The sequence below is a fragment of the Halichoeres trimaculatus genome, unplaced genomic scaffold, assembly GCF_033239565.1.
Source record: "Halichoeres trimaculatus isolate MK-OKI-2021-1 unplaced genomic scaffold, fHalTri1.1 fHalTri1_scaffold_16, whole genome shotgun sequence".
Lineage (NCBI taxonomy): Eukaryota > Metazoa > Chordata > Actinopteri > Labriformes > Labridae > Halichoeres > Halichoeres trimaculatus.
The window spans coordinates 5,801,771-5,871,380 of NW_027437194.1; the positions used below are offsets into that span (position 1 = coordinate 5,801,771).

A 69,610-nucleotide genomic window follows, 5' to 3' on the forward strand; every position below is an offset into this window, starting at 1 on the left:
TTCTTCAAGGTTCCCACCAAAAAGGATGGGACCTCAGCTGATTTAAGTCATGTGACTTTGGAGCAAACCATTGCTGATTTATAGGTTTTTTTTTGCAATGGGTAACACGAGTGACGCAGATTTCTCAGACACACATAAAGTTAATTATTTCATCCATATAAAGTATTAAAACAGTTTTTTAAAACACCTGTGTCATGTTTTATTGATTGTTTTAAACAAATAATACCTAAAATAAACACAAACATGTATTCTAGTGTTAATTTTGAAGAGAAAACTTGACATTTGAGAAATCAGACAGCACAAAAACTGCTAATTCCAACACATGATTTGCATTTTTTGCTAAATAAATGATGGAACCTGTTAACTCTCTGTATTAAATGAAAGTGAAACTTCACCAAAATGACCCACTGTAAAATTGGTCACTGCTTTAAATTGATATCTAGCAAAATTGATAAGTTTACCCCCTGGACTTGAAATATAAACCCTAGTTATAGAGCCACTCATGTGTTACCGTCTGTTTCGAGGAGCCGTCTCCTCTGTCCTGTAGGAGACTTTGAGCAGCAGGTTCAGGACTGGTCTGTCTGTCTCCAGCAGCTGTGCTCCACTCAGCCAGCTGTTTCTGCTCCCCTGAGGAACACAACGTGAAGTTAACTCAGGTGTGATTTATCAACCTTGCACAGTTAACTGGTTAAAACTCTTCTTACTGCTCTGATCGTCGTCTTTGTTTTTCTTCACGTCTGTTTTGTTGTAGCCTGTCAGCTTCAGAACATCCTCCAGGAAGAGCTCCTTCACTTCGTACTGCCGCCCTTTGACTGCAAATAAAACACTTCCTGATTACTCATGTATGTATTAACACACTTTCTTTTTCTAGGTGAAGGTGTGTCTGCTGTCATCGTCTCCTAGGTGTATGAACTGACTCTGATCAGTCAAACAAAGACTCACGCCTGATGATGGGACAGTTCCCAAAGTAGCTGAGGAACAGGTCTACGTCCAGAGCAGCGCTGGACAGGATGAGTTTGAGGTTGGGGATCTTCTGGAGCACGTCTCTCATCTTAATGAGCAGGAAGTCCGTTAGACCATCTCTCTCGTGCACCTCATCCTAAAAAACACAGCAGGAGTTTAAAGAAGTGTCTCTGATGAAGCAGAGATTTTCCCGTTTATGTGTCTCTGAGTGTCTCACCACGATGACGTGTGTGACCATGGTCAGGCTGGCGTCTCCGGCCATGAGTGTCCTGAGGAAGACTCCGCTGGTGCAGAAGGTCAGACAGGTCTTTGGGGAGACTCTGAGGGTACGGAGACAACAGTTTTGACACAGGAAAGCCACTTTTAATGGTTCTTTTTATGTCTATCTAGATTTATTTTTTTATATGTTTCAGAGTTTTTATTGTTTTCACAAGTGTTTTTGTCAACACATCCAACTTTTACTCTTGATTTTTCCAGAGAGGTGGTTAAAGCTGAATTAGGCAACACATGTTAGTGTTGTGTTTTTAGCATTTGTTGAAATCATCTTTATCCAGACGGTCTGTGAATAACCAATTGAAATCATTCTTTCATTTTAAACTCCTGTCAGATTCTTTTTTTAAATGTTCCTGTATCAGACAGGGAGCTTTCTGTTTTCTCTACTTTTAAAACTAAACTTAAGACTGACCTTTTTAATCCAACTTCTAATGCAAAGAGGTGGAATGGATGGGTAAAAGTTTGTAATGATTTGATTCTAATTCTACTTTCTTATATTTTTTTTCTTGTTCAAATTCAACTGGTTTTAACAGATTTTACCGGTATGTGCTGAGGTTAAATTCAATATCTTTTTAAGAGTTTTTTAAAAGACTTTCAAAAAGTTTTAAGACTTTATTGCGACTTTAAGCTGTTGTTAGCAACCAATCTTTAACAGTTGTGGTTTGCAGTTTAACAGAAATGAGGTGAGCTGAGAAGGAATAAATCTTGAAAGAATAAATGAAACTAAAGGCAGGTTAATTGACACTCCAAAAACAAGTAACAGCAGTTACCCAATGTCTCTTTACTGAAAAAAACAAGAAATGATTTCATCATCATTATCTTGACGGCCCAATCAGGGGGACAGTCGCAAGGAGGGAAATAAATATTCATGGATATTTTTGGAGTTAAACCTTGAATACCAGCCCCAGCCTCGTGAGTTTATTATCTTTTTTTTGAGCTCAAGCTCCATGTAAAACAAAAAAAGCTCTTTTTACTGGATCATTTATTCATTCATCCATACATGACAGAAATAAAACCAGACAATGACTCACAGAAAAATCAAATATGAACGAACCTCAGCACCTAAAGAGGAACTTTGATCACATGAAACATCCAGTCACTCTGTCTGAGATATAACGCTGACTTCTTTGTGTGTGTTTGTGTTGAGTGTGTTTGCTTCAGGGGGGTGTCACAGGTAAGTACCTGCTCTCCAGTCTGATGTGGTATCCCACAGTTTGGCCCACGCTCTCTCCTCTCTCTGCAGCGACTCTCTCAGCCACGGCGATGGCAGCGAGTCGTCTGGGCTGAGTGCAGAAGATCCTGCAGGGCTCCCCATTCCTGCTGCACTCATCCAGCACAAACTGAGGGATCTGTTTAAGACACAGGCGAGAGATGCACCACCCTCTATCATAACGCCCATCATCATTGAGATGTTCAGATTTTACGGTTGAGGACATTTTTAAAGCAAATATTGAAACCAGTCATACACTGCTGGCTTGTTCCTTTGTAAATATTACATAATATATAATAAATAATACTTGTGTATGACGCAGACTCACCTGCGTGGTCTTCCCTGAGCCGGTCTCTCCGAGCACCAGCAGCACTCTGTTCTCTCTGATGAGCTGCATGATCTCATCCTGTCTCTCATGGACGGGCAGAGCGAGTCTGAAAGCGTCCAGCTCTGTTGGACTCCTCCTCCGGGGGACCATAGGGATCCCGTTATTCAAACGTCCGCTCGCTCTGTTCCTGTCACAGCTGCCGTCTGAGGACAGAGAGCATCACCTGTGAAACACAGGCGTGAACACAGGGATATGAACTGTGGCTCTGATACCGACCAGAGTCTGAAGAAGGAGACACTTTGCTCTTGCTGCCGGGCTGTAGGTCCAAACGTTCCTTACTGCTGACGGGAAACCTCTGCAGCAGGCTGCGAATGAAGAATGTGGAATTGTGGGAGAGAGGGAGGGGCATTGTGGGCCGAGGTTTGTCCGAACTGGTCTTCTTTCTGATGGTGAGGAAACGCGATGATCCCTTGCTGAAACACACAGACACATTTCTATTATTAACTGATCTTTGGGCATAAAACATGAATGATCCAAATCTTAACTTTAGTTTTGTGTAAAACTGACACCTGGGTTTTGTTTCTCTGTCTTTAAATGAAGAACTCACCCTTTGCTCTTGGAGATATAACCCAGAGACTGAGCCATTCGATGGATGAACGCTCGCTCTGTGCTGGTAAACGAGGAGGGGAATTCCATCTCTGCTCCACCAGAAGAGAAAACATGGATGAGATCAGCTCAGACCAACACCATGAATACTTTAACACTAAAAATCAGATGGTACCTCTGTCATCGCTGTAGCAAAACCGCTCCAGAGCAAGGTTCACAGCGATCTTCACCTCCTCGTCTATGTGGATCTCCTTCATGCCGCCAGATCGTTTGTTCAGAGTTTTCTGACTCCGGGATTGTTTCTGTGAGCCGGAGCTCGACATGATGCACTGAAACATATGGACAGCTTCAGTCAACACAAAGCTCATACATACATACATTTTACATATGCACTGGTGATTATATTTTATTTTTATTATATAACCTTAAGTCTGAATTGAATCTATTGCCTACTTTACATTTCTCTCCAGATTACTGAGAATGGGAAGACACAAAAAATGAGAAGTGATGGGATCAATATGACCAGAAAGAGGTGGAACGGATGCCATCATCTGTTATGACTTACAACCAATAATGCAGCTTGCCAGCTGGGGGAGCTCTAAAAATGTGGCTTTACAGTTGTAAAATATTTATAGTATTCATGTTAATATAGTTTACGATCAAAACACATACAGTTACAGTTGCTTTTACTGTTTGTAAACAGTTATGGCTACGTAAGCATTTTGGCCACAAGATGTTTAAACATGAACTTTTTTTGGGGTCATAACCTCTGTCTGAAACCACACATTTTACTAATAACACAGAGTAAAAACTGGATTAAAAATATTGTCTGTTTATATCACTTTTCTGCTGTCAATCCTGGTTATCTTAAATTGAATAAAAAAAGCACATTTAAAAACTAGCAACCGCAGACATTACTGGTGTGTCAGTGGAAAGTAGTGATGTTACAAGATGCGTATATCGAGTAATGTAGGGGGCGTTTCGCAAAGTGCGTATCGAGGCTTGCTTCATTAGGAGGAGTAGCCAAAAATTATGACCTCCGAAGCCTCGTTGTCCGACCACGTGACTGCTTCGGAAAGTGGTTCAGAGCTTACCGCGAGGTTTGACAGCAGCATAAGCCCATCAGGCTCCATTCAAAATGTAGGCTTTTGATAGAGTTGATCAGTCACTGATAGTGTTGATACTAGAGTTGGGAAAGCGTTTTTAGTTTGAAAACAGTTTGAAACAGTTGAAGAACCGTTAGTTCAAAATAAAAATGAGTAAAATCTCCCCTGTACTGTATATTATATTATATTGCCCATATAAGCATATTCAGTGCTCCCTAGTTCCACACTTTCACTGTGCTCTGCCTGTTCAAGCTCATGCAATTTTCCTAAAGCAACAGAAAAACATTATTATACAACCTGCTATATCATTGATACTACCATTTATGGGAAATTTACACACAGAATATTCAAAAATGCTGTTTTATATGAATATGTGATCATTTATGGAGAGAAATTATTTGGTTGAACATTTTTTTATTCTTATTTTTGTAATTAACAGTTGTTCCCAAGAGCGAAAACAGGCACAGATGTTCAATGAATCACACATTATGTGGTTAAGCCTGTGATTATGTGCCTGACTAGCAGGTGGTTTTGTGAGCAAATGAAGCTTAGCAAGATGAATCCTTTCTCGAACCACTTGGCTCAAGTGGTTCGATGCCTCATGAGGCTTCATCTCACCATCACTAGTGGAAAGTGTGAGGGTGTTGACTGGGAACTACCAGCCAACAATCACTAGCAAGAAGTCACCAGTTAACAAAGCTACTTAGCCTTTGTTTCAGACAAAGAGACTGGGCTAACCTAGCTTATTCACAGATTTAGTGAGGCCAAAACTTTTACGTCTAATGAATTCAATTATTAATAGTTAAGAAATGGCTGTTTGCCAATAGAGATATGGATAAATATTTTCATTTTTTGCCTTTTCTTAATCAACCAAAGAAGTTTAGGAATCTGGGTGGTAGGGCTGAACAATTTATCGTTTTCAGATCGAAATCGCAATTTTAGACAATCCAATTTTGAGATCGCCGAAGCAGCAATTTTTTTGCAGCACTCCTGACTGACTCAGGATCTGTTGTGTCAAGTATTATACACATTCTGTTTTACAAATTTGCAGACAATCTATGTGTTAAAAGTGCTGGTAAGCAGGTCAACAACACAAAGCCTCTGTTTAGGAGTAGAAGTTGATGAAAACAGATTATTTATCATCACTATTGATGATTAAAAAATCGTGAATTGCAATATTTGCCAGAAAAATTAGATATTTTCCTAAAATCGCTCAGCCCTACATGTGAATATCCCAAAGCTTGATTTGAAGAAAATCGTGAATTGAATTGAACTCACAATATCTGCCAGAAAAATCGCAATTCAATCTTTGCCTAAAATTGTTCAGCCCTACTGGGTGGCCAACCAGAGTTGGAGGAGGCGGGCCTTGGCCACCCTGAGCACACTGCTGCATCAGCCCCTGAAGTGAACCAGCATTAAAACACAGGGAGCAGATGGGTTTTTGATTTCAGTGTTAAAAAACGTCACGTAGACTCTTTATAAGACAGAAAAATATTCGCAATTTATCGACGGAGCTCCAGGCTCCAGATTTTTGCTCAAACGGCGGGAAAAATAGTTAAATTGAAGATTGGGATTTCCTCAATGCGTCAAAACCTGATTTCTATAAACACAGTTGTCGTTAAAACACCTTCAAATAGTCTGAGTCATATTTTATCAGCGCCGGTGAGATGTGTCTTATGAAGGTCTCATTTCGCCGGTAACGAAACACAAAGTAGACTTAGCTAACTTAGCTAATATCTGCTAATGTCCGCTCACTGATCACAGACTCGATCACAGAAATGTTAAAACAATAAAACTTTAGCTGTCATTATTTTAACTTATCGTTAAACTTAAAAACAGATATACTCTGCCTTGTTTGGTGGAGAGCCACAGGGGAGCTTTCAAACGAGCTGTACCCGGTCAGGTTAAAGGGATGCACTGTGAGACAGGGATCCGCGCATGCGTGCTGTGGTTTTGGCAGTGGGTCTGTCAACATCCGTTCCGATACCTTCAAAGTAAGGGTGCGCGTATTTTAATAATTCTAAGTTTCTTTTCGCTGTTATCGAAACTGAAAATACCTGTGATTTGTTTTTCTGCTTATTGATTGGAAAATTATATTATTTAAGATTTGTTTAGAATATTTGTATTTTTTAATATTTTAAAAAAATGATGCAATCGGATGAAAGTAAACAGCATTTATAAACCAAAATTAGACTCTGTAATGACACAATAACTGAAGTAGTAGTGTCACGAAAAGCTGAGTGAAAAAAACTTTATTCATGTTCACATTTAAAGTCAAACAACAGTAAGCAAACAGTGAGCCATCTGTACAATCAATACCAAAAATGAATAGCATAAACAAACAACCAGTGACCTCCATCATCAGAATAATCTAGTGCGTATGAAAATAAGATATAACTAAGACTGTGAGGGTTTTTAGCTCCAACACTCAAAATAGAGTTTATTATACTGTGAAAATGGCCTGTTTCTTTCACTTCAGAGAGTAGTTGTGATGTCTGGAAATATTTATGTTCACAGTAATTAAACTCAGCGCTGCTCAAACTTCTTATCAGAGAACACTCAACATTAACAATCTCTGCAGGACTGAACCATGATGAGACTGGTGGAAATCTGACACAAACACATGAAGGAAGTGTATGTTGGGAATACTGGGATATCAGAATTTAAGTCATAAATAAACCTAAACAGTCATCCTTTACCCTGTCTGCATGATGAAGTAAAATGTTAAAATCCAATGCTTTCCTGTGAGTTAAGAAAAAAACAAATGCAAGAGTCCTGTGCGGAAGTATTTTTTTGCTTTGATTTTGGCGCCCCCTGTGGACAAAGTGATACCTTGTTCAGTACATCTGACAGTCATGTTTTTTATAAAACAAAAACAAAACAAAACATCCCTTGCCGTCTTCTAACAGTAATACGCACCACTCACTGAGCAACATGTCGGTTTCTGCAGCGTGCTGTACATCTCACAGTCTGACACAAACTCCTCGAAGGCATCAAAAATAACTTTATAGAAATGTATCATCTTGTCCTTGATGGCCTGGCTGCTTTTGTAGATCTTGAAGAAGCCTCACTATTAATTTCAGGCTGTTTCATAACCAGCTTAACCTCCTCATGACATCTTATAAGAACTGGTTGTCAACATTATAGGCAAATGAACGACATGACACAATATTTAAACAGATTAACTTTGAGTGAGTGTGTCCTTATTTTGGTTTAACTCTGTTTTGGGCCCTCATATGAATGATGGCTGTATATTTAGTTATGTGACTTCCACACAACAGTTTCACAACCTGTTTTGATTGTATTTCACAGTCTAGGATAAAAAATGAAGGTGATGAGTAAAGACACTAATAAACAGTTAAACCCATTTGTTTAGGGCTCTATTGTAAGGTTAATAGAGATTATTAACACCTGAATTACAACTTTTAAAATGTGTAATTAACCTGTTATCTCACCTGTTAACTAACACTGGTTTACTGGCCAAGTTTGGATACCACAGCTGCATTTCTCCACTGAGCTTCCACCTCTCGTGTATAAAATCATTATGATTAAAAGACTGAAGGTTCAACTGTTCGCCAGCAGACTAAATCATGAATTTAACAAATATATAAAGGATTAAAGTTAGTTTTTGCTCAAGACACAAACACAAACCGCTGTCGGAAGGCTTTGTGCGTGTATATGCATTTAAAATCAGGCATCTCCTGAATGCGAAGGTGTGCACAAGAGGCAGACAGGTAAATGTTTTCAGTAACAACCCTTCTGCTCTGTAATGCAAAGCGTCTCTGAGCTGCAGATTGGTGCTGTTGCAGTTCAACAGCTGCTGAGTCAGTAGTCGAAACACTTCATGATGGCGTCTCTGTCGAACTTAAAGTTCAGGAAAGTCTTTGAGGATAGGAGCTGCTGACTGCCTGAGCTGGAGGGAGACATGTCTGCAGAGGGAAAGACAGATTACAGGGTGTTCAATTCATTTATCAAACATTTCCAGTGATAAGCTTCAGAGGAACAACAACACTGACCTATCTCAGTCCTGGATGACCTTATATACTCTACCTGACCTTATAATTCTCTAAAAAACTGAAGTATTTCAGCCCTTACTGTGCAAAAACATGCACTGCAAACACACCTCTATCAAAACTGTCCTGCAGTCGTCTGGGCTGAAGTCTTCTATCCTCCTTCTGCTGAGGACAAGACAAGACAAAAACAAAGGACAAGACAAAAACAAAAACTTCAATATATCAGCAGTGGAATCATAAAGCTAACCTAGTGTGTGTGTTTATGTGTGTATTTCTCACCAAGATGTGTTTGACCTGCTGGCTGCTGGCTCCGTTATCACCTTTCTTCACAAACTGAGAGTCCTGACTCCTCTTCCCGTTTCCTTTCACAGTCTGAATCAACACGACACAACACGTCATTTGCAAACTGTGACATGAAATAAAACGTGTTGATGATGACATTTAACATATACAACCACCACCTTCATTTATACGATGATAGAAAGCTTTGTAGAGCTTCAGAAAATGTCAACATGAGTATGCAGATAGGAAGCTGTGTGAAGACTGAAACCTCTTCAAAATAAAAGCATAAGACATACCCTGTAACAACTATTAGGTTTCTGAAATCCAACTCTTTTACTTTTATAGCTCCTCCCCCTCTCTTAAATGTTAAGGCGTATATATAATCTAAATGATAACCCAGCCTAAGTCAGAAGATCCAGATTGATCACACCCCTGATGTGTAGTCTGACCTGGTTATGCTCGTACTGGCTCAGCTGACCCACAACTTTCTGCTGCTTGTGCTTTGCCCATCCATCAACAGGGAATGCATCACTTCCTGTGACACGACGGGACTTCGACCTGAGAGATGGAGGAAAAACAGAGCGTGACAATCAGTTAGTGACCACGAGAGACAGAGTTTGAATATTAACTGTATCAATGATGTCTCTTTGTCGTTACCGAGTGTTGTCTGATGTTTTATTAGGAGTGTTGCTTGTGAAGTCCTCATCGCTGTCCGTCGACTCTCCTTTCAGCCTGCTGATCCACTCTCTGAGTGGTCTGTACACAGAGTAGGAGAAGGGTCAGCGTTACTGCACTACAATCAATAGTTATGATCATCAGTATTTAATAACATGGTGTTTTCCTGTACAGGTGACACGTTCAAAGACGGCAGATGTTTTCCATTCATATTCTAATAATACCAATAACTAATATTTATACAACACCTTTCTAAAAGTCTTGTGGAAAAGTGATAATATTATCCTCTCAGGGGAAAAAAAGGCTGGATTCATTTATAATATAAATACTGAACCTAAAACCTTGTGACACTCACCTGATGAATGGGATGGCCATGAAGAACTTGTTTGGAGCCAGTCCCAGTTTGGACTTTGGGGTCATGTCGTTTCTGTGACATGGCAGCTTTTCAACGGGGAACCATTCGATGTTCTACAGGAACAGGAGAGGCTCATGTCATATTCAGGTTTCTCTCCGTGAGCTACAGAGAGACAGAAACAATCCACATACCCTGATCTCCTTCCTGGTTTTGGGGTTGAACTTGGTGTCTTTGGAGACTCCTGGGATGATGTAAAGTCGAACCAGCTGGTCTGTGATCTTCTGCTCGATGTAAACGTCTTTACAGATTCGGTTCTTAATGTCGAAACCTGTCTCCTCCAACACCTGAAAAAACACACATGGAGTTTAAGCATGAAGTGTTGTAATTACCAATGCTAAAGCTGATCATGTGACCCACCTCTCTAACTGCACAGTCATGAGGAGCCTCATCTTCGTTCACTTTCCCCTTAGGAAAACCCCATCCTGACTTAGCAAGGTAACCCTGGACCAGCAGAGCCTGAGGACAGAGAGGACAAGTTTATTTCCAGCATTGAAGCTTTTATTTATTACAGAGTATATGACTTCATAATATTTGGATGACATTAAGACTGAAATAAAACAGAGTAACAGCAGCCTTATTATGATCATTTCTATCATTAACATCTAGTAATTTTTTAAGAGTCAGATCAGTTATGAAGCAAAACAATGAAAAAGGGGTCACTCGGAAACTACTTTAATGACTTTCATCAAGCCCACACTGCTGCAGAGAGACAGCATGCAAAAAAATCTAAATAAATTCTCACATTTTCCAGAGTTTCATCCAGAATTATCGCTCCATATGTGGGCACTCCCATCTTATACTCTTTCCACTGCTCCAAAACTTTCTGCACGTCCTCCCCATGAGGCAGCAGGAAGGGACAGTGCTGGAAGAGTTCACAGCTGTCAAGGAAGATAGAACTGAACTAACACGACATCACACACACTTATTAAGAATAATTTCACATAGGCAACGTTAAAGTTCACCCCCTTTACACATCCTTGGGTGTAAAAACATAACAAAGTAAACAAAGAGGATATCAGCCTTGGCGAAGTCGCGGATGCCGCAGTGTGGAGCTCCTGGTGTGTTCTGCATGCAGAAGTCCAGGTAGAACCAGTGAGCCAGCTCGATCTGAAAACACACTCTGATGGCGTTATCCCTCTCCTCGCTGGGGATGTGCAGGATGAAACGACTGCAGAAACACACACACAAACAGAATTGAAGTGTAGGATCAAAGCTGAGGCCTAAGAAATGGACATAAGCTGTACACACTGTGCTTCTTTTAATGTAAGCTTATGTCTGGGGCACCAAGAATTCATCAAAACAAGTAAAACTGGACCTCAGAAAGCTATACATTTCAAAATCTAATGGGATGATTCTTGCAATTTATTTCTTCATTTAGAGACATTTTACTTTCTTCCTTTAATCAGAAACTGTGTTGTTTGTTCAATGTTTGAGAAGTTACCCTGAAATGATCACCCTAATATCTGATATATTTAAAAACTGCAGTAATCACAACAAAATGTAAAACCTTCCTGGTCTAACTTTACAGCATTTGAAAGAATAAAAGTAGAGTTATTAAAGACAATGTAACATAAACTGTATGAACTGCTAAAGTCAGTAATAACAGTAAGTTAATATCTGAGTTGTTAAATGTTTGATAGTATCGGATAGTAACCCTAGGCTAACATCACCTGCATACTCCAAGATGCTGGTTTAGAGTTTACTGACAGAAATACGTATACACACTTATATAACAGTTTTATTCTTGACACAGGATTCAAATTTAGGTGTAATAACAGACGCTACAGACAGCGATGCTACATGTCGGTTTACCTGCAGAGGTCGTCCAGCACTCCGGAGGGGATCTCCACTCTTTTTGTCTCCATGTTGGTGGAAAACATCGTGACTCTGTCTGAGAGCAAACAGCTTAAACAGACATAAGAGTCGAAAACTACAGCTACATGTTCCCTTCGGAAGATCACAACTTCAAATTCATGTTAGCTGCATCATAAGAGCTTTAATCCACTGATGATTTGTTGTTCTCCTCCACCGGGAAGTGGACGGTATGTGTTGTTGGTGCTGCCTTCACTGGACATGGGACAGAAAGATCCCGCTAGATTTACAGCATTCACCCCAACTCTAAATACTACGCGTTTGGTATACGAGGATAAAACTACAATACAGGCTTCATAAAACAACATTCATTCAAAAATTACTATTCGTATTTGAAGAGCATATTTTAGCCGATACGTTATGTCGTAATGACTTCTACAAAGTGGACGGAAACTGTTTTAGCGACGTTAGAAATCAACATTACGATAACTCAGCTTGAACGTGAATGTAGCACTATTTTTTTTGACGGAAGTAAGTTTACCAATCAGGTGTCTAGATTGAAGGCGCGAGTTAAAGAGACGAAGCGCTATTGGTTGATTTTTCTGCCAGTAATCTGACCACCAGAGGCGTTTCAGGCAAATTTTGGGCCTCTTTTGAGTCAATTGCCAAAATAAACCGAAAAAGTTTTAGCACTTCATCATTCTGTGTCTTGGGAGATATGAACTTTGATTCAAAAATAGATTTATTTTTTATAACTATTCACCTGCTCTCTGTTTGCACTGTCCTATATGTTCTTCTGTTAAATATTTTCACAATAGAAATAATAGTTTTAAATATGTATCTATGTATCTGATGTTTGGGTTTATGTGACTATTTCCTCACGTATGATAAAATTGTTTCCATAAAGACAGGCTTTGTGAGGTTGATGAGTACTTTGTAATATAAACAACAAGCATTGTGAAAACTGCATATGTTTCTCTTTACTGTTTTGTTATTGTTACATTTTTACAAGTCAGCTTTTTGCAAAAACTAAATCGATTATCATCATTAGATCGGATATGAGTTGTCTGCAAATAGGACTGCCCACAGAGAAGATAAGTGATTTAGTGTGGAGGGATTTTAGTGAGTCTGCAAAATGGATATTTATGTAAACTGCTCATTATTTATGTCACAGGTTTTAGGGTCATACAAAGTTCCAGTTTCCCCAAAGCTTGTAAATATACCTGATCCCTTCATTTGGATGAAGTGTAGCTTGAGACAGAGCTCACGCCGTGGGGGGAGTGGAAGTGGGACCAGTTTGAGAGACAGTCTGACTCTACACCAGAATTAAGACAGTGTAAAAAAAACAAAACATTTATTTACAAAAAAAAGTTTACAGAAATGAAGTTATGTATAAACAACGACCAATAACATGTCAGAATCAATACATGACAGAGCCATGGTACAATTTTCAGTCCTTCAGCAGGTATAAACAATTAAACTCCCAGGGAACCCCACTACTCTGTTCCCCCACCCCAAACTTTACAACAAAGCCACAATAGGCCAGAGAGCACAATAAAACAGATTCTTTAAAACACAGTGAATCATACTGATGATGAACATGATAAAGTAGTCAGAGCAAACAGCAAAGTCCTTTCTGTTGTCTGCTAAGCATCATTTATCGCCTGTCCGTATTTACAGGTCGTCCACACCTCTAATACGGCGGGCCAGCTGAATGTCTCTGGGGAAAAGGGTGACCCGCTTGGCATGGATGGCACAGAGGTTGGCATCTGAGAACAACAGGACAAGAAATGCCTCTGCAGCCTGCAGGGTACAAAAGAAAAAATACATGTGAGGTGTTTTAGAACAGGGTAATATTCTATAGACCATATATATGTCTGCAGTCATTAATGCTTCAATCAACCAGGAGGTTTATGTAGCCTAACCACTTTATGTAATACTGATTGCTTCTTATACTTAAGTTTTATTATTTTAACTTCATAGCAAAAATCAAAAACTTCACTGTCCACTAGAGGGTGTCCCCTGCAGTAAGTCAGTCCCCATAGAACCCCATGTTAAGATAAGATAAAATAAGATACAACTTTATTGATCCCCAGGGGGGAAATTATTTTGTTGCAGCATACAACAAGTGGGAAGAATACAGCAAGAGGCGAGTAAGAGCAGTAATAAAACAGACTGTGAGTAATAAAATAAAACAGACTATTAGTAATAGATCAGACTATGAACAGATATACACATATTAACATATATTTAAGGTGTTATTTATGGTGAAATAGACCAGAGCAGACTGTTCAAATTAACATATTGACAGTAATAATATGGACAGATAGAAATATATACCTAAAACAAACAAGAAAAAATAAATAAATAAAAATTAAATAAGAATATGAATGTCAGTAACAGAATAAATATGGGTATTTTAGTCCAAGTGTTTTGGGTGGGTTAAAATGTCTAACTTTGCAGCAGAAATTAACATGTTTACAGCTTGAAACAAAAAAAATGGTTTTGGATCTCTATTGTTCATTTTTCATGGGATGGTTGCGAAAACAGAAAAGTGTCAAGAAACATGGTAAATAAACATCAACATGGAGTGAGGCTGTCGTACACTCTGCTCTGAGCAAGTTACTTTCCACTCATTGGATGATATTTCAGGTATGTTTGGTTACAGGTAGTGCTGATGATCACAACATCTCATTGGCCTCTTGGCCAACTCCAGATGTTTACAGGGTAGGTTGACCAGAAATTTTCTGAGAATCTTCAGGGACTTATGAGTGAAAAGGTCTTTAGCCGCCACATGTCACCCATAGTCTGTATGACACATGGATGTATTCTCTGTGACATCAATAATCTGTTTCTGAAGTGGGGTTTTAAAGCCTGTCATAGTTGGATTACCATACTGGAAATGCTGAGCTCAACCTAACTTTGATTAAACAGGGTGCATGCTTGTAAATCACATCAGCTGTGCTTCTGATTGGACAACTCCAAAATCTCAATAGCTCTATCTATTCAGACTGATGTAATTTTTGTCTCGTTGAACTTGATGAACTGCAGTCTTTAGCACTTTTATATTAGCTTAATTTCTTCCAGCAGGAAGTCACATGATTATTGTCAGCATCAGACTAAACTGAGAGTCAGAGTACAGGAACATAGTAACACATAGCTTTAAACATAACATTGTAATGTAGCTCACCTCCTGCAAGGCAAGCATAGCGTACACCTGCCACTTCAGATTTTCCCTGGAGTAACTCTGACACACCTCACGCACCTGGACACAGAGCAGGAAACACATCAGTAAAACTCTGAATCTGTGACCCACTTCATGGGAGATCTAAAGATCCTCCTCCCTGCTGTCTGACTCACAAGGCGGCTAAATGGTGCCTTCCGAAGTAACAGGTCTGTGCTCTTCTGGTACTTCCTGATCTCCATCAGAGCTCTGGTTCCTGGTCGAAAGCGCCTCTTCCTGGGAGAGACAGGAGCCAACTCTGCGGGAGACAGGGACAATGTCAGAGAATGTTTGATTTACAGTAAACAAAGCTTCTAAGACATCACCCTGATGCACTGTGTGTTGAACCAAAAGTCATATCACACAATATCACAGTCTGGAGCAATGTGTTCTTGGATGTACAACAAAACTGTAACAAATGCTTAAATAGACATCAGCTGTCCGTAAATAATCCCTCTTACCTGATTCTCTTCTCCTTTGGGTGCGGGATTTTGAACCTGAGGTAGGTGTTGGTGCCGGGGGACGGCGTGTGGGTTTTTTGCCCTTCCGGCGGCTGGCTGATGAATCATCATGACGCATCTCCTCCAAACACAAGAAACTCAGCAACCAATGTCTGACCCAAACCCACAGAAAGACAAACATAAACAAAGAGTTAACCATATCATTCTGTCTACTCTGTGGCATTGAACAGATGATGGGATGACTGTTTAGGTTTCAGGATGTCAGTCAGCCATAATAAGACATTGAAATTGCTCTGAGCTTAATATCTGCTTAACTTCTCACCAGTGTTTACCTGTGGGACACCTGATTGACTGCAGTATAAATACAAGTCTCTAAAGACAACAGGTCAAGGTCCAGAGGAATCAAACATACACTGAGATTTAACTTACTCACTCCTACAGTATGATGTTTTTAAGTTTGTTATGGACTGGAAACAAGAAGAATGCAGCACTTGAAACACTATTTAAGAATAAAACAGAATAAATGTGAGAATTTAATGTGAGAATTTTAGTTACTCGGTCTGTAGATCATAGTAAGAGTGAGAGCAAGACTACATTTCATCAAAAGTTAAGCTCAAGTATCCGAGGATGAAATGTGACTATTTTAAGTTTCAATACTTAAACTACGGACAGACAGACACCAAGTTATCAATATTCTTGTAAATAATAATAATATACTACCAAGAACTGTAGGTAATATTAATGTTTTCGTACTTATTATCCTCAGCAGGGATAAAGTTGCAGTGCATGTTAGCTTTAACACTTGGAGTAGCACCCGTCCCTTTCCCAGAACAGGAACTCTCCGATGTAACGTAACGTTTGCAGCATCACAAAGTAAGTTTCTTTTATCAAATTCTGTAGCTCCGTAAAACATTTCATGAGTACATACCTGTGCTGAAAATACACAATCCTGCTCTTAAGATTTTAGAAAGTACCAACTGTTTTCACTGTAAACTGAAACAGACTGAAATTCAAACAAGGCCTCTGCACTGAATCGACCAATCAGCGGGGAGAATGTGGGCGGGGCCAGCGCATTGGGAGCGTTCTGTGAGAAAGTTAGGAAAAGTTAAGCGGGCGGGATATTAGCCACAGAATACGCATCAGCGGTGCGGTGACTGAGTTTGAACCAGCCGTGTTATCCCGGTGGATGATCCGCACACACAGATATTACAATCGAACTGAAACAATCTCTGGAAAACAGGAAAGACTTCTCACACAAGTTTAATTAGAAAAAAATAATTTCAGAACTGAGAACTATGTAGATAAAATTTCCTATACCACCCAAAAAGGAAGACACCTAAATTAAATTATGAACTGCATTTATGCTTCTAAGAAGTTGCTTTGTTTACGTATTATTTAAAGACAAGTATGCTAATATCTATAATAATCTTTGCGAAATTATTAAAAAAAAAAAAAAAACAGGACCCAGGAATTAAAATTGATTAAAAATGTACATTAACCGTTGGAAACAATGAAAGGAATCAAAAACGCAAAAATACACTTAATTAAAATAATTCTTCACCGAAATACATTAAAAATTATCTTTCCTTTCTTAATTTTTTTCATGTATTTTATTTTTGTATTTAATTTGACTTTTTTCAAGTTTTGTTCCTATATCTTCACCACTAATAGATTAATCTCAAATTCTCCATCTGGTAATCCCTTTGCACATTTATAACTGAAGTGACAAGATGTACCTATGTTTTTTTTTTTGTTTGTTTGTTTGTTTTTACATACATGATACATTTTAAAAGATATAGCTATAGTATACAATTTATGATGGATACAGAGAATACACCAGACAATCTGATGTTATAATGAATGAAATGGTGATAGGACTTCCCACAATCAGTGTCTAAAGCACAGTTGATGGGCTGGTAGTTGAATAGATGCCAGTTCAAGTCCTGTACACTATAGGTACATTTGAGTGTATTTTTGGCCCATGCAAATGCAGCATGTTTGACACCAGTATGTTCAAACTAAATTTCTCCAAAAGGGTTAATAAAGCATGACTTCATCCCTTCTTTAGTAGTACCAGTTGTTCTCCACTCTATGATCCACATAGAGATTGCATAGGAATTTATTCTATTATTTTCCATATGCTAGCTCCATTAAATTTATAACCTGTGATGCATTATGAAACAATATGGATTAACATGAATTTTCAACTTGTGAAAATCAAAAAAATATATTCAAATTGATCTTTGTATCCCTAACACAGTGCAGTAAATAAAAGCTAAAAGTTAACAATGTTTTAACAACATCTTTATTGTCCTGTATATCAAACAGACATTCATTAGAAAAAAACTGATCACTCCACAAACCAAAGCTTTATTAAAATACAGGGAATGCTTTGACATATATCAAACAACAGGAGTAATTTACTGAGTTTGACTCAAATGTATCTAATATTCTGCTGTGTTTTATTTCATTGCTTTATTCGGCGTCCATGACTTGAACAGTTTCATCGACCACGTCCAGATCCAGTGGGGTCACAGTTTTGGTGAGAACACCCGTGGTGCCGGGTTTATACCTGTACTGTCCCTCTCTACACACACACACACACACACACACACACACACACACACACACACACACACACACACACACACACACACACACACACAAACACACACACACATACACAGGAGGAAAGTGGTTAATCACAACAGAATAAAGAGCAAAAGTCAGATTCCAGTGTTCTGGTGATTGTTTTGAAGTCTTATATCCACTGAAAATTAAAAACACATCCACTCCTCCTTAGTACAGGTCACATCTCACCTTTTTCCCTTGGTGGCAGGCTTGTCGTAGCCTCTCAGGTACTCCACTCCCCCTGCAGTGATCACACACAGGTCCACGTTACTACCTGAGCCCAGGTCACAAAAAATACCTGCAGCAATGGCATCCCGAACCAGCTGCTTTGCCTCCTCCAGCTGAAGGGATGAGTAGGAGATGAGGAGTTGGGAGAAAGAAGAGGAAGAGGTGTTATTTTTCATCCTGAACACACTGACAGGACCTGTTTCCTGACTCAGCTGCCATGAAGAGAGAGCAGAGGGTCAGTCTCACCTCCATGTTTGGTTTGAATCTGTCCTCAAACACAGAAACAGCCGCTGCAGCTCCAGAGCCTGAAAACATAACCACACAGTAGGATGTTCAACATTGACACAGGCGTTAGGATCCTCTCTGATAACTGCTTCAGTAAAATTATTATTGTGTTTTCATAATTAGATTATGATTACACCACAAAACCAACCTAGACTCACTTCCCATGAGTTTTAAGACAAGAAAAATGAAAACTTAAAGGTCCCATATTATGCAAAAATCACTTTATTAGGTCTTTTAGTGAAATTTGTGGGTCTTTGGCTTTCCTCCCAGCCCACAAAATGTGATATTTAATGACAAAACCTGTACTTAGTAGAGCTTGTGAATGTAAAATCCTGACCTAAAACCAGCTGTTTGGATTTTGGGGATTTGCTGACGTCAGCAATTCCCTTTTTTGACCAATCAGGAGCAAGTCTGACCTAATTGGTCCACCAGAGCACAGACATTCCAACAGAGGGCTAGCGAATAGACTGGTCCTGAATCCAGGCGCATTACCAATCATCCACCAACAAACCTGGGACCCTGGAAATGTGAGTATTTTAAATGCTGTGTGCTGTGGAGCAGATGTAAGAGCTTTTCCTCAGTGTCCCCCCTGTCTCTGTGTTAGCTTCAGGATGCTAACTTTAGCTGCGGTTGGCCTGCTGTTTTAGCCTGTAATGTTACGGTAAATGAGCGTCGCTGTTTTCTAAACATTGTGCACTCAGAGCTCGTGGCGCTGCTCTCAGTGATGCGGAAGAGCAGGGCGGTATCAGCGGTGGCTCATTTACATATGAAGGCCACGCCCACTAAATCAGAGCGTTCTGAGCAGAGGGGCTATGAGAGCCTGGAAACAATGCTGCTGTGCTTGATTTATTGGCTTTTTGGACCAAAACATGTTACTACCATTTCATGAAGACATCAATGATCCATATTAAACTGCAGAAAAGGAGCAGAATATGGGACCTTTAAATGTTTGAACTTTGACTTAGGCCTCTGCAGAGACACATTTTAAACACATAAAAAAACACACATTAAACACAAGGGTGTGTGTAAAGACAAAGTGATACCCATGGTGAGGAAGGGCAGCTTGTCGTAGGAGCCATGGGGATAAACGCTGTACAGATGAGCTCCGGTCACATCCACACCTCCAATTATCAGAGACGACCCAATGTGACCCTGATACCTGCCGACACAGACACAAAAAAAACATAAATCAAACTTATATCAACTACATTTTTGATGAACTGAAACATGTTTGTGCACTGTTAGATCTGTGATGTCATCAGGGATGTTTAACCTCACCTGAACAGCATCTGCTTGAGCTGTCTGGTGACCATGGCGACAAGCGGTGGTCTCCCTGTGTTGAGCGTGTGCAGTTCGACATTGGAGGACATGATCTGTGTGGTGATCTCTGCATCTGCAGCCACGCCTGCTCCACAGCAACTACACACACACACACACACACACACACACACACACACACACACACACACACACACACACACACACACAGAAACTACAGGTGAAAATATGATCCGGCTGCTGCAGTGAGGTGGTGAATGTGATATCATGCAGTAACATGCTGCGTCCACTTGTTTGTTTCATCCCTTATTAAAACATCAAACCTCTGTTCTCGTCCTGTTAAAAAACTCTGACAGGTGGAACAAAGATGTTAAAGTTTAAACTAAAATAAAACTTCTAAGTCAGTCACAGTGAAACAGAGACATCAACCTGTCTACAAAACAACCCTGTCAGGACTCACTAAATGTTTGGAGCGATGTAGTGGATCTTCATGCAGTTTTTGTCAGCTACCACCATGTCGTCTGTAGCTCGGGTGTCTGCTCCCAGAATCACTCCATCCTAATAGGTAAGAAAGGTAAGAAAACACTTGGTTATTTATGATGCTCATACATACATACCCTCAAATATGACTGAACCACAGTGTTTTCTCTTCACCTTATAAACAAGCCCTGCAATGGTGGTCCCTGTCTTTCTGGCTTTGGGGGATTTAAAGCCAAGCTCTGACAAGTTGGACTCCAACACCTCATTTCTGCAAAGTTAAAGAGACAGAGAGAGGATAACATTAGTGTTACTTCACTGCTTCACTTCTAACTTAAATTCTCCCATAGTGCCTTGCAGAAGTTTTTACCCAAACACATACTTTTCAACTACTTACAGAGTAAAATCCTGTGAGTTAACAGTTATATATTGATGTATAACTTCAGAGTAAAGCTGTACATGATGGCAGTATTAAAAGCAGAATCATCGTTGGCTCCTGGTTCCAGCTCGTTTACCTTCGACTGTTCTCGAAGCTGAATCCTCCCCCCTGCAACTCACAGGGATTCAAACTGTGAAGCATCTTCACCCTAAGGAGGAAGAGGAGCTTGAGGATGAAGGTTAATCGGTTAAACTGATTCTGGAGGACTAATGTGAGCCCAAAGAAACCGTCAGTCGCACTGCGTGTCAGCGATTTTTGTCAGTTTTTACTTTTGCTTTCACTTTGGGATAAGCTCAGCCTCCAAGCTGCACACTGTAAAAAATATCAACATGACTCACTTTGAATACTTAGAAAACCAAATTTGGTGAAGTATTATAATAATTATTATTAATTATTAATCCTGGTTCACCTATTGGAAAGAATTTAACTTTTTTCCTCTTTATCTGCTTGAAAAAAAAAAAAAAAAAAAAAAAAGGTGAGACTATAATTTGGGAAAAAAGGTCAATCTACTGACCTCTGACCTCTTTAACAGTTTGGGCTAAATGAAACTGACACCTGAGTGTGATGCATATTACGAAAGACAGGTGCTGACGAGTTAAAGTACACACCTGTATGATACTATTAAAAATATATTATAAATTCTAGATATTTTTTGTAGTGAGTAAAAAATGTCAGGTGTCCAATAAGCGCTCAGGTGTCGCGTGACAAACGAAAGTTTGATTCTCTACTTTTATTTTTCCTGTTTTTTTTTCCCTTTTTATTATTATTATTATTATTTTAAAGGAATATGGACTAATCCTTCAGCTTATAAAGTAAGAAAGCAAAGTAGTTGAAAATATCCAAAGTAAACGACCTTAATATGAATTACTCGAGATTGTCTGACTGGTTTCCATCAAATTTTAACGACGTGCAGGATGAGATCATATTCTTGGATGTGTCAATAAAAATGTATTAAAATGGGCTAAATATCATAGATAAAGTACCTTTTATTTATTCATTATTATCATTATTATTATTATTTATGATCATAAGTATTATTATTATTATTATTATTATTATTATTATTTATTTTATTTTTTTTAAGTGAAGCATCAACAAGGCTACAATTCATCAGCGAAGTGCCCTCTGTTGTTGAATTATATAGTTACATACAGGTTTGTAATTTCTGTGTGCACAAAAAAAAACCATCCATTCAGCAGGGACAGAGCCAGGATTTCAGTTTTGGGCCGCCCAGACAAATTTTGGCTGGGCCTTAAGTTACAAAAGTTTGTAGATTGTTAATCTTTTTTAAATGACTGACAATATACCTCTGTTGCCACGTGTGGTTGGTTGCTGTTTTCACCTTTAATTTACATTTTTCACATTAATAAAAATAAAGATAAATAAAAACTTATAGTGCATTAAAATTACTGAAAAGACATTCCAACACATTTTCTTACTCATTCTCAGTTTTGCTTTTTTAGTTGCTGTTTGTATTGGGATCAGTGATTGGGGATTGGGAAAGCAAGTCTCCAATTGGACATCTTTAAACAGCCAACCACACCAGTAACACAACAAACTGTTTGTTGCTCTCTGTGGTGTCAACAGGTGACAATATGAAAACAGATTAGTACTTAACAGGCTTTAGTTTGTGGAAAATCTTTGAATTTTGGTCTCAACTGTTACACTGATAAAACTCAAACATTTCTGAAAAGCATATTCAGCCCCAAACAAACAAGAGTAAGGAATATTCAAGACTCCAAGATATCTCCGCTTGTAATTGCAAACATCATCACGTGGGCTGTGTAGATATGTGGGCTCACATAGTACACATATTCCTTTGTAAGCCCCCTGCTGGCCAGGTGGATTGTATGTCATATGTTTTTCTTGTGATGGAGGGACAAAAACAAATCTGCCTCTCTCCTTCCTCCACCTTTCTGTCCTGTTCCACAGTTGCAGAATAAAGACCTGTGACATTTCCAAAGTTCCACATGTGGAGGAGTTGACATTCAGAGTGCTGACACCTTAAGGTTAACTCTATATGAAAGGTGATGGTGAATGCAGGCTGTTAGAGCATCAGTCATGCAATGTGGAGTATCAGCTATCAGTGAGGAGGAGTGTTTCAGATGCACAGGTAAACTGTACGTCTCTGCAACTCTGAAAAGCTTTTTTGCTCCACAAAATTCACAAATCATAAGGTGTAAAAGCAAGGACGTTAACCACAGTTAAATAAAATAAATAAAAATCTACATTCTTTCCCAAAATAATGTCTGAAGATAAATGTTTAGTAACTTTTTTTTCCAGCAGGCTAAAAAGATGGCTCATTTTACAAAGAAAGAGCATCTAATGCTAACAAAACAAACGTGAAGTAACACAATTTTACAATGCTCTCTTTAAAATGGTTTGAAAATATAAAAATTATAGGAAAAGTTTAGGGTGGGCCTGGGACCTTTGGGCCCACCCATAAAGCTGCCCCTGCTATGCAGAAGGATATGCATCTATCTCACCATCAGGTCACTGCTTTGTTTTATACAGATCCTCTCTAACAGCAGGGGGCGCTAAGCGTCTGACCAATTATTGGTCTGAAGGCATCAGTCAGGTGACACTGCAAACAGGGGACAGAGGTGTGTTTCCAGGTCATTCAGCCCCATAACATCCAATCAGAGGCTTTCATTTTATGTATTTTTTTGTTGTTTCTTGTTTATCACAAACAAATATTTAGGCTACATGAAAACACACAGCAGTTATCACACTCTGAGGCTCAAGTCTTTAATGAAAGGTGAAACAACATGTGGAAATAAAGCACAGATCCACATTTGGTTCCAAACAGAGCACTCTTTATTACACAAGAAACCTGTGGAGGAGTCCTACAGCATGTCTCTGTCCCTCACCATGCTGCTGTACACCGATCTGTACACCTGCAGAACATCCTGAGCTGAGGGTCGCAGCTTTGGGTCCACCTTCTTACACTGCTCATGGATCTGAAACAGGTGAAAGTGGACCAGATCTCCTCCAGGAACCTGTCCCATCAGAGACCAGGTGACGTCGGGGATCTTCCAGATGTCGGTCTTCTCGTCATACGCTGGCATGAGGTCATCTGAAAATGTATCGTCTCTGAAGGGCCACAGCTGCTCAGGAGCCACAAAGTCCCCCGTCAGCTCCCGGTGCCCACATTTCACCAGCAGGCCTCTGGACTGGTCCACCTCCGGCAGAGCGTCCAGGTCGTTCACAACCAGGTGCAGGTCTGAGGTCAGCAGGAACTGGGACAGAGTCTTCTCCAGACTGTTGGAGTCACACATGACCCTCATCCCTGCGGGGCTGCTGTGCAGGAAGTGAAGGATGGAGACGTAGTCTGTGGCCAGCCTCAGTCTCACCTGCCAAGTGTTGTGTTTGAGGTACTTCTCCTGAGAGAGGACAGCCTCCAGGTTCAGCAGGGAGCCTAGAGGGTGGAACTCTGTGGCCTGGGTGTGGTCTTCCAGGCAGAACCCAACCAGCTGCACCACCTGGGGTCCCTGTAGGGCCTGGAGCATGGATAGTCCATGGAGGAAATCCTCCAGGTAATCTGGAGAGGACAGCCTGGACAGAGCCACTTTCTGACTCCTCCAATCTGACAGGTAGACCTGAGGAAGGACAGGTAGAGTCTGTAAGGGTTACTACGTCACACCAACACTTCATTACAGATACTTTATGGGAAGGATTTAACACGTGGGCACAGACTGTTTCTGTAAGAGGATCCTGCATGAGGTATGACGACAGGTGGATACATTAAACCTGTTCTTAGGATCCTGTTCTGAAGGGTGATCTGAGCTCATAAACACACAGACTCTAGGCTGGGTAAGACTAACAAACACAGACACAAAATAAACACAATATGAATTCTGTGAATCAAATCGGGATCAAAAACATATAAGATACTGATTTTCCTGAGAGAAAACCCTCTCCTCCCACAGAGTCTGCTCTTCTATATTTGCCAATGGACTCCATAATGACTGAGTGATGGTGATAATGATGTAATGCTTCACTTCACCTCAGCAGTGTCCATAGAAACTAGAGGCTTGCCTCCTGTGACACAAATAGCTTGAGAAGAGTTCAGTGATGTAATTTATAAAAAGATAATCTTCGCAATTCTTTAAAACGAGCTTTTTCATGTTGGGGAAACTGCTCCAAATCTAGAGTTTAAGGTTCAAAAAGGGACCCAGGATCCACATTACACTATACATTCAGCTCATTGTATGTTTGATGCCCACCATATTTAAAAGTGTTATTTTGAATCAAATCTAGCTTGTCTATTCACTCCTTGGTTCGTTTTGTTGTATTCATAAAATAACTGTAGCACTCCCTGTGTTAGCTGGTAAAGCAGGGGTCTGGATGATTCAGTCCAATTTAAGTTTTTAGCCCATTGAGCTATGGTACTCTGCCTGGTTTAGAGGTCTTTACAAAGCAATACCAAACATTTCCCATCCAGGGTGTGTAAAAAGAACCAAAGTCAACTTAACCAAGCTATAAACATGAGGTACTCCATTTCTTACTTTGATATCATTATTGGTTTTATTAATAAAAGAAATGACAGGTTAAGTTTCCAAACAACACACTTGACCTCAATTTTTTTTAAAATTAGGGCCTGAAGATGATGTTAATGTGACTTGAAACAACAAACCACAAAGTTTCGTATAATAAAGCTTAAAGTTCAATAAAATAAATAAAAGGATTGCAATATTTAATCTGTAGTTGCACATACATTTATTTTTCATTCAAGCCTTATGGACATTATAATATGGTTACTAGAGCTTTTGAAAGTCTGCTGTTGGATAAGAACCATAGACTGTATAAAACATAGACGCAGTCTCCCCGTCAGTTACTAAAATGGAAAATGAAGCATATCAGCAATATTGGTAGGGGCAGGGGCTTCGCGTACGGCCATAGGGCCCCTGTCAGTCACGTGACCCTGAGCTGTGCCTCTGATTGGGCAAGCTCAAAATCTTAATATCCTCTGAACGGCTGAGTTAGAAAATAATTCACCCCCCGTACAGTGGGTGCCGATAGTACAATTAGCGACTCAGACAGGAGACGTTTTTTGAACCAGGCTGAAAATACATAAATTTCTGCTTTAAAAACAGCTTTTTTTGGCTTGGTGTGTATGTGACTTCCTGTACTTCTGGAGCTTGCCTCAAGTGGACTCCGGAGAAATAGCAGATTTTAGCACTTCCGAATTGTCCAATATTCTTAGACCGTAGGTTGCCGCTTGATAAGAACACTGGTTGCATCATGCATGTCAAACCCTAAATGGAGCTGTCCCACATTTTTGCAGCTAGACATGCAGTAAATCAAAAAAAGTTATTATAATCTGTCAAAAAATGTTGAAAAATGTACCTGTGGAATCAATATTATTTTAACTTGTACAGGGTGTGGATGCTATCATCTGAAAAAACTGGGTCCAGCATTGCCCAGAAAATCTAAATACACCGTAACCCCTGTTTACTCTAATTATGCAGAACTTGTAATCTTAATATCTGCACATTTAGGGAAATGAACTACTCAGACATATAAACAATCTTGTGTTCATTTTTGCTCTAAGGATAAGCTTTGTTAAATGGGTGTGTAGTGGGCTTCTTGTACTTTTAGAGGCAGCCTCAAGAAAGAAATACAGTTTTTAGCACTTCCACATAGACTTAATTTCTCACAGCTGGAGGATGCTGCTTGGTTAAACCACCACACACTGTAAAAAGTATACCCCCATCCATAAAGAGTAAAACATCATAGACTATTAGTACCTGTTTTACCGCTCCCTGTCCAACCAGCTTCAGTGGACGGACCTCAGCTTTAATCTGTGAACACTGCAGCCAGGGTGTGCAGTTCTTCATGGTAGTCATCTTAAAGTGTCCAGGTGGACAGCGGTCATGTGAGGAGAACTGATGATAATGTGTAGGATAGAGAGAGTCCAGGTACAGGTAGAGCAGCAGGTTAGCTAACAACAGAGCAGCCAGACACACAGCGACCACAGGAAAGCTGTGAGACACCGAACTGCTGCTGCTGGGAGCCATCACGATCTGAGAGGGAGCACAGATAGAGAGGGTGTGTGAGATACAGAAAATAAAAAAAAAACACCATGTACTGCTTTGTCTGAGCTTAACACAGTGACCACTGTTCAACATAACAGCTCCTGTAAAATGATGTTACAGGACAGGAAACAGAAACAAGCAGTGTATCTGTATCACACCGCAAACAAAAGACAATATGCTACACCCCAATCTCCTGTGTTGAGTTTTTAGCTTTATTCAGGGGTAAAGGTGAGACACTACTATGCCCGTGGAGGTGGCGCCAAAATTGTTACGAGCTGAAAGTCTCAAAAAGGGTTTTCAGGCCCTTTTTGGGCAAGATGAGCTTTCAAAGAGACAACCAATCTGTATTTTAATTTTATTTAGGTGCATTATCGCCACCTACTGGGATGAGTTAGCAATACAACAACAATACAACAACACTAATGGTTGAGGTCCGTTAGATAACAGTAACTGTTTATTACTACAAAATTGATAAGTCTTTATGAACCACTTATCCACTTTTACAAACCATACCCATACTGCAGCGTTAAACTATCTGCTGCAACTTCTTTACTTCCTCTGCTTCTTTCGAAAACTAAAAACGAGCATACTTCAAAACAGAACAGTTATATAACTTAGACTAAATTCGTTTATAACGTGTAGTGATTCTATGATTGTTCCATTCTATGATTGTTCCATATCTGACCTACTGTGTTGAAGTTTGGGTAAATGCCTGCAAAACATATACAAAGTCTATTTTTATTTTGCAAAAAAGAGTTATTCGATTAATTTCCAGAAAAAATATAGAGATCCAACCAACTCATTATTTCTTCAGTTAAAAGTGTTGAAACTTCATGATTAAGTAGATTATTGTATCTTGCAAAGATTGTTACCTATTAATCTTCAGAAAAGACTTGAAAAAAGAGAGAGTAATTATAATTTAAGAGGAATGGAGATTTTTAAAAAAACAAAATTTAGGACAAAAAGATGGGTTGTTGTGTTTCTGTTAAAGGGGTTAATTTATGGAATAATCTAACCAAAGACATTAAACAATCCATATCAAAATTTACATTTAAAAAAACATTGAAGGGCAGTATGTTGAGAAAGTATCATCACCATTTTTGTTGGTTGTTGCTTCTTGTTGTTGTCATTAAAAATCAAAAAGAATTTTGAGACCAGCAGCGTTGATAACAGCTGTTTTACTATTATTATATTTGTTGTGAATAATGTTGATCATTGTGTTGTTGTTTAGTTGTTTTTGAAATATTATCTAAGTGTCTAAAAGGGGCAGATAATATAAGATTTTTCTTCTTTCTGTTCCTTTTCATTCAATTATATGGTTATATGTTTGTATGAAAATGTTTTATTTCAGATGTATGAAATAAATGGATAAATAAAAAATAAATAGTGGGCGGTTTGAAAAACAGCCTGTGTTTACATGACAAATTGTGGACTCAAAGGGGGCCGGTGCCACCCCTCTAGATCCGCCTCTGTCGGCTGATGGTACTTCTAATGTCACAGTAGGTACATGTTGCCTGTGAACCCCCTTTCTGAGTGTGATAATAGTCAGATACGTATCATAAAGGATTCTAATGTAACTGAATTCATTTCTCAAACAATGCCGTATGTAAATATTTCAAATGCAACCTGAAAGGTCGTGGATACTAAAGTTTGCAGTGCTGTTTAACATTTAACTTTGTTGATGCAGTCAGCTTCAAAGACAGCAGAGTCTCCTACACCTGTATTGTATCTTTGCAATTATCACGCGATCACATCCGTGTGCTCAGAAGATCTAATACAGGTGTGCAAAAGGTGTAAATACTGTCAGAAAGAATATGAGCTGACTTATAGATGATGTACCCGCAGCTGTGGCTCTCGGGCTCCAGATACAAGAGAGATAAACACACCGTTAACTCAGCGCAGACTAGCTAGCTCCTGCTTTAATATTAAACATATATACTTAATCAAACATACCTACTGTAAAGGTCACATGACGTCAATATTCAGCACACAAGATAACACCTGTTCACAGCTCAAGTACGACCAACACTGACCACTGCTAATCCTGCTAACGCTAACTAGCACCGACCAACCGCGAAACTACTTCCGGTTTGATTTCCGGAATAAAAGCACAACAACTCCGGATTTGACTATTATCAAAAAACATAAATATAAGGTATTATTATTTTATTAACTTTAAAAGTAGGACAAACAGAAGTCTCCAAAACTATATTAAGTCCTCAGAAAGAGGAAAAAATATCCTAGATTACAAGTACAAATGTATTTAAAAACACAAAAAGACCATTACCTGCTAAGATAAGGATTAGCTAGTGTGTAATTCTCGGTGAAGGAAAAAAAAATATTGTTTTTATTGTCGTTACAACTTTTATTTCTATCTTTACAGACACACTGTAAAAAGTGAATCTTCAATCAGTTGAAGTGATGTAATTTTTTTAATCAATCCAACTCAATATTTTTAAGTTTAGGTTTCCAATGTATTTTTGTGGCTCATATTAACTTGAAATTCTGCGTTGCTACAACTAATAAAAAGAAGTAGTTGGACCAACTTAAATTAATTGTTTCAATTGTTCATACCTAAATAAATTAAGTTCTTTGAAATGAAATTAACAAGTTCATTTAACACAACTTAATAAGGCAAATAAATTGAATATTTTAATTCTTCAAATCAATATTTTTGCTTTAATCCAACTTAAAATTTTAAGTTGTTTTAACTCAATAATCCAAGCAAAACCCAAAAGGAAAAACCATGGATGATGAGGGAACACTGGATATGAGACCCTGATACACATTAAGATACCACGCGGGGCCAGTGTGCCTGTGCTCCATGGCACGGACCAGCTGCCTGTCTGTGGTCCACTGCGCTAGCTGATTGGCTGGCTGGCTGGCTGGCTGGCTGGCTGTGCTCCACGACAGTGAGGGCTCCAATTAAAATACTCTCTCAGTAATGGTAATTTGAATATAACTGAAGACAAAACCCAGTTTGTCATTTCTGATTATAGTTTTAGCCCATCAACAAATCTCATTTGTTAACATATAAAATATTAAACACGCTTGAAGGTACACAGTCCATGCCACAGGGCACAGACAGCAAGACCATGCCATGTGGAGCACAGAAAACCTGTGACCTTGGGAGGTTATCGGTTAAATGTACAGCGGGGTCTAATATCCACTGCAATCCCTCCTCACTCATGGTTTGAAATGAGTCAATTCAATAGTTCGAGGAACATGGATTTAGTTGTGATCTCTTAGGAAATTTGAGTAAAATCTACTTTGTGTATTTGAGTTACAACAACAAATATTATTCATTTGAAATAACTTAAAGATAACATTAAGATTAAATAAATTATCTAGATCTAGATAAAGATATTGCCCGCAACTGCTTAAATTAATAAAATTGGGTTAACTCAACAAAACTTTTTTTTTTTTCAGTGTAGCTCAAGCCGCAGACACTCCCTCTTGTCATTTCGTTGTTTGGTGTGAATTTCTCTAGACTTCCTCGTCAGTTTGCTGGAGACTGTTGAATATGATTAAATGGAAAAGGACCATAAAACATAAATGTGTTTGCTTCCAGATTCCGACCTTAATTTCACCGTTTTAGTCCAGATATTAACGTTAAATCCAAGTAAACGCTCACTGCCAAAGCTAACTGCCTATCACCACACTTTTCCACCCCTTGGTCCCCCCAGCAAACACACGCAGCAGTGTGAGATGTGTACGTGTGTGTGTGCATGTGTGTGTGAGTGGAGGTGGAGCTTTAATTGCAAAAGAAGCGGAAGTGTGCTTGTTGTTCTGTCAACGACACAGGTTTCATACTAAGCTCACTATAGGGGGCTGAAGGCGTCGACAAACAGCGAGCTGTACTGTACAGGTAGGCTAATGATTTTACCTTTTCCGGACGTTTGTTCAATGAGGCTGTCGAGTTAATACTGGAGCTAGTGTCTGCAGTGTTATTAGACTGTAAGAAACACATTAGTGACACAGCTAACGTTAGCTCACTTACGACAACATTATTAACTGTTATTAGCCTCTCGGGGTGCTAACTCAGTTAGCATGTGTCTGTGTGTGCAGTTCACGAGCTTATTAGCTGATCTGTGGTGCGTGTTTGTTGCTCCGTTAGCTTAGATGCGCTATGGGATGGCTAATTTATCTGGATGCTGCTGGTTCAGTCATCAAGTAATTGAGATGAGAAATATCTGCCGAAAAACATCCAAAATCCATCACTGATACAGTAAAAATCGGGCTGAGATTGTCAGTTACACGTTTCATTTTAAACCAAGGAGGGTTTCTCTCATCTCTCATTTCTCTTATCAACGGCTTGTGCTTTTATTGGCATTAACCTGCAGTTCATTTCATAATCCAGTGTCCGAAACTGTATTTATGGGAAGCTATGGGATGAATTACTCGTGTGAAACAGAGTCATCACGAACCAAAATGTGAAAAACCATCTATAATAAGAGATATAAGCAGGTCGATTAGTGACTAATACTTCCTTTACTGTCATTTCCAGAATTACCCAAATTACACAACAGCACATCTGGGAATGAAGTTTCATTGCCTTGGCCTCCTTAAGTGAAAGACAGACTGAATGAATAACAATAAAAAGATCAGTTTCTGAAAACAGCTTGAGGAGTTTATTGAAGTAAAAACAGGTTACTGAAATCAACATTTGACTCTAAATGGTTGAAAATAGGGTTAGTTTTACAAACAGGTGGGAGTAACAACGCTCAGGTGGGAACAGTGTGTACGTCTTAGTGGTGGAGTAATAAACCATCATCATGTAAATTAACCTGGCTCCCATGGTCGGTGCTGAAGGAGGACGTGCTGTGGTCCAGGAGGGGGGGATGAGCCTGTTTCCATAGTTTCCTGCCTCAGTCTCAACGGGCTGTGACGTCAGCACAGCACCCCTGCCCCTCCTCCTCCTCCTCCTCATCTTCATCTCTCTCCCTCTCTGTAGCTCAGAGAGTGTGGACAGAGATGAGTCATCAGGTTGGGCTGCTCACTGATTATTCCTGTGCTGTTTATAACCATCATTATACGGCTATGGACTGACAGTATCAGAGAGTCATAGTCAGACAGTCTGTGGAGGCATCTCAGAGCACTGTGAGTACTTTTATGATGTGTGATCCTACCGTGGGTTTTACTTTAATGTGATGGATTCCTTCATTTCTTAACTGCTTGAAGAGAAAAACAGTAAGTTGATCTTTTTGTCTAGAAGTTACTGTAGGTGTTTATCACATCAATAGTCAAGCATTTGCAAAGGTTAATCACAGAAATCTAACTTCCCCTCTAGTTCTGAAGCTTTTTCATGAAAAGTCATGGCAACATTTTGCGTTGATACCACACTTTAACTTATTTTTTTGTAATTGTAACAGTATTTTACCATCATATATGCAGTAACTCACTAGAAAAGGTATTTTTTAGTATATCACTGTGGATAGCAAAGAATTGTGGGGGAAAAAATCAAATGATCCTGCAAATTATGACACAGTAATCATACTGTATATTAGAGCTCGACCGATATGGGATTTCTGGGGCCGATGCAGACACCGATACCGGGGGCAAAAAAAAGCAGATATCCAATATATTGGTCGATATCTGATTATTTGGCTGATATATATAATATATCCATTGATATACACAGGATAAATACTGTATATGAACACAAATTATTATAATACCCATATGATTCAAAACAGAGACAGAACACTATTAAATTAAAACAAGGAACTTTAACTATAAAATTGTCAAAATAAGAACTGTAGTGTTAACCAATGATAAATAAGAACAAGCTGTCAACACAATAATAAACAAAGAAGTCAAACTTTTAACACAGTAAGTAGAAAAAAAACTCAAACTGTAAACACACAATGAGCAACTTACACAACGTTTAAACACCGTATTATAGTCTTACATTAGATAATGGTGGACAAAGGGGGCAGGCAGTGTGCAGCCCAACACACAGACACACAGGAGCAGGAGTGACAGAATCTCCGCGGAGCAAAATTTTTTATAATCGGCTACATTTTGGCTGATGTTGATTAATCGGTGACAGACATAATCGGCCTGATTAATCAGTTTAATTGGTCGGGCCGATTAATAGGTCGGGCCGATTAATTGGTCGGGCCGATTGATCGGTCGGGCCGATTAATCGATTGGGCTCCACTGTAAATACTTCAGCAGCAAATCACTGGCACCTTCCTGTGAATAATTTACTGTACCTATTTACTGTTGAATATCTGCTTCTGAACTGGTTTAATACCTCATGGTTCAGAAACAGGAAGTTCAAATTGATCATATGTTTGGATGCAGAGTTTACTAAACCTGAGAAACTCCCTGTTTGTTCTGGTTTTGGAACATTTTCTGTTGTCTCATTCATTACTTCCGACACTAAAAAGCGCCTGTTTCGAACCTGTCAGTTCTGCTCTGATTTTGCAGGTCATGAAGAGCAGTTGCTCTTGGTTATACTGTTAAAAAAGACATCCTTAAAACCTCTCTAATCCCAGGTCTCTGGGATTAGCAGGAGGAACAGGATTAAACAGCTGATTGAATGAATAAAAAAGCAAAATAGACCCTTATTTCTTTTAGTTCTTGATGGAAACATACAACTTGAATGTATGCTTCAGAAAGATGTATGACAAAGGTGTAGGAGTCAGGATCAGCTGCATTCCAAGATAACTGAGAGACGGAGAGTTCAATGCCTTCAGAAGTAATTAAGGGGCAGAAATGCATATGTCAGGTACTGCAACGTTCCAGAGCACAGGTGTAATCTGAGAGATATCAAAAGATTAATAACTAGAGAAGAAGATACAAAAGACTGTACAACCCCATGATCGAGAAACACTGGCATCTGAGATTTTTCAATCTGTCTACAGATTTGTTTGTGAGTGAATTAACTTTGTTTCGTATTGTAAACAATATTTCCACAAACATCAGATTAAAATGTCATCCTGCATGTCTGTGTTTACAGAAGATAACAGCAGGTTGAGATTACAGCGAGTGGCAGAATGAATAATCATGTAACTGAGGCAGAGCTCTGACACCACTGATTGGTGGAATAACTCTGAGTGTCTCTGCATGCTCTTTGTCTCCTTCTGTCACTTTGCTATTCACTGACTTAATGACACTCTTGATGCACAAAGTCAAGCAGCTTGGCTTTTACTGGATGGCTGATCAGGCGATCACCACATCAGTATGTAGTAAGGTGGTATGAGGACTCGGACTTTGTGTAGTGTGATCCATTTCTTAGAAGATCGAATCCACCGAGCAGAAAAGGGTGGAGCTGTGGATTTCAAACAGAGCAAAGTTAACCGTGTTGGCTTTAGAAGAAATGCTGTGGGTTGCGGGGCTGATGAGGAAACCCTGAATAATGCAGTAGTGGGTCATGATTGATCTTAGTGCTGCTAACTGCTTTTAGGGGTGTTGTCCCTTCAGACTGCAACATACCTGCCCTTGATTCACCAGGTGTCTCCTTAGCCAGCTCCTCCTCCCACACAGATCTATTGTTGCTTGAGTATATCGTATACCACTGTCAGAGTTCAAACTGAAACGGTAACGTCAAAGAGCTACACAGCTGCATGTTGCCCATAAACTGTATAATAAATTTAATCTCAAAGTATACTCAAAACATCTTATTTGTAAGCTTCATGATGTGGGTTTTGGTAGCCTAAATATCAATGTTTTCTCTCTATTCTTGGCTCATTTAGTTTAGAATAATTTGAAGTTTGATTTTTACAGCGTAGTAGACTGATAAGATAACAATTATAGTCATGTTTTGCGCAATATTAGAAGTTTTGGGAGTAACATTGGTTACACCAAGTGACATTTATCACTTTCACCAAATGACCACGTCTTTCAGCCAATAATTTTTTGGCAACATTAGTTTTAGTCACAGTAGTTTAAATGACAAACTTGATGCACTTTATGTTTTCAAGTTAGCTGTATGTATGAAACACTGCATCTGACTTTCTTTATTTCAACCACAATAAAAACGTTGTTTTCAATCAAATAGTTGAACGGGTAGAATATCACAATATATCACAATTTTGTGATATTTTGATATTATTGTATTGTGACCCAAGTATCGTGATGGGTATTGTATCGTGAAGCTCTTGCCAATACTCACCCCTAGTATCCGGGTGAAAAAGGCTGATACAAGCACTCACCCATCCCTAATCACTATAGTGATGAACTGCGGCCAAACTATGAGCGACCACCCTTCACCGTTGAAATGAAACTTCCTGTAAACATGCTTATCTAGCTGGAACATGTTGGAGAAGGTTTTTATAAGTGACACTTCACCTCTTACTGTTTGATTCCTGGGAAAATGAACTATTGGACCTTACCAAGTTTCCTTTGGGTCAGGCTGACCGAGAGGGGTCTGATTCCTGAAACCGTAAACTTCTGAAGCCTTTTTCAATGTCGTTCTGGGACAATCTAAATGAACACTTGTTTCCTGTTAACTAATAATCTGTCTTTAACAGAAGAGGGATCTAAAAATACCCATCCTGTCTTGACATATTGATGGTGTTTTCTGAGGTGAAACAGTTTTATTTGCCCTGAAAACCAGAGTTGTCACAAAGCCTCTGAGGTCTTGGAGAGGTGATGTGAAATGATAACAGAGGTTTCATAACAGTTAAGATAAATTTAACTTCTGTCTGAGGTTTGTCATCAGAGTGATGCAGGATCACAGAAGAAGTGGTCTTATACTCTGGCTGATATTGTTGTGTTTGTTCATGCAGTTAATATGTGTAGGAGTGGAATAATGGCGTGTTGCATACTCTACATGCGTGTGATCTGGACCAGAGCTTATGCATCTGTCTCATTAGTTTCAGATAATCACATCAAGCTTTGGTTCCTTGTAAGAGAACGGCTTCACATATCACCATGAGGCAGTCAGTGAGCCAATCAGAGCCAGCCGACCTGTTCGCACATAACACAGCAACAGGAAACAGAGTTATCACCATGGTAACAGGAGTGTGAGGTGCATAGACAATGAAAGGAGGCACGTTTGTGTTTGACATCTCCATCACCAGAAGCACTCACGATGGCTTGTTTTGGACCAGGGTGGGGATGTTTTAGTGTCTCTCCTTTGACATGTAACAGAGTTAGACACATGTTATCACAGTTTAGATTTCCACCAATGAAGTATCAGCTGCATGTATCAGGAGAAGCTGCTCTGACAGCCTGCTGTATTCCCGCAGGGTTTGTTGTCATAGTAATACGTTACCTTGTTTTGTTCCAGGTGTTTGTTTCAGACAGATTTACCTCCTGAGAGGACCTCAGTGTAAACCTCCGAGTGTAAACATGCAGGAGGAGTAACATCCAGAAGAAATCCTTCCTCCTCCTCTTCCTCCTCCTGCTCCTCAGCCATCCAAGCAGGGGAAGAGGTGTGACAGTCGACCCCCTCCTTCCCTCCACGGCGCGGTCCCTCAGGAGCGAGCTGCTGACAGGGTCTGTGTTTGACGTTTACAGCCCAGAGAGCAGCAGGAACACGAGCCGAGGTCTCCACAGGCACGATGGGAGTGTGTGTGCTGTTCGTGCTGCTCTTCATCTGTCACAGTCACAGCCTGCAGATACAGGAGCCTCTGCACAGATTCAAGAGGTGAGATCAGGAACACAGGCTTTTATTTGAAGAGGAATAGTTCACATAAACATCAGAGCTCGCTTTCTTTCGTTTAACATCACAGTTGTGGCGTAAATGTTTTTACACACCTTTAAGCAGCTGTACAACATGAAAACAGGCAGAGCAGTCAGATGATTATAAATCTGAGGTTATCAGTGTATTATACTGCATCATATTCACAGTTATCTATTTGACTCTAAGACAGTCTAAACCACAGTGTCCTTTGTTTCTCCCCCAGGTATCAGGAAGATGTCCCCTCAGACCCCGCCTCCTGTGTGTCCAGGACCAATCAGGACTTCACAAACTCTCATAACTTCTCAGTAGACATCAGGATGCCTGGAGTGCTCCCCATGGGGGTGAGTCTGAAGATGCTGAGGCATTTGTTTACCCGAAGAAGAAGGGACAAGCCCACATTTCCAACTCAACTGATAACAATCATCCATCCACCTATCCATCCATTCATCAATCTATCCATCCATCCACCCATCCATCCATCCATCCATCCATCCATCCATCCATCCATCCATCCATCCATCCATCCATCCATTCATCTAAACATCCATCCATACATCCATCCATCAAGTCTATCCATCCATCCATCCATCCATCCATCCATCCATCCATCCATCCATCCATCAAGTCTATCCATGAAGTCCATCCATCCATCCACCCATCCATCCATTCATGCATCTAAACATTCATCCACCCATCCATCCATTCATCCATATATCCATTCATCCACCCATTCATCCATTTATCCACCCATCCATTCATTCATCTTCCATCCATCTATCCATCCATCCATTCATCCATCCATTCATCCATCCATCCATCCATCCATCCATCCATCCATCCATCCATCCATCCATCCATCCATCTATCCATCCATCAAGTCTATCCATGAAGTCCATCCATCCATACATCCATCCATGATCCATCCATCCACCCATCCATCATCCACCCATCTATTTATCCATCCATCCATTCATCCATTCATCCTTTAGCTACAATAAAAACATTCCTCCATCCATCCATCTATCCATCATCCATCCATCTATCCATCATCCATCCATCCATCATCCATTCATCCATCCATCCATCCATCCATCCATCCATCCATCCATCCATCCATCCATCCATCCATCTTTCCATCATCCATCCATCCATCATCCATCCATCCATCTATCCATCCATCCATCCATCCATCTGTCCATCCATCCATCTGTCCATCTATCCATCTGTCCATCTATCCATCTATCCATCATCCATTCATCCATCTATCCATCTGTCCATCTATACATCCATCCATCAATCCATCTTTCCATCTATCCATCCGTCCATCCATCCATCTACCCATCCACCCATCCACCCATCCATCCATCCATCCATCCATCCATCTATCTATTTATCTATTTTCCACAAGTCCTTTATCAGATCCCTCTGCATGGAACGTGTTGTTGTTTTGAGATTGTACCTTGAGAAGCTTTTTAACTGACAGTCAACATAAAGAATATAAGGAAGAATGTTTTTAGAGTCATCAGGGTGACATGTCAGTAATTACATCTATGTAAAGTGAATGTACCATGCTGTTCTTCAGCATCTAGTAAAAAACACCTTTCAATTGCTCTGTTTGTTTCAGTCGGACACTTACTTCTGCATGTCGTATCCTGTGCCAGCCAATCGAGACTCATACATAGGTGAGTTCGACACCTGAACATTATTCCACACAGCATTCAGGGTGTATCCCTGCTGTCAGAGTAGAGATCACAGGTAATTTCACACAGTCACAGTAGTAACAGAAACACCTGCAGCTGTAGCAGCTGTTTCAGGGGGAAGTTTACGAGTGTGGTTGTGAGCACATCACTGTCTCAGTGTTAAGCTCCTTTTAGGCACACATGAACACACAGTTTGTCTTTGAAATCAGAGGTATGTGATTCTTACAGCTGACTCTCTGAGTGACTGAAACTGCTTCATGAATCATTAAACAGTCTGACCTCACTGTTTCTCCTCAGTGGATTTCATCCCTCATGCCAGTATGGACACAGTCCACCACATGCTGCTGTTTGGCTGCAAGACTCCTGTCTCCACCAGCGGTTACTGGTAATACACCTTAGTTTCAGAGACACCTTATCGCTCCTCAATCACTTCCTTCTTTTGCCTGTATGGACCAGCTTTACCTGTCACTATGACAACTTAACAGCTCTTTCCTGATTGGCTGCCTCCTGTTATACCATGCCTGTGTGTATGTTTGCTTTCTGTGTAGTGGGAACAGCTGTGTGTACTCAGTGCTATTGATTTCTGTCTCTCTCAGGGACTGTGGCAGTTCTCAGGGAACCTGTAAGGATGAAGCCTCCATCATGTACGCCTGGGCTCGCAATGCCCCTCCCACTAAATTACCCAAAGGTGCGTCTCTGAAAGGGAATTCGGCGTAATCTCTCTGGTTCTCCTTAAAATGTACTTTATGCTGAGTTTAAGTGTAGTCTCTTTAAATACATAAAAGACAGGTGGTTTTTATGGTGAGGTTAGAGTTTTTCTTTAAATTTCATGTCTTTCTGTGCTCTAATATGTCTGCGTTTTCTCTTCAGATGTTGGTTTTAAAGTTGGGAAGAATTCAGGGATGACTCACTTTGTGCTGCAGATTCATTACGGGGACATCAGTGCATTCAGAGGTGAGTGGTCATGGAGGAGAAAGTCTTGATATTTGTATTTTCATTATGTAAACAGTAACCTATAACAGCTTTCAGAAGCTAATGTTTTTGCCACAGTGTCAACAGGCAGAGGTGAAATCTTGACCCTTACTCTAGACGTATAATCCTCTCCAGTGGAGAAGTTGTGTGATAAACTGAGAAAGCAAACATGAAGATAAAATAAATAACTGGAACATACATTTAAACACAGATAACATGTTAATGTTGCCTGCTTTTCTTTATTTTACTTTAGACTTAAAGCAATATTGTGAAAGGACAAATGATTTCAAGGCAGAAGTGTGTCATGAAAACGAGACGTAGCTTCAAAAAAACAAAGAAACCTCAAAGATAAACTGACAGAGCGCTCACTCTGTTGGCACTTCTGGAAAACCAAACAAAAACGCAGAGCTCTCACTCTGACACTGTTTTTAAAACCCAAAAGATACCTATTTTAAACTTTCACTCCATTTTTAACTAACGTATTTGATTTATCCACTTAGTAATGTATTCAAATTGTTTGCTTGACTTCAAGACTTTGACCTCCCTGGAGAGATCTAAATGGCAGACTCTTTATCCTCTTTTAAATATCTTTTAAAGACAGAGTTTTATAGATGTGTTTTATTAGAGATTTCACGCTGAGAGTTTTTAAATTTTTTAAAAATTCTCTGTTAATTGAAATACTGCATTGTTAAACCGCTTATTCAATACATCTAAGATACATTTTTTGCTTTTTTTTTCTCTTCCACTGTCCATTCATTTTTAATAGTCATAACATGGATTAGATACAAAAAAAAATGGGGGAAAAAAATTAATAAAATTTATAAAAATTTATTAAAATAAATAAAAATTAGTTTAGAAATATATATGATAAAAATAATATATATTTTTTCCTTCGTCAATTTAGGAGTCTGTCATGTGGTCATGTGGTTCCTCTAGAGCCTAGACTTTCAGCTAAAAATCCTTTTGGTTAACATCTAAAATAAATTTTAAAGAGGGCCCAGGGGAAAATAATTGGTACAAAAACAAGAAAAAGTGGAGAAATTAAAATAATAAAAATAATAAAATAATGGTAATTATTTTTAAAATAAAAATAAATAAAAGCTAAGCTTGTCTTAATCGTCAAAATACTGCTTTTATTTTATTTTTTAAATTTATTTTTAACTTTTTTCCTTTAACAGTATCATGGCCAGGATTTTAAATCCTGGCTGGTTGAATTGTTTTAATCTTTTACTGTTTTTATTTTTACGGACGTATTCCTTTCCTTTATTTGGTGGCAGTTCTTAGCCTGTTATATATTTCTATATTTTTCCTCACATTTCTCTTTTACTTCTTCTCTTCTATTTCTTTTACTGTATGTTTTTATGACGTAAAGCACTTTGTAACTCTGTTTGAAAAGCGCTGTATAAATAAAGTTTATTCTTATTATTTGATTATTAATAAGTGTTTTGGGGGTTTGTTTTGCAGACCATCACAGAGACTGCTCAGGACTTTCCTTAAGAATGACAACTAAACCGTGAGTATAAACTCAGAGCACAAACTCCACTGCTGAATGCTGAAATAACAACTTCTCCTGATTGTCTCTGTGTGTGTGTTTGTGTTTCCTCCTCACAGGCAACCGTTTATCGCTGGTATATATCTGCTCATGTCTGTGGACACGGTGATTCTGCCAGGAAAGAGAGGTGTGTTCAGTTTCAGTGTGACCGTTTTCCCGACTCAAAGATTTGAATATTGTATTTAAATAACAGCATCGAGAAATGGAAACGTTGACCTTCAGAAGCTGCTGCTGTGTCTGCAGATTGCTCCTGTTTAACATTTCTCTCTTTGTCTCTCTGTCAGTCACAAACGCAGATGTGGCCTGTGATTACAGCTCGTATACAATCTACCCGTTCGCCTTCAGGACACACACACACCGTCTGGGTGAGCGTGCAGACAGCTCATTAGCCAGATCCAGAGCTACTTTTAACATTGTGTGCATGTGCTAACATGTGTGTGTTTGTGTGTGTAACAGGTAAAGTGGTGAGTGGATACAGGATCAGAGATGGGGAGTGGACCCTTATTGGCCGACAGTCACCTCAGCTGCCACAGGTACATGACATCATCAGACAGAGAGCTGTAATGTGAGATTAGATGGATGATTATCCCTAAGCTAAGCTAACTGGGTGCTAGCTGCTAGTTTCAAGCTCTGTAAGACGTCCGCCTGACACTTGCAGATGCTCTATTTTTTTGTCGTCTGCAGGCTTTCTACCCTGTGAACAGAGAGCTGAGTGTGAAGTATGGAGACACCCTCGCAGCCAGATGTGTTTTCAGCGGAGAGGGAAAAACCTCCAACACTTACATTGGGTGAGCACTGTTAATCTGTCTGAATACATGTCTGCTCCAGCTGCAGCTCTTCTTACATGTTGTTTCCAAACATTTCCTCTGGAATCACAGTAAATCAGCTCAAGGTGAAGGAAGTCTTAGCTGTTAGCCCCTCATTGCTAACTCCTGGTTTCACAGGAAGCTCTGGACAAAGCTGTTTTTTCCTTGCAAAGTTTGTTCCAGGTTACAAACGTGAGAGGATGTGTTCACTCTGTGCTCAGAGATCATCAGTGATTGATGTATGTACCCGTTTCTTCCTCCAGGGGGACTTCTGATGATGAAATGTGTAACTTCTACATCATGTACTACATGGACAGCGAACACGCCGTGCCCTTCATGAACTGCATGGAGCCGGGCTCTGCGGAGCTGTTCGAGGACATCCCAGCAGAGGCGAATGTCCCCATCCCTGTCAGTGCAGCTCATATGAACTCAATGATGCACATGGGACACTCAACAGGTACTCATCACTCTCCATGTTTACCAGATTTACTCAGACAGAATATTTTCCTTTAACCTGTGCAGCTCTGACTGATGTTTGTCTCCCTTCAGACCGTCAGGATGACATGTCGATGCTGGAGAAAAAGAATGCAGAACAAGATCTGGATGAGGGTGAGTTGATGATAATCAGTCCACTGTGGGAATCCAGGGGTAATTCTGTTTGCTTCATGAAGAAATGAGAAAGGTGATGATGATCCTCCTGAATCACTGGCTTAGGTCATGTCCACATGTAGCCAGGTAACTGGGAAACCGTATGTGTTTTTATGTGTTTAAGCCTGTCATCCACATGAAACTGTAGTTTTACGTCACTAAAAATTATGTTTTCTGAAAACTCCGGCCAAAGCAAAGACATTGGTTTTGTGGTTAAGCGAGACACCAGGAAACAGGGTTTTTGGTTCTCAAACGTCACAGCTAAGTCAATTCTGATTGGCTGGCACCAGTTTCAGGTCTGATTATAGGTTTGGCATGCTTTGAGCAGCACTCATCGACAGGTTTTCTCGGTGTGTGTGGGCGAAAGTATTTTTAAAAACGAATGAGGGGGAGATATTTGTTTTTGAAAATGCCAGGCTACGTGCGAACAAGGCTGAAGGTGTGTTCAGACCTGATGGGAGGAGAAGTGTTCATGACTCAGCCCTGTCATTTTTTGATGATGTTTGATATCATGTTAATTCATTTTTTTTTTGCATCATTTTTTCATAATTAATTGCCATTATACCTGAGAGTCTGTTCTCCACTGCTTGTAATGGAAATTTTAAGTCTCATTGTATTAATAGTTTGTATCACAGAAGAAGTGGCTTCTAGACATCTAACTCATAACACTGGTATGATGAAGGGAAGTGCTCGACTGTGAATTTAAAACTCTGCCAACGCGCTCTTTAGTCCTGTGATGATATTTATGAAGCTGAAGGCTGATGAGGATGAGAATGATGAGAAGGATGAGGGACATGATGATACTGAAGATGAGGATCATTAGGATCCTGATGATGAGGAGTATTATGAGGATTTTGAGACTTGTGATGGGAAATATGATGAGGCTGTAAATGATGATGATGACAATGAGGAAAGACAAACTGTTTTTTTTTCTTAAAAGCTTAAAGGTCCCATATCCTGATCCTTTTCTGCAGTTTAATATGGATCATTGATGTCTTCATGAAAGGGTAGTAACATGTTTTGGTCCAAAAAGCCAATAAATCAAGCACAGCAGCATTGTTTCCAGGCTCTCATAGCCCCTCTGTTCAGAACGCTCTGATTTAGTGGGTGCGGCCTTCATATGTAAATGAGCCACCGCTGATACCGCCCCGCTCTTCAGCGTCACAGAGAGCGGCACCATGAACTTCGAGTGCACAATGTTTAGAAAACAGCGAAGCTCTTTTATCGTAAAATTACAGGCTAAAACAACAGGCTAACCGCAGCTAAAGTTAGCATCCTGAAGCTAACACAGAGACAGGGGACAACTGAGGAACAGCTCTTACACAGCACACAGCATTTAAAATACTCACATTTCCAGGGTCCCAGGTTTGTTGGAGGATGGTTGGTAATGCGCCTGGATTCAGGACCAGTCTATTGGCTAGCCCTCTGTTGGACTGTCCAAAGTTGGAAAAGCAGTCGGCCGTGAAGTGACTAGCACACACATGCACAGTTTTACTGAGTGTAGCTGGAACATTTCCTTGATAAATGAACTTTAGCCACTTAGTCTGTCTTCTTCTGAGATGGGAAGCTTGTTCATGGAACTATGTGGCTGTTTACAGCCAAAAACAGAGCAGTGATGGCTTTCAACTTTGGCATTCTCTCCAAGCTGCTGGAGGAGAAGAGTGGGATCCCCAAAATCCAAACAGCTCATTTTAGGTCAGGATTTAACATTCACATGTGCTACTAAGTACAGGTTTTGTCATTAAATATCACATTTTGTGGGCTGGGAGGAAAGCCAAAGACCCACAAATTTAACTAAAAGACTTAATGAAGTGATTTTTGCATAATATTGGACCTTTAAACAAAAAGGGGGCAGTGATTCTCCAAAGAGGGGTTTGAAGTAGGAATGTCCTGATCCAATATCGGTGCCCAATATGGCTGTTTTTGGAGGATTGGAAAGCATTGGATTTTGTTATGTGATTGGGACCGATCCAGTTTTCACGTATTTTCAGTAGAGATGCACCGATCCAACTTTTGTAGTCCTGATACAGATACCGATACCTGGGCTTTGGGTATAGACGGACCGATACTGATCTGATACAAGTGTTCAATAACAAGCTGCATGCTCTACTGTGGGATAAGACTGGTAATGTTTTGAATAAAAGATATAAAATGAGCACATGTGGAATTACTGAAGTTGATATTTACTTCAACGGTTTAGCCTTAGCGCCAAGTTTGGACCAAAAATCTGGATCTGATCGGAGGTCAAGAAATCTGTATTGGGTTTGTCCTCTGATAGAGGAAGTGTGATGGTATACTGAGAGGCTCAGTTCAGCCAATCACAGCAGAGTCTCTGCTCTGATGATGCAGCTCTAAAGGGTCCAGTGAAAGACTAAAAACTAACCCTCTTTATTTTGATGAAGCACATTAGCGTCTCTTCTTGTCTGGCTGAATTAATCACCTGTTTGTGTGTTGACCTCTGTAGTTTCTGCAGGGTGTGCAGCGTGTGAGTGTCTAACAGTAAACATCCATCCTTCCTGTTTCCTCTCTGTTTATTTCCTGCTGGTTAACACCTTTACCTTCAAAGTATTAACTCTTAACTGTCCAGAAAGAGTCTGACCTCACTCTGCAGGCTGGGACGTGGATAGTGGATTTTATAACTCTGTCTCTTTATTCAGAGAGTTTAATCCCCAGCCTGTCCTCTGACTCTGCTTCATACTGACTCTGTAGCCTCTGTAGTCTCCAGTCTGGCCTGTGTTTCCACCTGTGCTGTCCTTCTGTCTGTCTGTGCAGGTGACATCTTCTCTCTGATGTCCAAGCTGTTAGGACAGAGCGAGGACGTAGTCCACGTTCATAAATACACTCCCAGAGAGATGCACAGAGCGCAGGCTCAGCTGCTGGCTCAGATCGATAGTTTAATGCAGCTCAAAGACCAGGACTCTCCCGGCACCAGACTGGCCTTCCAGACCAGGGAGGACCCGGTTCTGGTGAGGGACAGAGTCCACAGGTTCCATCAGCTCACCGACAAACCTCCTCGAAGCAAGCTGCTCACTGAAGGACAAGGTGGGTCCTGGTGCTGTGTCTCTGTGTGCTGTGATCCTGGAAAATTCCCTGCATAACGTGGTCCAGTTTTCTGTGTGGACTCTCCCTTTAGTTTGTCTCCTGACGTCCGTTTGGTGTGAACACGTGAAGGTTAGCTAGAGGATTACTGAAAATGCCTTTACACCTCCTCCTCACCTCTGTCCCTCCTCTCCTCGTCCCTGTCTCAAACCTTTCTGTATTTGGTGTGTTGAAGAACATCTTGAACCGTTTTTTAAGAAACAGGTTGTTGTGCTCCTGAAGATCTAAGGAGAGCCCTTTATCCTCCTCCTGCTCTGACTGAGTGTACTCCTGATGACTGATCCTAATTCAGGGGCGGTCCTGGCTACTTTTGCGCCCTGGGCAACCCCTCCCCCACCCCAAATGAACCCAAACTAAAAACCTGTCGCAGACCTCCACCAAGCATTTTGTGATTGTTACCAACACTTTAGTCTTACTTTAATGTTATACTCCCTTTCAGCAGACTGTCTGCTACAGTTTGGTGTTAGCTGCAGGTTTGTTTGATAATTTGTTTCCTGACAGTGTTGAAAATTATGATGACCCAGAACATATTTCATATTCCAGATCTTAGTATCCAGAATATTGCCAGGATCTGGATCGTACTTTTACATCTATCAGAAATGATGGTGACCTTGTCTTGTATTGTTTTGAAAAGCAATCCGACCATTTATCATGGAGTTATATACACACATGGTGAAAACAGCCCTATCTCACAATGATAAAGAATTCTTTAAAAAATCCTGGATCCAGACGGTGATCCAGATCACCTCCAAAATTTAACCACTTCTTCCTTATCCCAATTTGAACATTTCCTGAAAATGTCATCAAGATCTGTTCTTTTTCTAACCTGGGCACCTGATGGCTTCTTTGGTCTCTTTGATCCATACTGAACTCGACTAGACGTCATCACTTTTTTCCACTGTACGTCAGTCAAACTCCTAGAGTCAAGCCTGACACAGTTTTGTGTTTTTTTTTTTAATATATAGACATGTTTTAGTACCTTTTCACATGACCCAATACAGTTACATGCAGTTATGTTGGTCTTTGTTTTTTTGTCCTTTTTTTCTTCTGGGTTCTCACAAAGATTACGCCCTAGGCAGTTGCCTAGGTCGTCCATAGCAAAAATCGCCCCTGCCCTAAATTTAAAAAAAATTAAGGAGGAAGAGGAACCCACAGTGGTTCAGACTTCCAGAGCTCAGGTACAGTCAGGAAGGTGTGTACAGTTTTCAAAACAGGGAGTGTGTCCTTACATTTACGTTGTCTCTGCACAGCTGAGAAACTCAGGGGAACATGTGGACAGAGCTTTGCTCCTCTAGACAGCTCAGGTATTTCCCCTGGAGCACCTTGACATGCACACACCAGTGAAAAAATCCCAACCCCTTACGCCTGTGCTGAAACATCACAAAGATGAAGGATACTTCATTGAAACTGTTATAAAGGCAGTTAAAAAAGGGGCAACAATGTTTTTTTTTATTTTCCCCTAGTCTGACTGTTCACAGACCTGACAGATGTACTGTCTGTTTTAATAACAGTAAAATCAATCATTGGTTTGTATGACTTTCTTTTTCTTTTTAACTGGATTAAAATCTAATCAGTATGAAATCATTGCAGCAATAATCCCTCCTCCTGCGTCACATGTGAAATCCCATTCCTCTGACTGAAATCCAGTTACTCTGACCTGAAAAAACAACTCATTACTCAGAAACGTCAGCGCTGAGAACAAGGCTCGACTCAAGGCTCGGTGATCTCTGATGCCTCGGTGAGGATCAGGGTGAGACTGTGAGACAGACCTTGTGTCTCAGTGGTAACCTGCAAAAACAAAAGTCTAACTAAACCTGAGAGAGGGTCAAAGGTTGGGAAAAGAAGGTTTATGATCCTCACAGATGGCTTCAGCACCACGGACGGAGTCTGGGAACACGGCTGCTGACTGATGGATGTCTGTCCTCGTTAAATAATGTGTTACAGATTATTGAGCTTCATTTAAAGCACAACAATGAGCAGCCTGAGCTTTCACAATGCTTCAGCGAACACATTTCACCCTCAAAGGATTTCTGCTTCATGGCAGTTGCTTCAGACAGACACAGAAAGCAGATTCCAGATTGTACAACAAGTTGCTTTGAATAACCCTGAACCTGTATGATCACATTTTTAAAAAGTCCCAAAGTGCAAATTTCAAAACAGACTCCAAATGTGCGTGTGAATGAGTGATGTGCTGTGTGGAGCAGTCTTTCATAGGTTTACAGTCTAATCACCTTAAAGACAGAAAGTATCAGTTTTAGTTGGACTCACATATTCAACCACTGTTCATTTATCTCTCTGTATCTCTGTGTATGTCTTTGTGCAGACACTCACCTGGAGCAGGTGTCGTCATGGCCTCAGAGCTCCCTCCAGCTTGGTCAAGTATCAGGACTGGCTCTGGATTCAGACTCTAACCTGGTCATCTTCCACAGAGGGGATCACGTCTGGGGGCCTGAGTGAGTTGCTGTCATATGTTGCTATTCAAACCTGATTTAAGTTGTTGATGTGCAGAGCTCACTGTGACATATTATCACCGACAGATGGCAGAAGTCAGATTTTTAAAGACTTGTCCTCACAGACCTCTGAATATTATCCTATCCTGGCTTAGCAGGTGATAACAGTTCCCCAAGAAAAATTTGATCCAGGATTTTCCACTTTAAGTTTTACTCAAGTACTGAACTCACAAGAAATATGCATTACTCCCTCACACCAGATTCCTATTCAATACACTCAACATGTTATACATCTTCCAGTAAACCAAAAGCAATATGGGAAAAAAGAAGCCCTAGCTTGATGCTAACTTGTATGGGAAATTGATTTTTATGCTAGTAGTTAGCATATATTGATACAACTTCAGTTTGTTATTTTTTGGGGCTTTTCATGCCTTTAATCAGATAGAACAGGACAGTGAATAGAGACGGACACAGGGTGAGAGTGGGGAATGAAATGCTGGAAACAGGCCGCAGGCAAAATTCAAATCTGGGCCACCTGCTTGAGGATGAACCTCTAGGCCATCTGTGCCCCAATACAACCTCAGTTTTAAACCTGAATTTCAGAAATTTATCTCAGTTAGTCAGTTAGTCTCTGTTACTCAAAACTCTAAGAGGCCGTTGACACGACAATAGTTTTAAGGTAAAACGCAAAAGTTTTGTTGCGTTTCGGCCTCGCATTTACAAGGAGACAGTGTTTATAGCCGACCTGAAACACAATCATTTGAAAACGGCCTCCGTTGCCGTGTAAAGTGGCTTCTCAACAAGACAGTTATAGCGTCAACTACAGGCCTGGCATGCTTACTACAGCCAGTCAATAATGTATAACAAAATAATTAATCAACGTCTGGTGACATGCAATTTACTTATTACTAATTTTTTAAAATATGTCCAGATAGATCCAGATCCATTTCCCAGTTTCAAATTTAATTGTAAACTCTTGGCTCAATAAAATGCTGTTTTTAAAAAAATATATTTCTTATAGTTTTTTAATTACTTATCTATTTATTGTTAATTTATTTATTGTTTGTTTGTTTATTGTTAATTAATTAATTAATTTATTTTTTTTTGGGGGGGGGGGGGGGGGGGTTAGTTGTAAACTCTTTGTTTGCTCAACAAAATGCCGTTTTCGAAAAATATTTTAAATTTTTTTTAAATTAATTAATTTATTGTTTAAATTAATTTATTTTCTTTTCATTTATTTATTTATGTATTGCAAATTAAATTAATTATTTTTTTTATCAATTTATTTATTTATTTATTTATTTTTTGGTGGGGGGCTTTTATGCCTTTAATTGGATAGTAGAGGGGACAGACTTAAAAAAAAAAAAAAAAAAGTGGAAAATCAAAATCAGAATACTTCATTGATCCCCAAGGGGAATTTCATTTAAGTTACATCCCTTCCAAGACATATAAGAAGCAGACACTGACATGGAATACAGGAATGTGAGAAACCTAGGAGCTGCTAGCGTGCCCAGGGCCCTTTTATAAGAGATATGAAATAAAAACATTGGGAGAGGAGAGGGAAAAAAAGGTCAATTCCAGATTTAATCTTAAACTACAAGAAAAAAAACACCCCAGTATATAAAAACATGACATCAACAAACAAAAACTCAAAAAACTCACTTGAACATTCCACCATCAACATCCAAACTGTGCTTATGTTTCAGCTCCTTTGACAGCGAGGCTCAGTACCAGCAGAGGTCTCTGGGTCCCATTCAGCAGTCCACCATCCTGGTGGTGGATCCAGCTAAAGGAAACATCCTGAAGGCTTCTGGAAGAAACATGTGAGTCAGTTTGATTCATCATGAAGGAGAGTTTGAGAAGATAAAATACTGCTACATGAACTATGTCTCATCAAGCTGCTTTTCTTTTGGTTCTGCAGGTTTTATCTGCCTCATGGAATAACCACAGACAAAGACAACAACTACTGGGTAACTGACGTCGCTCTGCACCAGGTAAGATAACCTACTCACATGTTCATTCCTGTTAGACATGTAAAAATGTCTCAGTAAAACTCATGTGTGCTGTCTCCAGGTGTTGAAGGTGAGCGGTGATGGCAAAGACAGGATTCTGCTGCAGTTGGGTGAAGCATTTACTCCAGGAAGTGACAGCAACCACTTCTGTCAGCCCACCGATGTGGTCGAGGATCCCCAAACAGGAAACATCTTTGTGTCTGACGGATACTGCAACGCACGCATCCTGAAGTTCTCTGCTGAGGGGAATTACCTGTCCAAGTGGGGAGCAGGTGGGAGACTGAACCAACACTAACAAACTTTCGGAAGTGGCATAAATCAGCGTGATAAGAAACAGCAGGTGTCAATCTTACCTGTATTCATCTGTCTGCAGGTACGTCGGACAGGAGGAGGCGGACTCCGTTCCGTGTCCCTCACAGCCTGATGTTCCTCCCTGACAAGGAGGAGGTGTGTGTGGCAGACAGGGAGAACGGACGGATCCAGTGTTTCATCGCTGAGTCGGGAGAGTTTGTGAAGGAGATAAAGAAAGAGGAGTTTGGAGGAAGAGTGTTCGCCATCACATACAGCCCCGCTGGAGGTCAGATCCTTTCCCGTCTCTCTGGTTGTAATTATTCTGTTCTGTTATTACAGACGTTTTATTATCCCACAGATTTGATTTGGTTCTCATTACAGCTCAAATCAAATCCCAAAGTAGATTGTATCAATTTGACTCATCACTCTGAATTTGGTTTTGGAGAGAAGCACTCAGCCAGTCTGAAATTTATGGCATTATCTGCCTGAATCTCATCTGAACAAACTCATACAATGTAATAACTTGGTCATAGTTGTTTTTTATTTATTTAACATTTACAAATGAACACAGAAAGCAGTTATAACACACTCCTATACACATGTATTGACATATAAATACCTTGAAAAAAATTAATAATAAATTAAAAGACAAAAAAACTCAACACAGCAGTTTCAAGAGGATTTAATGTTTTGTTGTTTGAAGAATTCCAGAAAATGTTTTATAACTTGGTCATAGAGTTGAACACATGAGCTAGAAGGAAGAGGGTAAAGAAAAACTGGTGTGTTGCATTATGGGAAATGTAGGATCTTTTTTTTTTTCCAGCTCAGTTCCTCAAAGAGAAGCCATGCTTTATTAAATGAACTGTCTTATTTAGCGCTGACTCCGTTCAACTACAAGTGTTTTATGTTTTCTCTATGTGTGTGTGTGTGTGTGTAGGTGGTCTAATCTTTGCAGTAAACGGTGAATCTCTGTACAACCCCACTCCACTCAGAGGATTTGTGATTGATTACTCAACCAAGGATATTCTGGACACCTTTGCACCAGAGAAAAAGGTAAACACACACCAAAACACACACACAACTCTGACACACTGCTTTCCAAAGAGATGTTTACACCCATGTCACACCTCATCTGCAGGGTTTTCTCTCTCAGTTGATTTCTGGTCCTACTTAAGGTTTCTGTCTGTCCAAGGAAGTTTTTCATTTCCAGTGTTGCATGCTAATGCTTATGGTCAGGGGTCTGCAACCTTAAATTTCATTAAGAGCCATTTAGCTCAGCTCACCTTGATTAAAGACATTCTGGAGCCAAAAAAATACTTAATCTTCACAATAAACTACTAATAAGTGTAAAAAGTTCTATACATAGTTTAAATCTAGTGAATAATTATCTCAACAAGAAGAAGTTATTTTGGAGTTTATGAAATTGAACTTGTGAAGTCCTGTTTTTTTTTTAATTTTGAAAAAGTTGCAAAAATTTATAAAATTGCTAAAATATAAAAAAACAAAATTATAAAAATTTGCAATAATTTGGAAACTTTTTTTAATTGTCAAAAATTTGCCAAAAATTAAAAAAATGCATTTTTTTTAAAAAATGTCAGAAGTGCTGAATTGCACAAAATTTCCAAAATATGAAATACTTTTTTTTATTTTATAATTTGTTAAAATTTCAATTTTGAAATTTCAAAATTTGCAAAAATTTATAAAATATCAAATAATAAAAAAACAAAATTTAAAAAATTTCCAATATGGAAACTTTTTTTAAATTGTCAAAAATTTGCCAAAAACTCAAAAATGCATTTTTTTAAATGTCAGAACTGCCTAAATTGCACAAGATAAAAAAAAAAATTTGAAAAATCTTTTTTTTTTTCAAAATTGTAAAAATGTCAGTTTTGAAATTTCAAAAATTTGCAAATAAATTGAATTTAATGACTTTGAATTTTTTTTTTTTTTTGAAAGAATACTTGAATTTTTTTAATTATGTATTGATAATATTGCTGAACTTTTTGTTGTTAGCAAATGTCTTGCCACATATCAAGCTTGTATATTAAGCTGGCATGTTGGCAGTTCAATGAATCCATCCACACAGAATTAAAATCTGTCAAGTCATATTTATTCAATAAAACAGGAGCATAAGAGAAAACTCTTCAGTCGTTCAAATGTCCGTGTGTTGGAGCTTCTCATCTGTCCCCATCACACCGTGTCAGAGTCCACCCCGTGTTGGTCCTCTGTCTCTCTGTCCTCATTCTCTCCTCTTTAATCCGTCTGATCCGTATGTTTCCTTTCCACCTTTGTTTACCTGCCGATCAGGAGGCTGATGGTTTGAGTAATCCAGGGGTCAGACGCCATCTGTGACATGCAGCAACAACCCAACACAACCTGAGTTCACAGTGTTTGTTTCACAGACCACCTCCAGGCGTCACCTGGTGGGTGACTCTGGTGCTCATTAGAGACTGAGGTTACTTGTGTTCAGTGATTGAAGCAGCACTTGAGACTCTGGTTGTTCCAGTTTTACTGATCCACCAACTTTTAATAAATACTCTCCTGCATTCTGAATCTGCAATCCAGGGGTCTGAGGTATTCAGTGAACACTGTTCTTACATTGACGTCTATTTTTCTTAACTTTCAGGAGTTTAAGATGCCTCACGACATTGTTGTAACCCGAGACGGCAGCGTGTTTGTCGGAGATGCAGGGAGTAAAAAAGTCTTCAAGTTCACCTCTGAGAGTAAGAAACTGTCTCATCATCTGCTTCTCCTCCTTCCCTTTCTCCATGACTGCACTAAAATCTCCCTCTCAATGTTTCAGAGTTACACCGCTCTGTAAAGAAAGCTGGGATTGAGGTCCAGGAGCTTGAAGGTGAGTTTGATACAAAAGGTCTGAATCCATCTCTGGTGTGAAGGAGTTTGTGGACACACGGACACTGGACTTGTTAATGTTGATGGAAGCTCTAAAAGGGGCTGTAAACAAACTTTATTGATTTATTTATTTATTAATTGGCTCAAGAATGGGGTCAGAGTGTGTTTCAGTTCACTCTTTGTACGCCTGACCTGAAACCCATCACAGTATCCTGATCCAGGATCCAGTGCAGCAGGTGTTGACTCTGACTGTTCTGTTTTTGACTTGGGTGACACCTAGTGGTGATAAAAGGAAACACAATGACCCTGACAGCTTTCTGCTCCTTATAACAGCATTGATGTTACTGTGTTATCAGAAAACTAACACCCACTGCCTGGTCCTGTTTGTCCAGGGTCAGATGGTTTGATAGAATTGAAGGTCAAATCCTGGATTACAGAAAAAATTAAGATTTAAATACTTTTTTTCATCTGTAAAGATGTAAACAAGAAAAAGTGAAACATGCTCAATTATACAGTGGCGCATTGCACTCACTTGAAAAATAAAATCCTCCTGTTTTTATGACATAACAACTTTGTAAAAACAGAAAATATTAATTTTGATTTCCCCTTTTGTTATGAGATGCTATCTTATAAAAACAGACGATTAAAGATTTTCAGCAATTTCTTTACTTTCTAGATTCTTGCGTTTACAAGATAGTATCTTATAAAAACAGGATATTCAAAAATGAATTTAAAATCCTGTTTTTATAGTCAAACCACTGTAAAAATACATAATTATAACTGGAAAAACAGCTTTAGATAAATTAACTGTGCACTAGTATAAATTCCTCTTTCAGAACATCAACCCTAATGTCGGGAGCTCTGAAACACGTGTGTTACCAGAAAACAAACACCCACTGTCTGGGCCTGTTCGTCCAGGGTCAGAGGCTTTGATTGATTACAGAAATAGTTAAGATTTAAATAGTTTTTTTCATCTGTTAAGATGTAAGAAAAAAAAAAAGTGAAACATAATCAAATATATAGTAGTGTATAGCATTCACTTGAAAAAAGAAATCCTCCTGTTTTTACAACACAAATGTCTCGTAAAATCAGAAAATATATATATATTTTTTTTAAATCCTGTTTTTATGAGATACTATCTCATAAATACAGAATTTTCCATAATTCTCTGCTGCAAGACTTGTTGCTGCCTGTTTTTGCTGCTAATCAGAGGCGCAGGGCCAATACATCTAAGGTAGACTTGTAATGAGTTTTAGTTAACAGTTTCGTGTTTCTTCATCGAGATAACAAAGATTTTCAGGATTTTTTTTCTTTTCAGATTCACTTTCTCATAAAATGAATAACTATAATTGGGAAAACAGCTTTATGTAAATTAACTGTGTACTAGTATAAATTTCTCTTGAATAGGAGAGCTTGGGTTACTTTCAGCTTTAACCCTAATGTCAGGAGCTCTCAAACATGTCTCATCATGTTCATGTTTTTAATGATTCACTTCCTGCTGCTGTAGCTGCGTCTGTGGATAAACCAGCTGTGTTTGGCTTTGTGTTAAATCCTGCAGCGTTGGTAACCTCACACCCTCCTCTCTTTCTCTCTGTGCAGCCATGGAGACGATTATTCAGACCAAGGTGAGGCCAGAGAGCAACGCGTCAAAGACTGCAGTCGTCCATCAGAAACAGAGCGAGTCTCTGCCGCCGCCCCCTCCTCCTCAGCAGAAAGCCGTGAAGGCCGAAGAGGTAGAGGAGGAGAAGAAGAAAAAGGGGGAGACTAGACCAGTCAAAGAGCAGGGAGTCCTCCCAGCCGTCATCACCACCCTGCTGCTTGTCCCTCTGGTGCTCGTCATCTCCGTCGGACTCTTCGTCTGCTGGAGGAGGAACAGTACGTACTCCAAGAATACTAAGAATTCACAACATGAATATTCAAAGTAATTTCCTTCAGTGAAAGCAATATAAAACCCACCACTCTTTCTAAAATACACTTTTTTTTTTTTTTTTACCAGGACCATAAAACTAGCATTCTTAATGAATCAAACAATATTATGTTCTTTCATGTCTCTCTTCCTGCTTTTGATCCAAAAAACAGACAAAACGTACAATTTTACGCGTTTATCTCAGGCGCTCCATCCTTTGATCCTCTCCATGGTCTCCGTCGTCTTTTCTCACAATGGCGCAGCTCTTTCTCTCTGAACTACCGCGACACATCCTCAGTTGGAGCATGAGCTGCCTGAACTTTTCTGACTTGCAGTGTGTCGCTATGTCTCTGTCATCTCACATCTTCTCCTCATATCCATGCTGAGCTCTCGTCCAAAGAGCACACCTCTCTCACCCACAGTAGTTTATGAACAGGATTTTGATTGACAAGCTCCGCCATTATAGATGTCAAAGGCAGCGAAGACGGACATTTTAATATTGACCAGTTGAAAAAAATGTGGATTTACAAATCTTCTTTCTTCAAGTTTTCATTTGATTAGTCATGCACTACAATTTTGTAATGTCCTAGAATTTAAATTCGTTATTTGGGGACTTAAAGCAAATATGAGATTAAAATGTGATTAATTCGATTAATTAATTACAAATCCTGTAATTAATTAGATTATTTTTTTCCAATCACCTGACAGCAGTTAGAAACAACATGCTGGACTCTGATTGGCTAAAGGGAAAAAGTGCCTTTTAATCATTTATTCTCAGTATTTATAGAAATATAGATATAGATATAGATATAGATATAGATATAGATATAATATATGGAGCATAAGGGGGAAAGTTACATAAACAGATAAAACATGGGAGCTTTCACATTAATGTTGTTGAATCTTGTTTTTGCAGACCGGTGTGAGGTGAAATCTGATCCCAGCTCTGTTGGGGGGATCCTTGGGAAAATACGAGGTGAGTCCTCCATGATATCTGACTCTAACTCTACAATCTGAACTTAAATCTGAGTCTCACTGCAGAAGAAAACATGTCTCAGTGAAATCTTTCAATAATCATTAAAGCGCTGCACACATCCTGAAGAATATATGGAAAAAGAAAATGAAGGATGTTTGATTTTGGATGAATATAACGTCACCTGTTCCTCTTTCAGGTAAAGCAGTGGGCGGTCTGAACCTGGGGAACTTCTTCGCGTCACGTCAGGGTTACACTCGCCAGGGTTTCGACCAGCTGAGCACCGAGGGCAGCGATCAGGAGAGGATGGACGAGGACAGCAGTGACTCAGAAAACGAGGAGTACTCGTCTATTCCTCCTCCTAAACCCTCCTCTTAGACCCCGCCCTCCTCGCTTTCCATGTACGTCCATCATCATGTTCAACTGTTGTGTTAGCGGCCAATCTCATTCTTTATTTAAAAAGAAACTGTACATACGAATAACAACTGATATGATTTAACATGTTTTGTGCTTAATTTAGCCAAGAGGAGTCACACGTTTGACTTTAACAAATCTACCAAAATGAATCTCTCAGATTAGCCTTAAACTCAGATATCCCTCCTTCACCAGTTATCGGGACTTTCTTCACGTAAACAGTAGAAATGGGAGCAAGGGGCCAGATTTTATTTAAAAAGCAAACTTTTCACTGAATGTTTGATTTTCCTCTGATGGAGAAGTGGGCTAATGCTGCACAGTCAGCTGATGGTATTTGGACCAGCAGGGTCTTGTTTCAGTAGAGACACTGTGACCAGCATCATTATCCTGAGGTAGCTCCTGTGTTTAAAGGTGAGGAGGATTGTCTCTGAGTGGTCGTCTCATTCCAAAATTTTTAAGTCATATTCTTTGAGCTTTTACACATTTACTATCAAAAAGATGCATTGAGCATTTCAAACCAGGGTGTATTTGGTTTCCAGCGCTTGAAAACTGCAAGTCTTAACACTTCCACATTGGCTTTGGCAGTTGGAGACACCTCAGAGCTGCTGCCCCCTGCTGGTCAGAGTGATCACTGCATTAACAGAGCCCTGAAATACTGTAGAGCTGTCACAGACCTCCACCTGTGCCGTGACAGCTCTTTGTCAAACTGGACTTCCACAGATCAGGATGAGTTACTGATGAAACCTGCCTTTAATATGATTTTTTAAGAAATGAGTATTTTACGGCTGCACTGATTTAACATTCAGTTTATTTTAAAGGGAACATGCATCCTTCCAGACTTTGGCTGTTTTCAAAACCACCTACTACACACTTCTTATGAATGCAGTATGTATTATGTAGTATGTACTGCATACTAGGGCAAGAGCTCAGGATACAAAAAGATATTCTATTTTATTGTTTTGAAATACTGAAAGTCAAACGCAGACTTACCTTCATACTCTAAATTGAAAACAAAGTGTGTCAAGTTTGTCACTTCAACTACTCTGACCTTAAACTAATGTTGGGTAAAAGATGTGGTCAGTTGGTGTAACTGATATTCCCCATAAAAAATCTGATGTTTCCACAATTATGATTTTAAGTCTACTATACTGTAAAAAATTAAACTTAAAATTGTTTTAAATCAACTGACCCAAGAGTAGAGAGAAAACATTGATGTTCACAGCATCAAAACTCATATCATCAAACATACAACATCCAGTGGAGTTCTCTTTGGCGCCATCTACTGCAGTGGAGGTGCAATGCTGCTAAAATATGACTTTTATTTTTATTTTTTGTCAAATATTTTTATTATATTTTCTGTTATTAGTGTGTTTACAGAGAAGGAAAAGACATTTTAGATACACAAAATGGAAAAATTTGGGAACAATAACATCATATTCATTTACACTACAAGAATTAAAAGGACAAGACAACACATGCAATCGGCTTGTGGTATCAACAAATAATGAAAATAAATAAATAAGTAAATGAATAAATAAAATAAAAAAATCAGAAAATTAGTAGTTCATTAGTTTTCAGCTTCAATAGACAGGGTATCTGTATGAAGTAAAAAAAGGTTGCCATATTTCATGGAAGGTCCTATGCCGCAGCCACACCAAACGTAAATTTAAATGCGCCACGTAAACGCCCGAGTCTGGACGTTGGACTATTTCAACAAGCTGAGCAGCTGACGCGCGTCACTATGCAGGCAGACTAGAGAGCCCACTCACTTAAAGACAGAAAGCACAAAAGAGCATCTGAAAAACCATGAGCTGTAGTTTCAAAAGCATGACAAGAGAGTGTGTGAAAGCTTTGGAGATCACAATCAAGGCCTGCTGCCTCTCCCTGGTAATCCACCTCCACTGGCCCTGCCTGGCTGCTCCCTGAGACCTCATCCTCAACCCCCTGACCCATGTTCCCGGAGGTCTCCCTGGGGATAATCAAGGGGTTCAGTCAGACTCAGAGATGACCCAGAGGTGAAACATCAATATTGTATCAGAGGTCGAAGCATTGCGATAAATTGCAGTATCAATATTTTTTCACACCTCTACTGCAGACTGCTTTTTTTGCCAGTATGCCTTGCTGGTTTCCAGCTTTAGAGGGCAGAAGTAAATCAAGCTAATAACAAAACTACTACTTTAGGATCATGTTACGGTTTGCATAGGTGGAGAAATGTTTATGTGGACTTAAATCAGTTGAAAAGAAGGACAAAGTTACCCCAATTATCACCTCAGAAACAACTAGAAGTGACAAGAATCACCTGAGTCTCGACTGAAATTAGCATTTTCCACATGCTACATACCACATTTTGGCCAAATTAGCATGTACTGCTGGTATAGTGCGTGGTTTTGAACACAGCCTTTGACATCTCCATGCAGTAAACCATCACTCTCACATTTATTTCAGCTCACTCTCATTTCACTCATCTGTGCCTTTTTCTATTGTTTCGCCTTTTTTTTAGCACCTGAACGTACCACAGAGAGAAACAGCTGCTGCTAGTAGAGCTTGTATATTACTGATTACCTTTCAGTGAACAGAGAATAGATATTATATCATATATATGTATATTTATGTGTGTGTGAGTTTGTGTGTAAGGAGAGTGTGTGTGTGTGATGCCAATCAAACATGTCCAGCAGCCAAGTCTGAGCACTGTAACCTGTTCACAAACGTTCACGGGATAATCAGAGGAAACAGATGCAGGAGCTCAGAGTAGCTTAGATAAATCACGTCATGACGTCATTTTCACTTTTTATTGTAGCTTTACAGCTCATCATGCATGCTGCAAACCCAACACCAAAACCAGGAACACCACTTTAATGCACTTTAAGTTGTTAAGATTGTGTGGCAGGAGAAAACCCTGCATCGACTCTGCAGTAACCAGGTGTTTTTTTTATTGATCTGCTTGTTCGATCGAGGTGTTTGAATAAAATCGCCTCTTTTATTTTTTAGGGACCAGACTCAAATATTCAGACTGTGTTTCTGTTTCTGACACCTAAAATGACAGAATTTACCTTTGAGTAGCTTAGATTATTTGATTATTTTTTGTTGGTTAAAGCTACGAGTATGTACATGTCTGTCCACAGGGGGGCGCTAACATAGAAACACAGTGAAAGAGGCTCATGGGAGCTTTAAACAAGGTGGATTAGTCTGAAAGAAAGGATGTAGCTTCAGCCTGGTAGCTCGAAATACTTGATGTTTGATGCAACGATGGACTTAAAGATAATCGATAAACTTGTTAAACAAAAAAATGGGTGTTTGTAGCAAACAGGTGAAAAAACCAACTCGTAATTTCCTCACATTAATCTTAAATTCATCTTTTCATTGTGTCTGTAGACTGTTTATGAGAAGAGGACGTAGCTGCCGTTAAAAGCTGACGCCAATGCAGAAGTGCCTTAAACCTGCAGTTTCTCTAACAGCCAGTAGGGGGAGGGTTTGATTGTACCGCAGCCTGGAAAAGATAGTCCTCCCCCTCAGCTGATGTAACCCCTCACTAGATATTTTTCTCATGATTTTTTGGTCTCAATCTCTAGATTCAAGTCTTCCTGAATAATAATATTGAAATGTTTCCACTCTCTGGTCTGGACCTCGTCACTTCTGGCTCCAAAAAAAGCAAAACTGAACTTCACAAAGTAACACATGACCCCACATTGGCTGCGTCCACTCCTCGTAAACAGTCTATAATCATGAATCATCTTTAACAGCTTCATTTCCTTCCAATCTCTTCTACATAAACAAGCAAATCCCTCTTGAATATCCCCTCAAAGAGTGTAAACTCTCAGGACGACACACACAAACACACACATACATTAAAATGAATGCTGCATCATGTAAATGTTGATACTCCACATCCTCCTCCACATCTCTCCGCTTTCAGCTTCCTGTCTCAGTTTGCATCGCCGCTCTCAGTCTGCTGCAGTGTGAGCGTGAATGAATGACTGAATGAATGAATGAATGTTGTCCTTTATGGCATGCCGTAGAAATGTGCAGTCACATGTTGGCTCTCTGATATTTATTGTAACACACTGGTTTTGCTGCAAGAGTACTATTTTCAGTAACTATGTAATTTGTGTAATAAAGTGTTTGCAAAGCATCACAACGTGGAGTCTGACTGCTTCATATGACATCACCACTTCCTGTCCTGATTTCAGTGCTGTCCCTGGTGGCAGGACTAGGGCACTACACCTAAAATAGTCTCGATATTACATTCAAACCATGGACTGTTTAAAAAAGAAAAAAATTACATCATATTGCTGAGGTCAGCTCAAAAAACTGCTCCCCCTGGTGGCTGGCTGCAGTATAGGTAAAAAAAATCCATCTCCCCAGTCATTCCAGCTGGGTTGTGGTCAAACTTTAAAAAATTAATACACCTCGTAGAAATGTTTCTCTCATCTGATTGTTGTGGTGATTTGAAGATAATAATTTGGCTGCCTTGTATTCAAGTCCTCTTTTTTTCTGAAAAGTTTCATTTTCATTTGTTATAAGAGGTTAAAAACAATGCTTTATGTCTAATGATGATTGACAGCTGCCGTTATTGTATAGTTTTTTTTAGGGGATTATAAAATATGTTGGGAGGAAGAACCAAGAAGAGATGAGACTCCAAAAAGAAAAAGAAAAAATCATTTTTGTCACCCGGCTCCACTGAGATTCTCTCAGAGTCTCTCATAGCCTCTACTACCCAGACTCCGGCCGCACAATGGCGGCGCCTCCAAACCGTACAATGGAAAAAGGTGGGGCCACGCCGTCCTCTCTATATACAGTCTATGATTGAAAACTGACATTTGTTAAAAGATTAGGACCCCCATCTACTGTCACAACCTGAAAACATTTAGAAGAACGGATTAAACTCTAAACAAAAGACTCCCTCTACATGTGAAGGCAGTAATTTGACCCTGAGTAAACTGTGGTTAAGGTAGTTACAGGCTTAATTGCTGTTTTCCTGATTTAAAAAAAACCTAAACATTAAAAAGTCAAATAATTTTGTAACTTCCGCATCGACTGCATGAGGATTTCAGAAACATCTAAAAAAAAAAAGAAAAGATATATTAAGGTGGATTTAGAATATACATACTGTATTCATAACTGACTGACCTTTGTGTAAGATCTTGTCTCATGTCACACTGACAAACCTCTAAGGGGGCACCTGTCTGCGGCTGTATTTGTCCTCTAAACTCTCAATGTTGGTGTTTTCACTTGCTACACGTGTGCAACTCCTGGAGGGAAAACAGATTCACACAGACACTTTCTCCTGCAGCTGTAACATGCTCACCAAAACAGGATTCTGGCACACCTTGATGCACTTTAACCATACGTGTCTGAAGCAATTCATCATCAGCTGATTTTAGCTGGCTAGGTTTAATTTTGATGAACTCTCTTAACTTCTCTTGATGAGAAACAGGTTGTGGACATGGGCTTGTGCCTGTAAAACATGCATAGTCTATTTACTCTGTATACACATGAATTCACCTTTAACCTCTAAACAGTGTAGGCTATAAACAAGGCAAGGCAAGTATATTGTTATAGCACATTTCAGCAAGGCAATTCAAAGTGCTTAACAGAGATAAAAATGGGCAAAAAATATTAAAAGAAAATAATTAAAAATCACTTAAATAGCAAAAAATAAATAGAAAATAAGATGGCGAAAAGAAGGTTTAATCAGATTTTAGGATATAATCATAAAAGTTGCAGTGCAGAGTTGTGCAGTTAAAAAAAAAATTTGTTAGCATGTTAGCTGCACTGACATATAAGTCAAAACAATCCCTGATGCTGAAATACTGAGTTGGTAAAACCAAGAGATCAGCTGCACTGACCCTTCCTCTTAAAAACAACAACAACAACAAAAAAACATTTACCTTAAAGCAAAGTTTCGCTTCTCTTAAATTAGTGTTAATTATGTTTCCTCTAATCTTTCCTCTTCTTCTCGGATAATCATGTGCACATGTGCTGCAAGAGCCTCATTGGTCAGCACAGCTGTCAATCATGGCATCATATTCCTTCTTTTCACAACAACAGATGACTATTTCAAACTAAACTAGGCAGAAAAAATTAAAGCTTGGACATGAATCTGTATGTTAAAAGCTCCACATTAAAATGGGATATTTGCTGTTTTGTCCATTCCTTTGCACAGTCTATAGTTAATTGCTGCAGAATGTGGAGTCCAGCATCACTAAACATTTAAAAAGTTCTATCAAAATCAATCAGAGCAGAGTCAAACAGAGGATGAGAGAGAAATTATCCATGATGAAGAAATAATGGAGGAATCAGTCAGCCTTCAATGATATAAACACATGTGAAGTCAGTCTGTGAGGGATTTCCTCTTAATTGCTCTCATTCAGTGTGCAGCAGCCTCATCAGCTGTGAATAAACGGCCTCACACTGACATCACCTGAGCCTCATCAGATTACAGGTAATAAGCTGCTTTACAGTCAGAATAGAATCGATAAGAAGTGGAGCAGTCTGAGACGCGCAGACAGACACAGAGGACTGAGGGGAACGGCTGGCTGTCTCTGGGCTTCATACAGGACTCAGACCGTCTCTGGACTTCACTCAGACTGTTCATCTTATCCCGTAAGTTTGAAGTTTATCTGTAGACATGTTGATCAGCAGTTCAGATTGATGTAAACTGATGGAAGTGGACATGATGATGTAATAATCTTACATTAAGGATATCAACCTGTTAATCATGATGATTCTGTTGATGCAGTGGGCTCTGATTGTTTATGTCTCTGTACAAGCTGTAAGATACTATATCCTGTATTATTACATTTAAATATATGTACAATATCAATTATACAACTTCTTTCTGTTCAGGTTTGTTAGTTTACTGTTTTTTTCTCTCTCATTCAGCCTTTAAATTTTTCAACAGCTCCCAGTTTATGGTCTCATTGTTTTGTATGTAATGTTTGCTTTCTTTCGTACATTTTTTAAGAGCTGTATTTGTGTAGTTTGTGTTTACAAAAGGGTAGGGATGGGTACCGAACTAGGTACTTTTAAAGGTACCAACTGAGCTCTGTCTGTAGTGCCAGGTACCGATTCACAAAATAACGAAAGGCACCTAAACGCATCTTTGTGACTGTGAGATAGTGGAAGAGTAGGCAAATTTCCATGCTGGCCCTGAACATAGCATTGCAAGGTTATATATTGAAGAAAAAAATGTGTTAAATTAAAAAACCGGGGGATTTTATGATCAAAGAAATGGATATTTTTACCAAATAAGCACAAAAAAGGGCCAAAAATTGGTACCGTTGGGTACCGATACTGTACTGTTTTGAATGTGAAAGGTACCCATCTCTACATAGGGGTATACTATATCTCTTTTTTTAAGAATAAGCCTACACAAGCTAAATTTAAGTGAAGAAACCACAACAATAGAGGGCAAACACATGCAGACGCTCCATTTTAAACCACCTAATGTAATCATCATGGCGGGGTCAGTAAGGCCGCAAAATAGACTCTGACACGTTTCAGCACCAAGTGTTTATCAGAGTCACATGACCGTGCCCTGATGATGAAGTTATTTGTTTTAAGATGGACAGCTTTGGAGTGTGGGGGAGATTTTTAGATTTACAGGACATCATCATTTCATCTTTTTGTATGCTTCCTGTTAAAAATGAATTGTTTCTAACTTCCTGTTGGTTAAAAACGTCTCCCTCCCGTCTGTTTCTGTCTCACAGAGATCCTGCTTTAAACTTGAGAATGAGTAAAAGGGGGAGAAGGAGGAGCAGCAGGAGGAGGAAGAGCTCCAGCAGCAGCAAACGTGAGTGGGAGATTTAGGCGGAGAGGAGCGTGCTGTGAGGTTAATCTGCTACTTAGCTGAGTCACATTTTCACACACCTGCACACAGGTAAACAGTGAGAGGACTGCCTCACACTTGCACAGGACGAGTGACTGAATACTGGGTTTATTTAGACATAAGATACATAAAAACGAACAAAAGAAAAAGAATCAGCGAGGACAGAAAGCTCCAGCTTCCTCTTGATTAATTACCTACAGTGAGCACAGACACAGGTAACAATTAGATAACATTCGTCCAGTGAAGTGCACAGACAGATTATGTGTCTGATATTTATGTGAACAAATCTAAAAAAGACCCCAAACAAATCACATGGCCCAGAGGTTCAGGGACTGAATTAGCTGAGGGGACACCTAGCAGACCGCTAGCAGCTCCCACATGTCTTTCAAAGAGGCCACGCCCCCAATTCCTCCTCCCTTTAATCCTTAATCTGCTCTCAGCAGGTGAGTTGTGTATAAATTCAGCCTGGGTATTTGTCATGAATGGAGAAGTGAGCTTTAGAGAACCACACTGGCAGTTTTTACATGTTTAATTCTGCAATATAGTTGGAAATGTAAACATGGAGCTCCACGTTTCCTCATCATGGTACAGATTTAACCTGAACTGTGTTCACAGTTTTTTAAAAAAGAGAGTTTTACTCCATGCGGTGACTTCCACTTCAGAGTCATGTCAGTTTTCAGTGCTGCTTTAGGGCAGGTAGAGCACATCCATCCAGGATTGGTTTTGGGCCTTGTCACTTTTCCACAGACATTTCTCCAGAGTCTCTGAATCGTTTTAATGATCCTTTGTTCTGTGGATGATGAAATTCGTTGCAATTTTACTCTGAGGAACATTATTCTGAAATTGTTGAACCCTTTGCTCACATAGTCTTTCATGGAGTGGTGAGCATCTTTCTTTATATTGTCCTTTTTATACCCAGCAGTGTTACTAACCTGTAGAAAATTAACCTTAGTAGTTTGGAGATTTTTATTTTTGAGCATTACACAGATTTAACACCGCTTTTAAAACTTTTTAAAAACATGTTGCCTGCATTAAAATTAAAAACAAGAATTGATTTTTCCTAAACCAACATTTTTCAATTTCAATATTTTTTGTTTAATTTTTTGTACTATGAAATTCAGTTTTGATCAACATTTTACTTATTCTTTTAACTCCCTTGCCTTAACCTTTTAACTTTCATTTTTTAAAATTCAAGGTATATTAAGTCTATTTCATTTTCAAATCCTTAAAGTTCCATCTAAGATAAAGAAAGGATTTTTTCATATTTATCTGTTTATTTTTTTTCGTTGTCAGAACTCTAAAATCAGAAAACCACAAAATTTAAAAAAATATATTTCAAGCTGCAGAGATGGCCAAACCAGGTTTTACTCATTTTTCAATAAGATATGGCAACTCAAAAAAAAATTAAAAAAATAAATCGATTAATTAATGATAAATAAATAAATCAAAAAAGGGAAAAAAACAGAAAAAAAGAAGAAAAAACAAACAAAATAAATACAATTCTACAAAAGAATTAAAGTTCCATCCAAGATAAAGAAAGGACTTTTTTTTTCCTTATCTATTCAATTTTTTTTACATGGTTGGAGCTCTAAAATCAGAAACCGCAAAATTGAGAAAAAAATATTTCAAGCTGCAGAGATGACCAAATCAGGTTTTACTCGATTTAACATTTTTTTTTTAATAAGATATGGCAACTCAAAAAATAAATTAATTAATTAATTAATCCTAAATTAATAAAGAATAAATAAATGCATTGAATTATTGTTTAAAAATAAATTGATTAATTGATTGATAAATTAATTAATTAAAAGGGAATTTTAAAAAAAAGTGCTACCAAAGGGTTAATCTAAAGGGATACCATGTTATCATCTTTGATGTTGTTGTTTTGGATTAACTCTAATTTAAATATTCTAACACAAAACTTGTTGTTTTCCTCTTTCAGAGAGTGTATCTCCATACATTTTTCACACACACAACAAAAATAACAGCATCAGCTACAAGGACGATATGGTTGAAAAAGGTGAAGTTGATTCTCTACGAAAGGAAAACGCTCCATCAGGATCTGAGGAAGAGGAGAAGTACAGCCACGCTCCACCCAAAGAAAAAAGATTTAAACAAGATTACGACATGAATTCATTAATACACAAGAGGAGCATTTATTCAAAGACCACAGAGGACAAAGAGAAAGGTCTGAAGATCGTGACGTCTGTGTCCGTAGACGAAATGGACGTTTCAAACCCAAAGATCATGTTTCAGCAGTCACAGGAACCTTTATTTGATGAGAACCCAACCAACATGTCCACTCCCATCACCAACATCATGAACATTAACTGCTCCGGCTCCAACGTCAAACTGGAAATCCAGGAGTTCCTCCAAACCAACACCTCAGGGATGAAGACCACGTTTGTTTTCATGAACCAGAACGGGAACACGGGAGAGATGTTTCTGAACACCAGCTGTGAGAGGAGCTGGATGCCAAACAACGAGGCGCACTGTGTGACCAATCACAGCTCCAACTACAGGTTCACCTTTGGAGAACAGACAGAGGCTCACAGCGAGACAAAGTCCATTAGTCCACCTCATATGTGGGTCAACCAAAACCTGTCCCAGTGCTGTGGCGATCACAGACAGCAGCTGACAGAGTTCATGTTGGAGAATCAGCCGCTGAGCCCTCCGTTCTTCAGATCCAAACCTCAGGGGAAGAGGAAGCATCTCCAGAAAAGCTTCAGCACCGATGAATTCTGGGACATACCGCCACCTCAAGAGTTTTCAGACTTCAAACAGAACCTGCTGGAGGAGCTGACCCAGGATCTGGCCTCCTGCAGGATCGCAGACAGACAGAAAACAGAGCGTCATCCTCCAATCACCACCTCTGAGGAAAACCTCACACGCCCGCCCGATCGATCCCCTTCGCTCGATCAGTTATCAGAATCAGACGGATTCTATCCCTCGCTCGTAAGACCATCTATGTCCACCAACAGGTCTAGCTTCGTCAAAGACTTCATCAACCTTCAGCAGAGGAAGTCCTGGATCAGGAACAACAGCATCTCCACCGTAGAGCACAGGACGTGTTTGATACCAAAGAAGAGACGTCAGACGTACCCATCAGAGGGTCTCAGCATGATCCAGGATCAGGATCTCCTGGTTCCCTGTGGTGAATCCTTCTCCTCTTTGTTGCTGTGCTCGCTCCCTCTTCAAGCTGATGATCCAGAGAAGAGTCAGCTGACTGAGGACGGGTTTTCTGTTCATGGAGCAGGAAGTTTCAACTCTTTACAAACCAAAGTGAGCGCTAGACCTGTCTGGGAAGTCCCCCACTGCCAGGATGGGAAGCAGTCTCTGCTCAATCCCTTTTACATGAGCTCCTCTGAAGAGACTCCAGATGATTCCTTCAACGTTGGTGACGAATGTGGAAGACGAAGCAGCGTCAGGTACAATCCTAAAGATCTCAGACAGCAGGACTTCAGACGGGGTGTCTGTAAGGCAGAGAGTGTGGACGACGCAGACTGTGGACACAAAGTGGATCAGAGTGAAGTAGCAGACAGTGGGTTTGACCAAGAGATGGGAGAGGTAGAATTCCACAGCCCAGAGCCGCTGACGGAGGAGGAGGAGGAGCTCAGCAGGAGATCCCTCATGATACAAGTCATCCCGCCATCCTGCAGCGGCTCGGAGGAGCAGATCTTGCAGAGCAGCCCTACAGATTTCTTCCACTGCCGAGTTCACAATGAAAACCAAGAGGATTTGGTCCCAGCTTCACCCACACACAGGAGGTCTTCAGGCTGCACCGTCACACCTTGTGTTCTCCAGCAGAGACTCCTGCAGGTGGAAACCCATCGGAGAGCTTCTGTTGACGACTGCTGCATGGATTCCCTGAACACAAGCAAGGTTACGGAGAATGGTGACCCCAGTACGAAGACTGAAGAGACACAACCTGTACCTGAAGTCTCTTCGTCCAATGTCATCGGAGCTTCAGAGTCCAGAGAGCCCAGGGCGGACAAACAGATTGTCTCCAGATGTAAGTCACGGTAAACTGCTTTCAAACAAACGCTAAATTCTCTAACGGGAGACTAACTGAGTTTATCTTGATCCACAGCTTCCCAGGAAGCCAAAGAGCACCTGATGCCTGTGGTTCACAAAGAGCCGGACTGTTCTGGGTCTGATCACTGGGCCAAGAGGAGGAAGCTCTTCAGAGAGAGCAAACAGTGGAGCTCTGCAGCGGGGAGCTCAATCACCAGCGACATCACCGACGAATCAGGTAGATTTTTGCTCGGGAGACCTTGATTTGATTTGATCAAGGAATGGTCGATCTTACTTCCTGTTGTTGTTATCTTCTCAATCTCAGAGGAAACTCGATCCATGGACGCCACAGATGGAGACTGCGACAACAAAGGCTTCTACACGGAGACGTTCCACTCCTCAGCGTGGATTTATCAAGGAGACGACGTCCCTACAGGAGCCATACCTCCCAGTCTGAACGCAAGGACCAGAGCTGTGTCCAGTAAGACTCAGAAAGACTCCTCAGGTTTACCCAGTCCAAGATAGAGGTCTCTGAGATGACTGAAACCTTTCTTGTCCTTGTGTCCTTGCAGTTCGAGAGAGGACAGTGAGGATCAGTAAGGGGACAGGAGAGTATCCATGGGGCTTCAGGATCCAGTTCTCCAAACCCATCGTGGTGACCGAGGTCGACACAAGTAAGTGGATTCATCACTTTGGACAGTTTGTTCTCTAAAGATGTGATCCGTCTCTGAATCTGTGCTTTGTATTGCAATTTAGATGGAGCAGCAGAGGAAGCAGGGCTGATCGTAGGAGACTACGTCCTCGCCGTTAACGGCACTGATGTGACCAGCATACCTCACTCTGAAGCCGCTGAGTTGGCCCGACAAGGTACGGTGGACGGTTCAAACAAACAGCCTGAATACTTGTGTGTGTTAATCTAATCAAATGTTATTCACTTTAAAGGTCCGGATACTCTGACACTGACAGTTGGATCAGACATCGCTCGGTGTCCCAACACCCCCCGCCCGGCATGTCGAGGTTACCTCCACAAGCGCACCCAGTCGGGCCTGATCAAAGGTTGGAGGAAGAGGTGGTTCGTCCTCACACACGACTGCTGCCTCTACTACTACAGACACAAACGGGTGAGCAGCCAGCATCTTCGGCATCATCTTTACGTATGTCACTGACATGAACCAGCCTTGTGACATCACTTCCTGTTGCTTCCAGGATGAAGGGAAGAGGCGGAGTCTGTCGGCAGTGAAGCTGGAGGGGGCCGAGGTGGGACTAGATGTTTCTCTGGGGAAGCCGTTTGTGTTTAAGTGCCGTCCTCAGGCTGGAAATCGAGTTTACTTCTTCTGTGCGACTTCGAACCAGGAGATGAAGAGGTACCGCACGGACAGTTTTTGTTTGAGCTGTTTTCTCCACATTTTTAAAAACAGCAGCAGATATTTTAGGTGTTTCTTTTTGCCTTCAGGTGGCTGGAAGCAATGGAGAAAGCTGTCCATCCCGTCACACACGTATGTTGATTTAACTCTTACATCATTCCCAGATCTTTGATGTTAACCTCCTCATACTGACACTAATCTTCCCTCCTGTTGTAGAAGCACGTGTGGGTGGATGTGACCCTTCATAACGCCAACCTGCCGCCGCTGGCCGTGAAGAACCCTGAGTGTTTGGGACTTCTTCACAAGATGGACAGGAGCAGGGACACGTGGGTGCAGCATTACTGCATC

The 69,610-nt window shown here is 39.9% G+C and overlaps 6 protein-coding genes across 11 annotated transcripts in view; 1 reads left to right on the forward strand and 5 right to left on the reverse strand.

The window, feature by feature from the left end:
* Nucleotides 1–6,458, reverse strand: part of ythdc2 (YTH domain containing 2) — an 18,475-nt gene extending 12,017 nt beyond the window's left edge. The window contains exons 1-10 of the mRNA XM_074690707.1: nt 6,337–6,458; nt 3,556–3,709; nt 3,382–3,472; nt 3,051–3,247; nt 2,775–2,977; nt 2,419–2,585; nt 1,181–1,283; nt 943–1,099; nt 705–812; nt 512–627 (exon numbers count right to left, since the gene is read on the reverse strand). Of these exons, the coding sequence (XP_074546808.1) occupies nt 512–627; nt 705–812; nt 943–1,099; nt 1,181–1,283; nt 2,419–2,585; nt 2,775–2,977; nt 3,051–3,247; nt 3,382–3,472; nt 3,556–3,703 (1,290 nt within the window). The 5' untranslated portion in view covers nt 3,704–3,709; nt 6,337–6,458. The remainder of the gene's footprint in view (nt 1–511; nt 628–704; nt 813–942; nt 1,100–1,180; nt 1,284–2,418; nt 2,586–2,774; nt 2,978–3,050; nt 3,248–3,381; nt 3,473–3,555; nt 3,710–6,336) is intronic.
* A 1,496-nt stretch (nt 6,459–7,954) lies between these two features.
* On the reverse strand, nt 7,955–11,929 carry dcp2 (decapping mRNA 2). Of its 2 annotated transcripts, none has more exons than XM_074689699.1 (11): nt 11,684–11,929; nt 10,888–11,039; nt 10,614–10,741; nt 10,229–10,327; nt 10,003–10,155; nt 9,812–9,924; nt 9,439–9,537; nt 9,231–9,339; nt 8,779–8,871; nt 8,610–8,661; nt 7,955–8,415 (listed from the first exon to the last, which is right to left on the reverse strand). In XM_074689699.1, the coding sequence occupies exons 1-11, from the start codon at nt 11,749–11,751 to the stop codon at nt 8,312–8,314; spliced, it is 1,170 nt and encodes a 389-aa protein (XP_074545800.1). In that variant the 5' UTR covers nt 11,752–11,929; the 3' UTR covers nt 7,955–8,311. The 2 variants fall into 2 exon arrangements, with proteins under 2 accessions (XP_074545800.1, XP_074545799.1); XM_074689698.1 differs by having other exon boundaries at nt 8,610–8,664.
* Nucleotides 11,930–13,047: 1,118 nt separating this feature from the next.
* cenpa (histone H3-like centromeric protein A) lies at nt 13,048–16,413 on the reverse strand. 2 transcript variants are annotated; one of them, XM_074690776.1, is made up of 5 exons: nt 16,294–16,413; nt 15,368–15,522; nt 15,044–15,165; nt 14,874–14,948; nt 13,048–13,486 (listed from the first exon to the last, which is right to left on the reverse strand). In XM_074690776.1, the coding sequence occupies exons 2-5, from the start codon at nt 15,483–15,485 to the stop codon at nt 13,358–13,360; spliced, it is 444 nt and encodes a 147-aa protein (XP_074546877.1). In that variant the 5' UTR covers nt 15,486–15,522; nt 16,294–16,413; the 3' UTR covers nt 13,048–13,357. The 2 variants fall into 2 exon arrangements, with proteins under 2 accessions (XP_074546877.1, XP_074546876.1); XM_074690775.1 differs by having other exon boundaries at nt 13,051–13,486; nt 15,368–15,519; nt 16,296–16,413.
* A 1,290-nt stretch (nt 16,414–17,703) lies between these two features.
* psmb10 (proteasome 20S subunit beta 10) lies at nt 17,704–20,959 on the reverse strand. The gene is made up of 8 exons (XM_074690457.1): nt 20,782–20,959; nt 20,444–20,537; nt 20,250–20,347; nt 19,790–19,930; nt 19,555–19,670; nt 18,473–18,531; nt 18,188–18,339; nt 17,704–17,954 (listed from the first exon to the last, which is right to left on the reverse strand). The coding sequence occupies exons 1-8, from the start codon at nt 20,844–20,846 to the stop codon at nt 17,843–17,845; spliced, it is 837 nt and encodes a 278-aa protein (XP_074546558.1). The 5' UTR covers nt 20,847–20,959; the 3' UTR covers nt 17,704–17,842.
* A 2,158-nt stretch (nt 20,960–23,117) lies between these two features.
* pomk (protein O-mannose kinase) lies at nt 23,118–28,836 on the reverse strand. Of its 2 annotated transcripts, none has more exons than XM_074690646.1 (3): nt 28,701–28,823; nt 26,456–26,731; nt 23,118–24,304 (listed from the first exon to the last, which is right to left on the reverse strand). In XM_074690646.1, the coding sequence occupies exons 2-3, from the start codon at nt 26,723–26,725 to the stop codon at nt 23,552–23,554; spliced, it is 1,023 nt and encodes a 340-aa protein (XP_074546747.1). In that variant the 5' UTR covers nt 26,726–26,731; nt 28,701–28,823; the 3' UTR covers nt 23,118–23,551. The 2 variants fall into 2 exon arrangements, with proteins under 2 accessions (XP_074546747.1, XP_074546746.1); XM_074690645.1 differs by having other exon boundaries at nt 23,131–24,304; nt 28,697–28,836.
* A 1,635-nt stretch (nt 28,837–30,471) lies between these two features.
* pam (peptidylglycine alpha-amidating monooxygenase) lies at nt 30,472–60,181 on the forward strand. 3 transcript variants are annotated; one of them, XM_074689965.1, is made up of 26 exons: nt 30,472–30,611; nt 35,985–36,344; nt 36,604–36,721; nt 38,005–38,062; nt 38,378–38,465; nt 38,677–38,768; nt 38,951–39,034; nt 40,517–40,565; nt 40,664–40,731; nt 40,889–40,969; nt 41,061–41,137; nt 41,289–41,392; nt 41,674–41,867; nt 41,960–42,019; nt 44,831–45,100; nt 47,481–47,610; nt 49,314–49,430; nt 49,529–49,601; nt 49,681–49,891; nt 49,993–50,196; nt 50,848–50,963; nt 52,537–52,633; nt 52,714–52,764; nt 54,363–54,638; nt 55,586–55,645; nt 55,842–60,181. In XM_074689965.1, the coding sequence occupies exons 2-26, from the start codon at nt 36,259–36,261 to the stop codon at nt 56,018–56,020; spliced, it is 2,943 nt and encodes a 980-aa protein (XP_074546066.1). In that variant the 5' UTR covers nt 30,472–30,611; nt 35,985–36,258; the 3' UTR covers nt 56,021–60,181. The 3 variants fall into 3 exon arrangements, with proteins under 3 accessions (XP_074546066.1, XP_074546068.1, XP_074546067.1); XM_074689966.1 differs by lacking the exon at nt 30,472–30,611 and adding an exon at nt 31,709–31,843; XM_074689967.1 differs by lacking the exon at nt 44,831–45,100.
* Nucleotides 60,182–69,610: the final 9,429 nt, after the last annotated feature.

What these genes read in the sequence shown, in the direction of transcription:
- dcp2 (XM_074689698.1), bottom strand. Translation starts at nt 11,751, where the DNA reads ATGTTTTCCACCAACATGGAGACAAAAAGAGTGGAGATCCCCTCCGGA. An exon ending in GCCAGTACGAGCATAACCAG is followed by an intron (nt 8,872 to 9,230) that starts GTCAGACTACAC and finishes GTGTTGATTCAG; the next exon opens with ACTGTGAAAGGAAACGGGAA. An exon ending in GCAGGACAGTTTTGATAGAG is followed by an intron (nt 8,416 to 8,609) that starts GTGTGTTTGCAG and finishes TTCCCTCTGCAG; the next exon opens with ACATGTCTCCCTCCAGCTCA.
- cenpa (XM_074690776.1), bottom strand. Translation starts at nt 15,485, where the DNA reads ATGCGTCATGATGATTCATCAGCCAGCCGCCGGAAGGGCAAAAAACCC. An exon ending in AGGCACCATTTAGCCGCCTT is followed by an intron (nt 14,949 to 15,043) that starts GTGAGTCAGACA and finishes CTCTGTGTCCAG; the next exon opens with GTGCGTGAGGTGTGTCAGAG. An exon ending in CTATGCTTGCCTTGCAGGAG is followed by an intron (nt 13,487 to 14,873) that starts GTGAGCTACATT and finishes TGTACCCTGCAG; the next exon opens with GCTGCAGAGGCATTTCTTGT.
- psmb10 (XM_074690457.1), bottom strand. Translation starts at nt 20,846, where the DNA reads ATGCTTCACAGTTTGAATCCCTGTGAGTTGCAGGGGGGAGGATTCAGC. An exon ending in AGCTTCGAGAACAGTCGAAG is followed by an intron (nt 20,538 to 20,781) that starts GTAAACGAGCTG and finishes TTAACTTTGCAG; the next exon opens with AAATGAGGTGTTGGAGTCCA. An exon ending in GATTCAAACCAAACATGGAG is followed by an intron (nt 18,340 to 18,472) that starts GTGAGACTGACC and finishes TCATCCCTTCAG; the next exon opens with CTGGAGGAGGCAAAGCAGCT.
- pomk (XM_074690646.1), bottom strand. Translation starts at nt 26,725, where the DNA reads ATGGCTCCCAGCAGCAGCAGTTCGGTGTCTCACAGCTTTCCTGTGGTC. An exon ending in GACAGGGAGCGGTAAAACAG is followed by an intron (nt 24,305 to 26,455) that starts GTACTAATAGTC and finishes GTCCTTCCTCAG; the next exon opens with GTCTACCTGTCAGATTGGAG.
- pam (XM_074689965.1), top strand. Translation starts at nt 36,259, where the DNA reads ATGGGAGTGTGTGTGCTGTTCGTGCTGCTCTTCATCTGTCACAGTCAC. An exon ending in GACACACACACACCGTCTGG is followed by an intron (nt 40,970 to 41,060) that starts GTGAGCGTGCAG and finishes TGTGTGTAACAG; the next exon opens with GTAAAGTGGTGAGTGGATAC. An exon ending in GATCCTTGGGAAAATACGAG is followed by an intron (nt 55,646 to 55,841) that starts GTGAGTCCTCCA and finishes TTCCTCTTTCAG; the next exon opens with GTAAAGCAGTGGGCGGTCTG.